Source organism: Dipodomys merriami, unplaced genomic scaffold, assembly GCF_024711535.1.
Source record: "Dipodomys merriami isolate MVZ:Mamm:240054 unplaced genomic scaffold, mDipMer1.0.p SCAF_634, whole genome shotgun sequence".
In the NCBI taxonomy this organism is placed as follows: domain Eukaryota; kingdom Metazoa; phylum Chordata; class Mammalia; order Rodentia; family Heteromyidae; genus Dipodomys; species Dipodomys merriami.
In genome coordinates, this window is record NW_027206218.1 from 528746 (window position 1) to 600834 (window position 72089).

A 72089-nucleotide genomic window follows, 5' to 3' on the forward strand; every position below is an offset into this window, starting at 1 on the left:
TCTTATGTGCTAAACTCATCAGGTAATAGTCTTAGTTAAAATTAAAAACAAATCTGGGACAGTATTTAGGCCTTGATTAATGCCCTAGGACCAGCACAAAAAATAAATGCAGTTTCTTGTGATAATTAGACTTCACTTATTGCTATTTCTAGGATTATCATCTATGTCAAGGGTCTCTGGAATGTGACTTCCTCCATAGGTAAGGGATAATTCTAAATCAATCAGTCAAAAGTAACCATAAATCCTCCATATATTACCTTTGTAATGCCAATTACATTTGTTAAGATTTAATTAATGCTATGACATTTTTAGACCTCAAACATCACTAAGGACTTTTTTAGAAAATATATTTCTATCTCTATTAGTATTCTACCCACTGTGACACTGAAGAAGTGAAATCATACACTACCCAACTTAAAGGCCTACACCAAGAAACAATTAGGTGGCAGACATTGATACAGGCAAGTTATACCCTGCATATTCTCCTAAGTCAATTAATACTAAAAACATGGACATAGGCCAGCCTGTGTTGTAGTTGAATATCTTGTCTCAAGAACAAAAAGTGAGGCCTGAGAACGTGGCTTGGTGGGAGATTGCTTGCCTAGCAGCCATGAAGCCCTGAGTTTGATTCCTCAGTAAGTTTGATTCCTCAGAAAAAGCTAGAAGTACATTGTGGCTCAAGTGGAAGAGTGCTAGCCATAAGTAAACGAAGCTCAGGAAAATGACCAGACCCTGAGTTCAATACCCAAGACTGGTTAAAAATAGGTGAATACAGGAAGCAGGGAGAAGAGGTGCAGAGCTATTTATCGGAGCCTACATTTTCCCAGCCTTCATGACCTTTCATCTTGTGATTTGTTTTCATTCTATTCAGTGGTCAACAAACTAGTTTCCACTGAGTCTCTGAATCTTGTGTTATTGAATGTTAGGAATCTTAATTTTGGTATTGGGGATTTTGCTAAATGGAAGAACACTTGCCTGACAACTGCCAGGCCCTGAATTTGTTCTCAGGTCTGAAAATAAAAATTCTTTAATCTTATTTAATTTGTGACTTACTTCACAGAAGAAATAAATGAATTCACTCATTCATAGAATCACAAATTGATACATTTTCTAGGCTCATTTGAGAAAATTTACCATGAAAAAGCATAACATAAGTTACACACTTATGGTTCACACTTGTAATCCAAGCCACTCAAGAGGCTGACATTGGAGGATTATGGTTTGACGCCAGATGGTGCAAAAAACTCCATGAGTCTCTTATCTCAACCAGTAAAAAGCAACTGGCAAAAAAAAAAAAAACCGTAGCTGTGACTCAAGCCGTAGAATGCTAGCCAAGAGGTCCAAAGCTACAGGGCAGCACCCAGTCACTTAGTTCATGTCCCAGAAGAACTGGCAGGAAAAAAAAAGAACTCAAATTCAAAACCGCTTTATTAGGTTCAAAATAGTTCATAATCATTGAGAAAAATTTGCCATTTTGAGCCAAAAAAACAATCATTTTTCTACTAATGACACAGAATAAAACATTTTACTTCTTAATGAGTGTTAAATCATGGAGGATTTCACTGTGTGGAAAGGTATCTTTTCTAATGATAGCAGAAAATTTCAGCATCACTTCATGTATTATATCCCAGGACTGTAAAACATATAAAGTTAGATTTGGGAGTTCCGGAAAGATGGTGGAGGAGAAGCTGGAGGCAAAACAAGCTCTCACATAGAAAACAGTTTTAGAGTTCCAGTGAACAGTCCTAAGCCAGAGAATCATACCAAGTGTGCCATCAGAGGACAGAGAGTTAGGCCAGAGAGGGAAAATCCAGGCAAGGAGACAGATCGGAGGTCTTGAAAGCAGCTGCCACTGCGGCAGCAGCGGCGGCAGCGGCGGCAGTGGCAGTACCTCCATACCTGAAACAGAGAGAGGCTGGGACGAAAGAGCCAGGTGCGGCAGGCGAGCGGATTTTACTCAACACCAGCAAGAACCGACAAGGAGCAGACATCTTCATGCTGCAGTTCGCAGACCAGAGACAACCCAGGAACCAAGACTCGGCTTGAGTAGAAGCCTAACATCCTCACTCCTTCTCAGGGAGCAGAAGAGGGAAGGTCACCCCCCCCCATCTTGTATACTGATAAAGCTCAGCAGAGCTGCTAGCTCCAACTCAGGCCTTGGAATAAAACTAGCGTCATTTAGCAGGTCACAAGAACTTAATGGCAGTGTGACCTGCCAGACTCAGCTCCACCCAGGGAAAAGTCACTCAGTTCAGGCACCAGCCCTAGTAGTGGCTTTCTTCACTGGGTAATAAGAGCCAGAGGCTGCCCCTCCCTTTAGCAGCCTCGACATCAGTAAAAAGAAACCGCGAGAGTGGCTCCAGGCTGGGCTCAACTCAACCCAGAACCTAGCCTCATCACAGCATCTCCAAACTTGAGGAAAAAGCCATCTCCCTCTTTTGTGATAATCAAAGCAGATTTCCCTACCATTGAACTAACCTGGGAGGAGGATCGCAAAATCCTGGGTTAAGCAGAGCATTTTTCTGCCTGTCCAAAAAAACTGACTTAAGAAACCAACCAAGCCACAGGACCACAAGCTGACCAGAGATTCCAACCAGAGGCTGATTACAAACACAAGGGAGATACAGGATTTTTCCCCAACCCTTCCAAAAAAATCAAATAACTTTTCTTTTCCTCTTCTTTTTTTTAATACTTTTACAAAAATTTTTTTCTTTTCTAAAACTTTTTAATTTTTAATTTTTACCTCTTTATGAAAAAATTTTTTTTCTAGTATTTTTTTCCCCCTTATAATCTTTATTTTTGGGATACATGCGTGTGTGCGTTTTTCTTTCTTTTTTTTTCTTTTTTTTTTTTAATTCTTTTTGTTTTTTGCTTAGCTTCACTGAACTTCTGATCTTTTTTTTTCTTTCGTCCTCATCCTTCTCACCTTTTCCTCTCTTTTGTTCTTCTTTATGGGACTTAATTGTTGTTCTGCCCATCCTCAGATAAACCCGTAATTGATTATTAGAAGCTACCCCTCATTGTGTACACACTTAATCCACAAATTTATTACTCAATTCAAAACTTCTGAGACTTAAATTCCTTAAAAGCAGTACTACCTCTTTATACCTATATAATATTTTAAGTATTTTTTTAAGATTTCACATCTCCTTTATATCCCTCCCCTGCTCTCATTATATTCACGTTCTTTGAATAATTTGTTCTCGATTCTGCATATTATTCATTTTTATTTTTCTATTTTTTCTGGTCTTTTTTATTCTTTCTCTTTCTTCTTGTTTTCTCTCTCTCTACTTTCATCCTATCCAATCAATTTCCAGCTTTGAGACTAGGACTTAGTTAAGTTAACTCTCCCTATAGCTTCCCACATCACTCTATTCCTATTTTGTAACAACATCTCTCCCTAGCCCTAATAATTTCTGGTTTACCAAATTCTTCTTTGCGGTTCATATCCCATTAATATATAGTTGTTTGATGTTGAATAGAGGTACCTGTTGAACTAGATTGTATCTGCAGACTATTGACTGTTCAAATTCAGACTTTGGTTGATGCTTGCCTTGAGTTACTGTTCTAGCACAAAACTGGTGTTACTTTCATCCCAAATGGGCAGAGTAAGCCGGAAAACCACAAGAAAAATGGCAAGTTCGGGTATTTCCACACCCACTCATGATAATCAGGGGACAGAACAGATAATGAATAATCCAGAGGAGAGTTCCCAAATAGCTCTACAAAAACTGCTGGCAAACATGATAAATGAAAAGATTGAGAACATACAAAGAACTCTGTATGAGCATGATAGGGAGAGAGAGGAGGCAAACAAAAGGTCAATGCGAGAAAAGATTGAAAACCTAAAAAAGGTTCTGTATGAGTGTGATAGGGAGAGAGAGGATGCAAACAATAGGTCAATGCAGAAAAAGATTGAAAACCTACAAAGGACTCTATGAGGGTGAGAGGGAGAGAGAGGAGGCAATCCAAAGGTTTATACAGGAATATCATGAGTGAGGAAGCTACTAAAAAACTGATACAGGATTTGCATGAGCAGCTTGAGAATACTTAAAGAGAAAAGCAGGAATGGCATGAACAGGCTGAGAACACTCAAAGAGAACTACAAGAATGGCATGAACGGGAGGAAGCTAACCAAAGAGTAAAACAGGAGTTGAGAGACCAGGATGAGAATACACAAAGATCACTAAAGGCATTCATGGGATCCATTAAGAAAGAGCTGAAGGAAATTAGGGAGACCACAAAATGAATGCTGAATGGAACCCAACAGAAGGAATGGGAGTCCAAGGAAACCATAACCAATCAACTAAGTGATTTGAGAACAAATACTGAACACCAAATTAAGGAAGTAAAGAAGTTCATATAAGATCTAAAACAAAATTCAACAAAGAATTTGAAGCGATAAAAGCTGACCAACTAGAAGGAAAAGAAATAAAAAACAAAGTAGAAAGTCTTGACAGCAGGTTAGACCATGCAGAAGATCAAATCTCGGGGATTGAAGATACCTAGATATTATAGAGAAAGAACATGCAACCATCCAAGACAAGTCCAAGAAATATGATAGATCTATCCAACACTAGGAAGACACCATCAGAAAGCCTAATCTAAGGATAATGGGTGTAGAGGAGAACGTAGAAACAGAAGTTAATGGTCTAGGGAATTTCTTTAACAGGATCCTAGCAGAGAACTTCTCAAACATACAAAAAGATAGGCCTATTCAGATACAAGAAGCATTTAGAACCCCAAATAGGACAGACCACAATAGGACATCCCACCATCACATTATAATCCACACAGAATCAACTCAGAAAGAGGAAAAGATCCTTAAAGCTGTCAGGGAGAAAAGGTTAATCACCTACAAAGGGAAACCAATTAGAATCACCTCAGAATTCTCAGGATAGACAATCAAAGCAAGAAGAGCCTGGAATGACGTATGCCATGCCTAAAAACAAACAACTATCAACCAAGAATACTGTAACCAGCTAAACTCTCCTTCATAACTGAAGGCCAAATAAAAACCTTCCATAGCAAAGAAAAATTGAAACAATACATCTCCACCAAACCAGCCCTACAAAAGATTCTTAAAGAAGTCCTACACATAGAAAACCAACAAAACCACAATAAAGGCCAAGAAACCGCACCCAAACTGAGAAGCCAAGAACCATAGGAAGAACCGAGTTTTTGCAGCACCCAAGAAGGTGGATAACATGGCAGGAACTCCCAAATACCTCTCAGTCCTATCTCTTAACGATAACGGACTGAACTCTCCAATTAAGCGACATAGACTGTCTAGTTGGTTTAAAAAACAAGACCCTTCTATCTGCTGCCTTCAGGAGTCACATCTTGCCCGTAAAAACAAACACATTTTCAATGTTAAAAGCTGGAACAAAATCTACAAAGCAAACGGCTCTCATAAACAGACAGGAGTTGCAATCCTAATCAGATAAAATAGACTTCAAATTAAAACTCATGAGAAGAGATAAAGAAGGTCGCTACATACTAATTAAAGGATCTCTCCTTCAGGAGGATATTACAATTCTAAATATCAATTCCCCAAACAATGGAGCACCCAAATTTATCAAAGAAACACTACTTTCCCTCAAATCCCATATAGATCCAAAGACATTAATTGTTGGGGATTTTAACACACCATTCACCCCACTAGACAGATCAACTCGGCAAAAACTCAACAGAGAGACCGCAGATCAAAACAGCTGCAGAGATGAACTAGACTTAACAGACATCTACCGAACATTTCACCCAGCAGCATCAGAATACACGTTTTTCTCAGCAGCACATGGAATATTTTCTAAAATAGACCACATTTTAGGCCACAAAGCAAACTTGTCTAAGATCATAAACATTGAAGTTATACCTTGCATTCTCTCTGACCACAAGATAATAAAATTAGAACTCAAAACCAAAAACCAACAAAGAAAGTCCGGTATCATATGGAGGCTGGACAACACAATGCTGAATCATGAGTGGGTCATGGAAGAGATTAGAAAGGAAATTCAAATGTCCATGCTATTCAACAAAAGTGAACACACAAATTACCAGCTCCTCTGGGACACAGCAAAGGCAGTACTGAGAGGCAAGTTTATAGCTCTGAGCTCCTACATCAACAAATTGGAGAGATATGAAACCAAAAATTTAATGAGACATCTGAACCTCCTTGAAAAAGAGCAGCAACATAAAGCACAATCCAGTAGATGGAAAGAAATAATTAAAATTAAATCACAATTAAATGCATTAGAATCAAAAAAAACTAAAGAAAGAATCAACAAAAAAAAAGAGTTGGTTCTTCGAAAAACTCAACAAAATTGACAGACACTTAGCAAATCTTATCAGTAAAAGAAGAGAACACACTCAGAGATGAGATTGGAAACATCACCACGGAAACAACCAAGACTCAGAACATTATGAGGGAATACTTCTCAAAACTTTATGCTAATAAGTTTGAGAGCTTGACAGAAATGGACCTTTTCCTAGCAAATATTGACATGCCAAAACTAAACCAAGATGAGTTAAACCATCTTAACAGGCCCATATCAAGCATTGAAATAGAAACAGCATTAAGAGACCTCCCAGCTAAGAAAAGTCCAGGAACAGATGGTTTTACAGCGGAATTTTACAAGGCCTTCAAAGCTGAGCTTACACCAATACTCCTCCAACTCATCAATGAAATTGAAATAGAAAGCTCACTACCGAACACATTCTATGAAGCCATCATATCCCTCATCCCAAAACCAGGCAGGGACTCATCAAAGAAAGAGATCTATAGACCCATTTCTTTGATGAACATTGATGCAAAACTTCTCAACAAAATTTTGGCCAATCGACTTCAACAATTCATCCAAAAAATCATACACCATGATCAAACAGGATTCATTTCAGGGATGCAAAGCTGGTTCAATATACGCAAATCAATTAATATTATTCATCACATCAACAGCAGCAAGAATAAGAACCACATGGGTATCTCAATAGATGCAGAAAAAGCATTCGACAAGATCCAACACCCCTTTATGATGAAGGTTTTGGAAAAATTAGGAATCCATGGAACATTCCTCAATACAATAAAGGCTGTATCTGACAAACCTACAGCCAGCATTATACTTAATGGTGAAAAACTAAAGCCATTTCCTCTGAACTCAGGAACAAGACAAGGATGTCCACTCTCTCCTCTTCACGTCAATCTAGTATTAGAATGCCTAGCTACAGCAATAAGACAAGATGCAGACATAAAGGGGATCCAAATAGGGAAAGAAGAAATAAATCACTCCCTCTTTGCAGATTACATGATCTTGTATTTAAAGAATCCCATAGAATCCACTCCCAAATTATTCAAGCTGATTCAAAACTTTGGCAAAGTAGCAGGGTATAAAATTCAACCCCCAAAATCAATGAATTGTCTGTATGCCAACAATGAGAAAAGTGTTGCCGCAACTAGGAAAGTAACTCCATCTGAAATACCCCTCAAAAAATAAAATACCTTTGAATTAACTTAACCAAAGAAGTGAAGGACCTCTATGATGAACACTTTAAATTCATGAAAAGGGAAATCAAAAGAGAACTTAGAAAATGGCAAAACTTCCAAAGCTCCTGGATTGTAAAGATTAACATCATGAAAATGGCAATACTTCCCAAGGCTATCTACAAATTCAACGCAATACCTATAAAAATTCCAACCTCATTCTTCAAGGAAATGGAAGAGGCAATCCAGAAATTCATATGGAACAACAAAAGACCAGAATAGCAAAAACTCTCCTCAACAGAAAGAACACTGCTGGAGGAATATCAATGTCAAATTTCAAACTCTACTATAAAGCCATAGTAATCAAAACAGCTTGGTACTGGCATTAGAACATGTAGAGAGCTGCGAGAGGCCGCACCTGGAAGATGGCGCCGGCTTCCGCCCTCCGCCTTCCTGATGGCGAGTGCTCTCTGTGGTATACAACTCCTGATATGGCTAAGGCAAAGAATCTGGCTTGCTTCTGCGCACCTGAACCTGTTGGTGGTTCCCACGTGGCATATCAGGGTTGGCTACCCAGCAGGTACTTAAGGCTGTGGGGAATTCTCCCCGGAGTTGGGGGTCAGAAGATTACCAAAGGTCCTGAATAAACTGCAGAGAGAAGAGTTCGGTGTCGCGTCTTCCTTGCTGGTCGAGGCGGTAGTGACACGTGGTGGCCCATACAGGGAACTCAGCCATAACCCCAACGAGGACTCAGAACTCTCTGTGGTCAGGGTGGTGCACCGGTAAGTTCCCAGGTAAAAGGGGGAATCCGCGACAAGAGCGGGGGTATGTTCCCAGGTAAAGGGGGAATCTGGGACAAGAGTGGGGGGATTTTTCCTCTTCTCTGTAGATAAAGAGAGAGCAAGAACCCGGGGCTAGTCAGTAGAGTAGCCAAAATGAAAGTAAAAGTTTGTTTACCAGCTTTAAATGTTTAAAACATGGGCGCTTCTTCTTCGCACCCAATTTTTTTGGCTCTCAATGAGCTACTGCACTCAAAACAGTTAAAAATAAAAAAGAGTACTTTAGAGAGATTTTTGAATGAATGTGACATCGTTGCCCCGTGGTTCGCTGTCTCCGGAAGCCTCACGGTGGCCTCTTGGGAGAAACTAGGGAGGGACCTAGATTTTGCCTCTGAACAAGGAACGCTTAAGAGCGGAGTGAGACCAATATGGAAACTGATAAGAGGCTGTCTCAAGGACCAGCGTTGCAGTGAGGTGTTAGAGAATGGTCAGGCCACCCTAGAAATGCTGCAGGAAGAAAGATCGGAAAGGGCAGACAGCGAAAAGGAGGAGAGCCCATGGTTTCCCTTATTTGCAATATCTAGTATAGGTATGAGTCAAGCGGAAAAGGTCAGATAATGTGATGTTAGGAAAATTAACCCTTAAATATGTATTTTAATGTTTTCGTTTCTTTCATGCATGTGTTTCTAATGCATTTATAAGATTATTTCTTTGTTGCTTTGTATGTCCCTCCCCCACAGTGTAACCCCCGCTTTCACTATATTTGATGTCAGTATAACATGTGGAGGAGATGGGGACAAACAAGTCGTTTAAGGATTCAGGTGGACCTGTTGCAACAATGAGAAGTACAAAATGTCATGTCAAAACCAGTTTACAATGTCGGTGTGGGGGGGGGAGGGGGGTATAATTGGGTGGGGGGAAGGGGCAGGCTGGGAAGGGAGGTAAAGGGTAAACAAAGGAGGAGGCTGCAATGCTTGGTAAGAAATGTATGCATTATCCTGCCCATGTAATTGTAGCCCCTCTGTACAGTATGTTCTCAAATAAAATAAAATAAAATTTAAAAAAAAAAAGAAAGAAAAGGAGGAGAGCAGAGGGGGGTTATACCCCGATTTTGCCGAACTAGAGACCTCTGAGTCTACATACTCAGAGGAACTACAATCACTCATAGAACAAATAGAAAAAACAAAGATAAGAAAGAGGAGGAAAGGGAAGGAGAGACAGGACCCAGATAAAGACGAATGCACGCCCTCCGTGCACCGCCCCACACCTTCGGCCCCTCCGCTCTATGCGGAGGACTCTGGAAGTGGCAGCCCCAGCTGTTCTTTCAGCCCAGGCGTGTGGAAAGCGGTCAGAACCGAGTTACATCTAGCCTGTCCAATATTTCAGGATCCACAGGGACAGCGGTATCATGAACCCTTAGATTTTAAGGTTATAATATCTTTAGCTGAGTCTGTGTGGACATACGGAATCACAGCCTCCATTACTGTAGCCCAGGTGGAGGCCCTAAACAGACATTGCATGACACCCGGTGATTGGAGTGGGCTCGCACAAGCTTGCTTGAGCCCAGGTCAGTATTTAGATTGGAAGGCCTTTTTGATTGAATTTGCTAGTGAAGAGGCTACGGCCAATCAGGCTGGGGGAAACCCAGCTTGGGACAGAGATATGCTGCTTGGACAGGGGAGATTCGCCAATCAGCAGATAGGCTACCCGGTTCAAGTTTATGAACAAATCAATAAAATTGGCATAAAGGCATGGAAGGCCTTACCAAATAAAGGCGAGGTGACTGGCAATCTCACCAAAATCCTGCAGGGCTCTATGGAGCCGTTTTCGGACTTTGTTGCCCGTATGGTCGAGGACGATGGCAGAATTTTTGGTGCCCAGACGCAGCCATGCCATTAATTAAACAGCTTGTTTACGAGCAGTGCACTAAGGAATGCAGAGCCGCCATAACCACATATAGGAATAGGGGAATAGAAGCATGGATGAAAGTGTGCAGAGAGCTGGGCGGACCACTAACTAATGCTGGATTAGCTGCTGCTGTGGTGCAATTAACCCAGAAGAAGCGGGGCTGGGAAGGTGGCTCAGTGGTAGAGCACTTGCCTTGCATGCATGAGGCGCTGGGTTCGATTCCTCATCACCACATAAGCAAAAAGAAAAATGCCGGAAGTGGTGCTGTGGCTCAAGTGGTAGAGCGCTGGCATTGAGCTGAAGAGCTGAGGGACAGCGCCCAGGCCCAGAGTTCAGGCCCAGGAAAAAAACTATTTAAAAAACGCTGCAAATTTGTCTAAACAGTTGTCTAGTTATCTTTTAAGTAATTGAACTGGGGAGTTCGACAGCCTGATGGAACAGCTCAGGGTTGCCATCGTCATGGTGAACTCGACCCGAGTGGATGCCGGATTGGTGGAGGGGTTATCTTCATGGATCTCCGCTGCTATGAATCATCTTAAGGAATGGGCGGGTTTAGGAGCCCTGACAGGCCTTCTGGTGTTAGCCTCCTTGTCTGTGGTGCATTTGCCAAATTAGAGGTTCTCAGCGTCGCAGTGCAGCCATGATTATCCAAGCCTTTACAGTCATTGGAGCAGGTCAGTTCCCCCAAGCGTGGCTTGCCACCCTAAAACAATGAACACAGATTGCAAAGCCAAAGTACTGCAGTCGAGAGGCATGAGTTTTGCCCTCGAGGAGAGCATGTTTGATTGCACACGGGTTCAATTCGCCTTTTCCTGTCCTTGTGAAAAACGAATCAATGGACAGGCTGAGTCATCCCTAGAGAAGGTACCCTCTGGGAGAAGGCTTGTATGCAGTCCTTGCATTGCACAAAAGGGATCAGACCTCTGTTCTTATCTGTGTTCTTTAAACAAAAAATGGGGAACTGTAGAGAGCTACGAGAGGCCGCACCTGGAAGATGGCGCCGGCTTCCGCCCTCCGCCTTCCCGATGGTGAGTGCTCTCTGTGGTAAACAACTCCTTATATGGCTAAGGCAAAGAATCTGGCTTGCTTCCACGCGACTGAACCTATTGGTGGTTCCCACGTGGCGTATCAGGGTTGGCTACCCAGCGGGTACTTAAGGCTGTGGGGAATTCTCCCCGGGGTTGGGGGTCAGAAGATTACTCAAAGGCCCTGAATAAACTGCAGAGAGAAGAGTTCGGTGGCGCGTCTTCCTTGCTGGTCGAGGCCGTAGCGACAAGAACAGACCCCAGGACCAATGGAATAGAATTGAAAACCCAGAAATGAACCCACAGACCTATCGCCATTTAATCTTTGATAATGGAGCTAAAACAATAGAATGGAGGAAAGAGAGCCTCTTCAGTAAATGGTGCTGGCAAAATTGGTTAACTACATGTAGAAAACTAAAGCTAGATCCTTATATATCACCCTGCACCAGAATCAACTCCAAATGGATCAAAGCCCTCGAAGTCAAAGCAGACACTCTGAAAACATTACATTATGGAATATGAGAAACCCTAGGTCTCCTTGGCTCAGTCCGAAATTTTCTGTATAGAGACCTGGAAACACAACCAACAAAGAAAAGTTGGACAAATGGGATTGCATGAAGTTGCAGAGCTTCTGCATGGCAAACGACATAGCTAGCAAGATCAATAGAAAGCCCACAGATTGGGAGAAGATCTTTACTAGCCATACAATGGACAAGGGTCTCATATCTAACATATACGTGGAACTCAAAAAATTAAATCCCCCAACAACAAATCCTCAAAGAAACAACTGCCCAATAAATAAGTGGGCTAAAGACTTGAAGAGAAACTTCTCTGAAGAAGAAAGAAGGATGGCCAATAGACACATGAAGAAATGCTCAACGTTCCTAGCCATAAAAGAAATGCAAATCAAAACAACATTGAGATACCACCTCACGCCATTTAGAATGGCTATAATCATGCATTCTAACAACAACAGATGCTGTAGAAGATGTGAACAGAAGGGATCCTTACTTCATTGTTTGTGGGAGTGTAAACTTGTTCAACCACTTTGGAAAGTAGTATGGAGGTTCCTCAAAAGAATTCACATAGACCTCCCCTATGACCCACCATTCCCACTTTTGGGCCTTTACCCAAATCTTTACAAACAAGACCACACTAAAGCTACCAGCACAACTATGTTTATTGCGGCATTATTTATGATAGCTAAGATATTGGACCAACCCAGATGCCCATCAGTATATGAATGGATCAAGATAATGTGGTATATATACACAATGGAATTCTATGCTTCCATCAGAAAGAATGACATTTCCCCATTTGTTAGGAAATGGAAAGGCTTGGAAAAAATTATATTAAGTGAAGTAAGCCAGGCCCAAAGAAACATAGGTCCCATGGTTTCCCTTGTTTGCAATATCTAGTATATGTATTTCAAGCAGAAAAGGTTAGATAATGTGATGTTAGGAAAACGAACCCTTAGATATGTATTTAAATGTATTTTCTTTAATGCATTTGTTTCTAATGCATTTATAAGATTATTTCTTTGTAGCTTTGTATGTCTCTCCCCCCCAGTATAACCTCTGCTTTCACTGTATTTGATGTCGGTATAATTTGTGGAGGAGATGGGAAAAAACGAGTCGTTTAAGGATACAGTTTGACCATATGCAACTATGAGAAGTACAAGTTGTCATGTCAAAAACAAACTTTACAACTTTGGTGTGGAGGGGCAGGGGGGGAATGGGTGGGCGGGCGGAGGGAGGCTGGGAAGGGATGTGAAGGGTAAACAAAGGAGGAGGCTGTAATGCTTGATAAGAAATGTACTCATTATCTTGCCCATGTAATTGTAACCCCTCTGTACAGTATGTTCACAAAAAATTAAAATTCAAAATAAAAGTTAGATTTGTGCTCCATGGACCAAATTTCATGACTCATCAAAGAATATCTTCACAGTACTTAAAGTATTTATATACTCAACATTGAACCTTTTTCCATTCTGTATTATTAATGAGCAAAACATAAATGTTCGTAAGGCTTGCCTTTTCATTGGAAAATTCACAATAATGAATTTTCTAAACTTTCCTTTCTTTTATACAGCAAATAAAACTAAGTATGGTGTGCAGAGAAGTAAGTTAATGTCACCTCTATAATGCTTGGACCTGCTTGATCATCTCACGTAGCTGCAGCTCTGTCTTCTTTCAGGCATCCTTTCAGGCCAATTGATCTTCTCCTTAGTGCCCAGGTTAGGTAGCTCAGCAACTTCCCTCCAGTCTCCAAGGATACCTCATGGCTGTTTCATCATTGCAGAAAATAGATTTGTCTATTCTACAAAAAAATAAATGTGATTGGGTTAAGTCTCTACTGACATAAGATTTTATTTTACATTAGTCTATATTTCCTTCAGGGAATTCCCTAAATGTTTAATTAATGGAAGGAAGGTGCTGGGAAAGAGTGAGGGAACAGAAGACACTGTACAAACAGAAATGTATTTATTACCTGACTCATTTAATTGTAATCCCTCTGTACATGTTCTTTATAATACCAATAAAGTAAATTAATGAAAAATGTTCAATTAGACCAACCTGGTCAGAATGTAGACATGTCCAACTAGTCACCTAACAAAACTAATGCTTTACACACACTAAGAAGACAGTAAACTCCCAAATAAAGTGTACTTAAATCATTTGCAAGGCCACTCCAGCCCAGCCGCCACCACCACGCTGGGTCCTTTTTCCAAGATGGGGCACCAAGGACACTGCCTCCTGGGCTTCAATGCAGCTGCTATGAGGGTCTGTGGGGCACAGCCTTTCCAGCACCGAAGCTGCAGAGTGGAGCCAAGTCAGTACAGCTTGTTGTGGTACACAATTGTGCTGCAGTTGAAAGGGTGGCAGGCTGCACCTGAGGCCTCTGGTGCCCAGCACCCATCTCAGGCTTGAGTCATTGGGAAGCCCCGCGCCGGCAGGGGCAGCTAACATGCTGTGAACCTCCAACTAGCAGTGGGTGCTCCTTGGGCTCAGGCGCCAGCAGCAGCAGAGACTGGGACGGCGAAGCCTCAGGGACCCAGGAGCCTTGGCCCACTGTCCCATGCCTCGCCCCTGCTGACGTCTCCTGTGGACTGGCCCATGGACCCTGCTCAGCATCTGTGAGCACCAGATGCTGCTCATCAGCAGCCTGAGTCCCACACTGCCAGCTGAGCTCCAGCAGCTGAGCACCCCTGGACTGGTTTCTCCACCAGGTCAAGGGCCTCAGGGAGACAGCCAGTGACTGTGCTCATGCCCTACCTCCTCCACCAGGCCTACATGAATTTCAGGCAGCCGCAGGATGAGCCAGAGGCCCGGAAGCAAGTCCTGGCCGGCCAGCAGCTGCCCTATAACCCCAGGCTCAAGGCAGAGCCAATGCACCTGCTCTGCAGAGGCAATGGCAGTGATGGAAGCCACGGAGCTGCAGCAGAAGCACCGCTGCCTCCAGGCCATCCTCAGCTGCCTAGGGGCACCCACACCATCAACTCCCGGGGCTGCCCACTCAGGCTGCCCATATAAGCAGTGCTCATTTTCTTCTGTGTCCTCCCTTACTCTGCCAAATCCCCGCGGGTGCCACTGCCTCCTCTGCCAACTTTGCCCTGGACACTCAGCTGCCATAGAGTCCCCTCATAGAGTTCATAAGGGTTGACGGCACTTCTGCGGACAGCCCCCAGTAAAGAATCAAGGATCACGGTGACAGTATGCAGAAAAAGGTATTCCACACATATTTTGATAGACTATGAAATCAGAAGAAAGCAAAAATTATCAAATTTAACAAAAGAGATTAACCAGGCACCAATGGCTCACAGCTTTTATCCAAGCTCTTCAGAAGGCTGATAGCTGAGGATCAAGATTGGAAGCCAGCTTGGGCAGGAAAGTCCCTGAGATTCTTATCTCCAATTATCTACAAACAACAACAACAACAGCAACAGCAGCACCAGCAACAAAACCCCACAAGCAAAGCTGTGTCTCAAAATGATAAAGTGTTAGCCTTGAGCATAAAGCAATGCCAGGGCTCCAGCAGTATCTGCAAAGCCTGACAAGCTCGACTCCCCCAGGATAGCTCACACCCTCAGAGGAGGTTGTGAGGAGGAATCGATCTCTGGCGTACACTTCAACTACCAAAATTTACATGCTCACTAGCACCAAGCAGGTACCACTTATAGCTCAACAACTCATTTCTAGCTCTTTCTCACCACACTTGGGTGGGAAGGTGAGGGAGCTATGGAGTAGCAGGATGCACCATTTTGGTTGAGGAGGGGGATATCTGATATCAGATCCACAGATCTCACCTGAATAGACTAGAACTCTCCAGAAGAAGGCCAAGGTCGACAGATAGAGTCATTCTCTAACAAGTGTAGAAGGGGGAATATTGGGTCTGACGACTACATAGTGCCCAACTTTGGGATTGGTGGCAGCGACTACCCCCTGCTGTGGTGACTAAGTGGTAGCATCTGGTTTGCTAGCCTATGAACAGCAGACGTGAAGGGGGGATGGATTGGGGTTGGGCCTGGGCAACTCCCTTTTGCTGAGTTGTTGCTGCTACCACCATTTGGATATGCCAGGGCTTGGAGCAAGGCTGCTTGAACTGTGGGCTGACTGGCTCTGAAGAAGCAGAAGGAGAAGTGTTTTGTGCAGGCGGTGGCTCCATTACTGGTGGCTCTGGTCATCCTGCCCAATGTGGGGCTGTGGGCTCTGCACTGTAGGCTGCAGCCTGATGGAACCCTGAGGGGCCGGGAGCCAGACAGCTGAGTGCCTAGGTATGGTGCAGACAGAATGTTGCACCCCAGTCTCCCACCCTGGTGTGGGTTTACTCCAAACCTGTGACTCCTTCTCCTTCCTCCTCATCTGGTAGGTGTCCTCAGTGGCAGCACCTGAGCAGTCTGTGCTTCTTCCTACTTTTCTCCCAGGTGGGGTCAATTGAGGTTGTGAGCATAGGGATTTGTCCACTCAGTAGAGTCAGAAATAGAACCCAGGCCCCTTGGTGCCCCAGTATGGGACCCTTGTTTCTACTTTTCATACTTTACAATCAGTTCTTTCTGTTGCCCTCTCCTGTCCCCTGACCTCATCCAGCATTCTCTTTCTGGGGAGTACCCTGTCTGCACATGCCTGTGTCCCAGGATGTGATGCCTCCTGTAGGACTAGTGCCCTCATCATCTCTGCTTCCCTGCCTCACCTCCACCTACTTATCCTTGTGTCTCTACTCAGGTCAGTCCCTTTCCCATTTAACCATTTGCACAGGGACCCCAGGATTCCCCGCTCATTCTCCCAATTCACTGTTATCCATCCTATCTGTTTTTTAGGTATTGTTGATTCCTTGGGGAGTGAGTGCAAAGATCCTCTTGGAAATGTAGGTCCCTTGGATGGGGTGAAATGTGAATTTCTGGTTCTTGAGGAACTTGCCACCTTTGACTCTCCAGTAGTACAGACATATCCTGGTGGAGAGATTGCCCAAAATATCCCCTAGAGGATTTCCCTGAGGGTGAAATGACACATGCCTTCCTTCCCTGCTATGAACCGATGGCACGTGACATTTTTTTATATTCCAAACTGTGATCATATTTGTTTCTGCCTCTTTAAAACTTACTCATGTACCTGAATATGTTTATGTGCATTTGGACTAAATTATCAATATTTCTTTGTGTGTGTGTGTGTGTGTGTGTGTGTGTGTGTGTGTGTGTGTGTGTCTGTGTGTCTGTGTGTCTGTGTGTGTGTCTGTGTGTCTGTGTGTGTGTAGGTATGTGTTCAGATCTTTGGTCTTAAACTCAGGGCCTGTGTTCTGTCTTTTAGTTTTCACTCTTGGCCAGTGCTCTACCACGTGATCCACAGCTCTACTTCTGGCATTTTGATGATTCATCGGAGTTAAGAGTTGTAGAGTGGGCTGGGAAGGTGGCTCAGTGGTAGAGCGCTTGCCTTGCATGCCTGATGCCGTGGGTTTGATTCCTCAGCACCACATAAGCAAAAAAAAAAGGAAAAAAGCCGGAAGTGGCACTGTGGCTCAAGTGGTAGAGCGCTAGCCCTGAGCTGAAGAGCTGAGGGACAGCGCCCAGACCCAGAGTTCAGGCCTCTCGACCGGACCCCCCCCCAAAAAAACAAAAACAAAAAAAAAATGTCGTACAGACTTTCCTGCAAGGGATGCTTTAGAAACAAGATTCTGAGATCTCTTCATCCTGAGTAGGCAGGATGGAACTCAGGACCTTGTACTTGCCAGGGAAATGCTCCTCCCTGAGCTAAATCCTTAAACCCAGCTCATATTATTGATTGGCTGGTTTTTGCTCACAATTGGTGCTCTTTTTCGTGAGCCACATCTCTCTTTGTGGATATTTTTGTTTTGTTTTTTCAGTTTTCTGTTTTTTTGGTTGGGCATGGGGCTTGAACTCTCAGCTTGGGCACTGTCCCTGTGCTCTTCAACTCAAAGCGAGCACTTCACTGCTTGATCCACAGTGCCACTTCTGGTTTTCTCCTGATTTATTGGAGATTAGAGTTTCATGGATTTTCCTGCCCTGGCTGGCTTTGTACCGTGGTCCTTTGATCTCAGCCTCCTGAGTAGTTAGAATTACAGGCATGAGCCACTGGTGCCCGGCTCCTTCCATGTTTTGTTTTTCTCTTTTTCCTTGTTAATTAATGATAAGAGACTCAGATTTGCTTACCCAGGCTGGCTTGGAAGTGCAATCCTCTCATCTCAAACCTCATGACTGAATTATAGCTGTGAGCCACCAGTACCTCCCTTGGATTTGTCATTTTTGACAAATGCCAAATGTGTCTGTTGACATGGCCTGATCATTGAACATTGCTAAGAACCCAAGGCAAATTTCAGGAGAATGACAAAGATGTAGAAACCATTTGGTGATGACTCACACATACCATTACATAAGGTAAGTTAAAGACTTTCATCCCAGAAAAACACAACTCTTACCTACATAAAAGATAAGGTGTTTAAGTGCCTCTTCATATTTATCTAAAATAGTATACACATTGAAAGGAACTCCACGATATGGATATGCTTCTCATGCATGAGAAGCAAGCACTCTATCATGGAGCCACCTTCCTAGGCCAATAAACAAAAGACTTATAAGTGTCAGCTGGGCACTGTTGGCTGATATTTGTAATACTAGCTACTCAGGAGGCTAGAAGCTGGGGATTATGGTTCAAGCCAGCCTGAGCAGGTAAATATGTGAGAATGCTAACCAATTAACCGCCCAAAATACCAGAAATCGAGCTGTGGCTCAAGTGGTAAAATCCAAGCCTTGAGTAAAAATAGCGAAGGGACAGGGTCCAGCCCCTGAGTTCAAGTCCCACTCTGCACTACCAGGTTAAAAATTTTAAAAAATGATAAAGGAACTTATCTTCTATGGGACTAAAACACTTGTGAGTAGTTGCTGACATACACGCCTGCCTTCCTACACCATGGGACACATGCAACATGATAGACTTAAACATTTCTGTTCATTCCAAGGTTAGGTACAATCTAGCCGGCGCTGGTGGCTCACGCCTGTAATCCTAGCTACTCAGGAGGCTGAGGTCTGAGGATCGCGGTTCAAAGCTAGCCCGGGCAGGAGAAACCGTGAGACTCCTATCTCCAATAAACCAACAGAAAACCGGAAGTGGCACTGTAGCTCAAGTGGTAGAGCGCTCGCCTTGAGCTGAAGAGCTGAGGGACAGCGCTCAGGCCCAGAGATCAAGCCCCACAATCAACAACAACAACAAAAAAAGGTTAGGTACAATCACATGATTACAACATATGTAGAAACTACATCAGAGTGAAGCTTAAGTTGATTTCCTTTGCCAGTGATCTTAGAAGTTTGTCAGAGCAGAGTGTCCTTCACAGGAAGAAAAGAAGCTCCTACTGACTCAACTTAAACTCATGTTGTGAGTAGAAATACTGCTGGGCTGTTTGTTAATGCAGCGTTACTTGGCTGGTTTTGACTCATCCTGGTTCCTTGAAGGCAGAGCCCCATCTGGTTGCATTTTGGGGGCCTCAGAGGAGGTCACCATGAAATAGTAACTGAAGAATACCTCCAACTCCCCTTCATGAAAACCTTATTATAGTTTGAAGCCAGTGGTTCATATGTGTAATCCTAGCTACTCAGGAGGCTAGCAACCTGATGGTTGTGGTTCAATGCCAGCACTCCAATTAAACATCAAAAAATCTGGAATTGGACCAGTGTCCCAAGTGGTAGTGTGCCTGCCTTGAGCAAAAAAGCTCAGGGACAGCCCTAGGAATGGTACACACACACACAGACACAGACACAGACACAGACACAGACACACACACACACACACACACACACACACACACACACACACACACACACATATACCACTTATTATTAGCTCGTCTAATGCTCTGAACAACCATATCCCTCAGTTATCCTTATTTCCATATTACAGAGGAAGAAAATTCCTGGAGAATCAGTGACACCAGACCCTAAATCCAATCCCCTGCCTCAGTACCTTTCATTGGAAAAAAAACCTGTGGCCCAAAAGACAGGCTACATGCATTCTGTGGTGTGTGTGTGTGTGTGTGTGTGTGTGTATGTGCACGTGCGTGCGTGCATGCACACACCAATCCTAGGGTTTGAACTTTGAGTCTGGGTGCTGTCCCTTAGCTTTTATTCTCAAGTTTGGCACACTATACCACTTGAGCCACAGCTCCATTTCGTGGTCGTTAGTTTTTCATTGAAGATAAGAGTCTCACAGACTTTTATGCCCAGGCTGGCTTTGAATCATGGTCCTTAGATCACAGCCTTCTCAGTATCTAGGAGTCTACATGTGAACCATTGGCATCAGGCATGGATTCTTCACCCTTATGGGTAAACCTGTCTTACCTAGTTTTCCTCAGTATGAATTAGTTTCAATAATGTTTGATCCTAGGCCAGTTGAGACATATATTGTCCTTATTACAGTGTCTGGCTGGTGTTTCAGTACAGCAATTCCTGCTCTGCCTGAGATGAAAGTTCTTGAGAAGGACAACTAAGCCAGGTGTTGGTGACTCACACCTTTAATCCTAGCTGGTGAAGAGGCTGAGATCTGAGGACTGTGGTTCAAAGTCAGCATGGGCAGGAAAGACTGTAAGACTCTAGAAGTGGGACTATGGCCCAAGTGGTAGAATTTTAGCCTTGAATGAAGAGCTCAAAAACAGTGTCCAGGTACTCAGTGCAGTCCCTAGGACAAACACAAAATGAAAGAAAGAGAAAGAAAAAAGAAAAGGAGTGGGGGCAGGAGGAGAAAGAAGGAGGGAGGGAAGAATTATGGAATTAGTGGCTCAGTTATGTAATCCTAGCAAGAAAACCAGTAGTGGAACTGTATCTCAAAATAGTAGAGAGCTAGCTTTGAGCAAAAAGCTCAGGGACAGGCCCTGTATTCAATAACAAAGAGTGACAAAAAAGAGAGGGAGAGGATAGAAGGGGAAAGGGAGGAAAAAAGGGAGGGAAGGAATGAACTAGTTCAAGAGTTGAGTGAAATAAAATCTGCTAGGTATCTGGGAACCTACAGAGAACCAGGAGGCACAGTTTTTTAACAACACATCCTTGGCTGGTGCTAAAGATGAGAGTCCCCCTACAGAGCCCATCCTGCGCTTTAGTTCAGGCCTATTGAATGCTCCCTGGGCCGTGGGAAGGAAGAGCTAGCCTTTGCTTCACTTGTAAAGACTAGGAAACCAAGGACATCAAGGACCTCTCATAGCAAGAAGAAGAAGACATGGGTATCCATTCACTGGAATCTGATCCTTTGTGTGACATGCCCACTCTGATCCTTCTCCTATCCTATTATCTTCTGGTAGCCTGGAAAGATGTAAAAATCACCTAAATCACCAGGAAAAGAAAGGAAACTCCCTCAATGGCTATAGGTGGGTCTCTCTACCCCATTTGCCAGTCCTAGTCCAGCACAGACTCTGCCAGAACCGTGATTAGTAGACTAAACAACTTTGTGGACCAACCCCCCCTCTCTCTCTCGTTCTATTTTCTGGGGGAACCTTCAAAGACCGAGTATAGATAGAATGGGCTGCTATGTCCCCATTGGCACCAATAGTATTTAGCCATTTTCCTTAAAATCACAGCCAGAGCACCAATGATTAAAGTCAAAATCAAATCTGGGAGCAACTCATAACATGTAGAGCTAGAACATTTTTCATTGCTGGGGGCCTCTGGTGACCTCAAAGGGAGCCAGTGAGATAGGGGCAGGGATGAGGCTGCCTTGGGACTTCTCTCTGTGTCCTGTACCTTATAAGGATTCTCAAATCAAGGTCGGGCCAAATAATAATGACAAATAATAAATATTGATTACTAACAACTGTTGTATTGAGAGATGAAGGTTACATTTATTTTATTTTTACCCCATCAAATGTCCATACCCTCCCCATAGAGTATTTATTATTATTAATGTGCTTACTTAATCTTCATTTCACATATCAGAAAATGGTATTCAGAGAGATTAAGCCACTGACTAGAGCCACACAGCTCAAAATCAAAATAGTATGACGATAAGAATACTATCTGAGGCAGGTGCTGGTATCTCTTGCTTGTAATCTTAGTTACTTAGTAGGCTGAGGTCTGAGGATCACGGTTTACAGCCATGATCTCTGATTAACCACTAAAATGCCTGCAATGGAGCTGTAGGACAAGTTGTAGAGTGCTACTTTTGAGTGAAAGAGCTAAGGGATAGTGCCCAGATCTTGAGTTCAAGCTCAAGTACTGGCACCAAACAACAACAATAAAAATGGCTCATAACCATCACCTAAGACTATCTCCCACACACCAAAAAAAAACGAAGACCCGAAGGTGTGGCTCAAGAGGTACAGTACTAGTCTCAAGCAGAATAAGCTAGGGGAAAGTGTCTACACTTTAATTTCAACCCCTCCCCACTATAAACTTGTGTGTATATGTATATGTATACGTATATGTATATGTATATATAATGTGTCCACACATATATACACATGCATGAAAGTATACATACATGTGTATATGCTGATTGGGGGATATCAGGCCTGATAGCTCAAGCAAGAGAAAAATTTTGCATCATTCAGCCTGTAGATGGAGACTCAGAATTTCTATACTGCAGCTAAGTGGCAGAATTTGAGTATGCTCAAATTCTGAAATTCATCAAATCATTGGATAAAGTCCATTCTATTTAGGAAGGGTAATCATCATTTTTGCTTTGCTTTGTTTTGGTTTTGGTTTTTGGCAGTCCTGGAGGGTGAACTCAGGGCCTGGTCACTGTCAATGAGCTTCTTTGGCTCCAGGACAGTGCTCTACCACTTGAGCCACAGCGTCACTTCTAGCTTTTTGTTCATGTGGTTGTGAGGAATCAAACCCAGGGCTTCATGCATGCTAGGCAAGCACTCTAACACTAAGCCACATTCCCAGCCCGTAATAAATCTTCTTTACTCAACGTTAAAAATTATTTAAATCTATCTGTTTATATTTACCCATGTGATTAAAATGGTAATCACCTTCAAAAATATTTTCATAGCAATATTTACACTAATGTTTTACTAAAAAATGAAGCACTACATGCTAGCAGAAATAATGTGTTAAAATAGACCGTCTCTAGCCATGTGTTGTTGGCTCAAGGCTGTAATTCTAGCTATTCAAGAAGTTTAGAGCTGAGGATTGAAGTTTTATGAGACTCATTTCCAATTAACTACCTTAGAAAACTAATGAGAATTTATGGTAGAAATGGCAAAAGATGCCAGGGATATTGCCCAGGACCTGAGTACAAGCAATAACACTGGGGTGTGCATGAGCATGAACACACACACACACACACACACACACACACACACACACACACACACACACACACACACACACACACACACACACACGCACATAGACATACACACCATGACCATCACTATCATTAGAATATCATGACTCCACTCACAGGAGATCTGCAACAGTCAAATTGTGAGAAAGGAAGTAGAATGGTAGGTTTCCTGAGACTGGGGAAATGGATTGATGGATGGTGCTGTTTAATAAGTGCTTAATTTCAGGTTGGATTCTGAGAAAGTTCTAGAGGTTGGTATCAGTGAGGCTGCATGAAAATGTGAATAAACTTAAAGCTACTGAAGTGTACAATTATAACTGGTTCATATGACACATTTTATGCTCTGGTTATTTTCCCAGGATGAGAGAACAGATAACAGTGCAGCCAGAGGGGGCCTGGACATGAAAAGATGGGAGGAGGCGAGGCCTCTTTTAGTGTTCACTCATTCTGTTTCTCACCAACAAACATCTGCTGTTGGGCCATTTGTGCTGGACTTATGCCAGGTTGAAGAAAAAGCAGTGAGTGGCTGTCTGTCACTGGTGCTCTATCATTTCAGCCACATCTGTACTTCTGGCTTTTGTACGTTAATTGGAGATAAAACTCTCAGATTTAGCTGCCTAGGCTGGCTTTGAACTTCAATCCTCAGATTTCAGCCTCAATGTACTATGTTAAACAAATGATTGGAACTTGCTCTTTGTTGTTGTTGGTTTTGGTTGTCAGGCTAGAACTTAGGGCCCAAGCACTGTACCTCAGTTCTTCTGCTTAAGGCTAGCATTCTACCAGTTTGAATTACTACACTACTTTTGGTTTTCTGGTGATTAATTGGAAATAAAGTTTCACAGACTTTACTGCTCAGACTGCTTGAACCTTGATCCTCTGATCTCAGCCTCTTTAGTACTTAGGATTGCAGCTGAGCCAATTACACATTGCTGTGAATTGCTCCTTCATGAATGAAGGGGTTCTGATTATCTCCATTTTCCAGATACAGAAACACAGGAAACAATTTGAAATTACTTGTATGTGATGTCAAACGTTAGTAAATGCTGGAGCTGGGACTTTTCTCCTGGACTTTCCAATTGCAAAACTCACCTTCAAATAATACTCCATTAGTGTGTGGCTTTTGTTATCCCCTACCCTCACATTCCTGTAACAAGGAATCAAGAATGCCCAGAGGTGTGACTAAGTACATGGCTGTCTAGTGAGGAGAGTGCCTGGGTCTGAGTCTGATCTTCACTACTGAAATTGGATTGAAATGTTTGTTTGACCAGGATTTAAGTTTTGTGATGCTGGCCCTGGCAAATCATTAGTTCTCTTCCAGTGTCCTGGTTTGTAAGACTAAGATAATGATTACCTATCTCATAGGTTTATTACCAAGTTCACAAAGAAAAAGGTGGGTTGGTGCCTAGCATACAGTCAGCAACCCATTGACGTCAACTCTTTATTTCATTGAGTAAAGATGGCAGCCTATGTCTGGTTGTCCAGTTCAGTGGTAAAGCCTATACTTATTTAGCATGGTGTAGAGGAGGAAGGTTGTGAGGGGAGAGGAGGAAGAACCAAGAAGAAGGAAGAAGGGGTGGAATGTGGTCAGGCACAAGCAGCTCAAGCCTGTAATCCTAGCTACTTAGGAGGCTAAGGTTTGTGGATGGTGGATTAACCCAGTCTGGCCAGGAAAGTGTATGAGACTCTTAAGTCTGATAAAGTACTTAGAAAAAGCTAGAAATGGCATTGTTCCTCAAGGGGTAGAGCACTACCCTTGACTGAGCAAATTAGGCTCAGGGACAGTGCTTACAACTGAGCTCCAGTTCTAGGCAGGGCTCAATCAATCAATCAATCAATCAAGAAGTAGAAGTGGAAAATTCGGTTGTGTGTTAATCATGAATTTTTTTTTGCTATGACAAAATACTTGACAGAAATATCTTAGGAATTTATTTTGCTCAGTGTCATAGATTTCAGGCAGTCATGGCAGAGCAGAATATGGTGGACATGGAGAAGGGGAAGGAGTAAGAGAGGGAGAAGGAGTGCTTCCATGGGAGGATTCTCTTTTCTCCTCTTTAATTCCATATGGAAAGCCAGCTTATGGGACTGTGCCACCCATGTGCAGGAGGTGTATCTGCTTCAGTTAGTCTGCTTGGAAACCCCCCAAACACACCCAGAGTTAGGTGGGTGCATCTAAACACAATCAAATCAATCTCAATTAAGTTTATCCTCAAGATTAACCATCACAGTTGCTAACTTCATTTACCTCCAAATTTACCTTCCTTGTTCTCTCACAACCCACGTATCATTTATCATTCTTGTTTTTTTTTTCACTTTTAGACTATTGTGTGTGTGTGTGTACTTTAATTGGAAAAAAATTGAATATAAAACAGAATATTCCATTGGGACCTTAGAAAACCATTGTATCAGTCCTATCTCCATTTCCACTAGACCCTGTAAGTTTCCACTTAAGCAATATCATTTCAAATATTTTCTCATCCAATATGAAGAAATCTTCCATTCAGTGTCATGTAGTATTGTAGGATTAGAGGACCGAAAATACATTTAAGAAATAGGCCATGGAGCTTATCTCACAATAGCAAAAGTTAAGGGACCATTATACGTTCTCTGGCATATGAAATTCCAAAATCAGACATGTTCTACTCAGACTTGTTGTCCCTGGAGTGACTCAAACCTGCACATCTGAGTTAGGGTAGAAAGAAAGAGTGCAGCAGTGGTTTAGTAGTGGTGATTGTGATAAAATGCATGCAGCATACCCCAATGTTTAAAAAATACAACAACTACCAATTATAGTCTGGAAGTAACCTAAGGATAGACAGCAAATGAAGAAAATACTAAAGGTTAGTAAGATATCTGAGTTTTTAGAGAGCTTTTATGTTTATGTTTAAAGAACATAATTTTTAAAAACACAACACGTATATCCTCCCTCTTCAAAGGACAGAAATTCCACAGAGCAGTTGGAGAGAGGCACAGAGGCCTCTCGTCCGTTTAGTTATAATTGTACATATTTCTGCCTTCCAAGGTTGGGAACAAGTATCTCTCATCTTAGGCTCCCATATTTCTCTCATAAACAAGACAACAATAAGCTAATATTAGTGGAAATTCTCAGTGTGCTGAAGGCCAAAGAAGCAGCACCTTGCTAGGCAAACCCTGAAAAGCCTGTGGACATACTCATGTTTGGTCCTTGGAACAGCTCTGTAGAAAAGTAAACTTTTCTATAATAGTCTAACTTAGTGGAACCAGAGAAATAAATGAGTTCTGTCCACAGTTGTTATTCTTTGTTACTTTACAGGTTCTATTTTATTAACAATGATGAGATATGCAAATAGTCAGTAAGTGTGACCACAATGGAAAAGTATATCTATTGGGAGAGAAGCCCGATTTCAGATTTAATAGACAGATTTTAAGGACTATACTACTACTAGTAGTACTACTACTAGTACTACTACTACTACTTCTACTACTGCTACTACTACTAAACAGGAAATAGAGCTATTGGAAGATAACCCCAGTGGCAGAGTGAGAGAAAATGGTTTAAAATGTACATTTATAAAGTTCATGTAGACTCATATGCTGGTGGCTCATGCTTGTAATACTAGCTTGTCAGTAGGATAGGATCTGAAGACCAGGGATTAAAATCAAGCTGGATAGTAAAATCCAAAATAATCTCTAATAAAGTGATCAAAATAATGGAATTAAGTGGTAGAGAGCAACTCCAGAGGGGGGGAAAAAAGGTAAAAGACACTTCAAACAGGAACAAAAGAAAGTGTTAACAATTATATATGTAGGATTTCGTATATGACATTTTCATATATGCTTATAATGTATTCTATTTGGTACATCTCCCTCCCTTCATCATGATGTAAAATAGTTTGGACATGTTTCATTGTTTTATTCTCATACAAGTAACAATGTTGACCATGTTTATTCTCTTCATTCAAAATTCTTTAAAAGCATTTACAAAAACAATATAATGAAGTAGGTTAAAATTATATTAGGAAGGAGAGTGGATGAGGAAGTATGATTGAGTGAGGTCAATGAAATAAATTATATTCTTGCATTAAACTGTGACCACGAGGCTACCCTGTGTACTGAAAATATGTTAATGAAAATATCTGTTTTTCAAAAAGAACAGTTGATAACCAATATCCTACCTAATGGTGAAAATTCCTATACTAATCTCCTAAAATCAGCAACAAGATATCCTTATCTACTGTTACCACTTGTAAGTTGAAGGAAATGGAGTTGCAAGGAAAATCAATTTGACAATAGAAATGTCCATTTCTGTGTCAATAGGAAAGAGTGTAATTATCTTTTGTGAAGATAACATTATCTTTTATTTATGTCATCCTGGACCTAGAACCCAGGGATTGTGTTCTGTCCCTGAGCTTTTTACTCAAAGCTAGATTTCTACCCCTTGAACTGCAGCTCCACCCCTGGTTTTTTTATGGTTAACGGGAGTAAGAGTCTCAGGAGTCTCATATACTTCTTTGCAGGGACTGGCTTCCAACTGCAATCCTCAGAAATCAGCCTCCTGAGCAGTGAAGATTACAGGCAGCAACCACTGGCTCCCAAACCTCACCTTATTTTTTATTTAGAAAATTACAAGAATTAACTACAATTATTATGTTCAATAACTGAGTTCAATATATATATATATATATATATATATATATATGTATATATTAGAACAGGTGAAATTGGTCAAGGAATCAGTTTAGTGTCAGTAAACCTTTTGAAGATGCGATGGAAGATATTCTAAATTTTAAGGAAAAAAAAAACAGAGCAATTTACAGTCAGCAAATCATACCTGGTAAGCAAAAACAGAAGCAAAAGCAATGTAATCTCATAACCACAATTACATTATCATAACTAAGAATTAAAATGTGAAATTATGTAATTCTCCCCAATATATTTCCATTATCTGATTGGTCTCACAATGTTTCAAGAAGCAAATGGTGATTTTAAAGTAGAAACTCACGTTAGCTGACACAGTTAGGAGATAAATTTCCCTATGCATCAAGGAACTCCTCAGACTTAGAGTCTGACACTGGTCCAACCTATGTAAGACCAACTTCCTCTAGGGTAGCCTATCACATTGTGGGAATTGTAGTGTCCATTGAAGCACAGATGCTTTGAAAGGGTTGGGATTTTTTTTTGGAAGTATGGGGTGGCAGAACCTACTTAATGTGCGCCTCTTCACCCACCATTGTTTTCACTCTGTAAATTCGTTTCTTTCCCTCGTTGCTGCTGGAAATGCTATGAAGTACAGTTTTGCACTTCATAGTTGGAGTAGCGAGGCAGGTGCCCAGCCAGTCTTCAGGGGACCTTGACAACTGTAACTTGAAGGAATCTCAGGCTCTGGAAATAATGTGAGGTGAGAACCCTAAGATGGGTGTAGGACCTGAGTCTACACTCCATGTGTTACTCCTTTCTGGGGTTAATGATTTGCAGTTCATGAGTTTGCATTGCCAGTAGACTATGTGCATGCAGACAACTGAAAAGAATGGTTCTCCAGACTAAGAGAGCCAAGAGCTTTGTTTAAACTCCATGACCAAGGGATTCTGTTGTTAACCCATGTGAATTTATTCACTTTGCCCAGCTGTAACATGAGCATGGTAACAATTCTAGTGATGTTGTGAATTGTGTGTCTGCCTGGAGTCTTCTTATATTGCAATTTTATTTTGGTATTCTGTGTTGTTTCTCCTACAGGTGTGTCTTTTCTGCTCCTGCCTTGTTAGCCTTCTTAGTGCTCCTTGATTGAGTACATACATGATTGTACACGACCTTGTGACTACAGACAGTTGTACATATTATGGTAGTGTGTGCTTTTTCTGTATTTGTAGAAATGAAGCCTACTAGTGTTGGAAGGGGGGCACCCCATGAAAAGGAATTAACCTCCTCAAAGGACAGACCTCGTCAACTCTGACAAGTCCTAATGAGAAGATGCAGAAAGTCACAGGAAGGGGGAAATATTTTTAGCTTTTCTTACCTTAAGCAAAAATTGGTTCTACTTCCCAAACACAAGATTCCTCTAACATTCTCAATCATTTCGTGTTGCTGGAAGGTTTAGACCAACTTTTAGGAGTGGAGGAGAACTGGGTTTAAGAATAAGCCAGAGACTATCAGCGGTAACATGAGGCTGTGGTTTGGTGTACAGGAGTAACGGTCACAAATGATAGTATCTGCCTATTTACTAATCCTTAATCCTATTCTCACTATCATTTCTGGCATGTGATCTCTCAAACTAATCCTGATCGTGCCATATATACAATTACTAATTGTAGAGCACATGGGCAGCAAAGATGGCACTGAGAGGGAGTTGGTGGGCAGAGCCCAATTTGCTTTATGTTCTGTGCGTAACCAGCCTGTGGAAGCTTAGGTGCATGATAGGGTATGACCTTGACAGTGATTGGTTCCTCTTCCTCCCCTCCCATGCCACCTGGTCTTTTTTGCTTTAAAAACTGCTTGCTCTGTGTTAATAAACGAGGTTTCCTCACTTGAGTTGACTCCTTGCTGTGTCTGATTGTCTCCCGAGCTAAGGGAGGCTGGAGAACCAGCTAGTGGGGGACTTACCATTCCTTGGACCCCGTCCGTCTTTTGTGGGACAGAGGAATATCCGACATCTGGCGCCACAAGTAGGGCACAAAAGGAAAAGACACCGGTCAAGGCAAAACAGTCTCTCAGGGTAAGTGAAACCCTTACTATGGGTAATGCTATCTCACAGAAGAAGGAGGAGGAGGCAACATTAGGCCTAGAAGGAGTAAAGTAGGACTTGGGAATTGAGAAGGAAAAGGAATGGGTCAAATTGGAGGGAGAATGCACTGAGACATGCACAGTGGAAGTCAAAACGAGGGTGAAAGTTACCCCCTCTGACTCAGGTCCCCTTGATAGTCGTAGGCTCCCTCCCTATTCCCCCGATTGGGTGGGGGGGAATAGGGTAAGACACCCTACAGGACATGCGAGAGGGACCTGCAAGACTTGGACTCCTACCAACGATCCATGTAGGAGCTGAGGGCTGGGGAAGTAACCTACTCAGAGGCCTACCCTGGAAAGGAAGGGCCACCTGGGGGCCTGGAGCCTAGGCCACAGGATTTACATCCCCAAGTGTATCTGGTCAATCTGGCACCAGGAGCAAACAGGCCCTTGGAATGATATCCATGGGAAGCTAAGGATCTTAAAGAGCTCTACAAGGCAGTGGTGGAGGATGACCCGAACTCTCCTTGGGCCCAGACCCTATTACAGGACATTGCTTATCACCCATGTGTCCATAAGGACGCTGGATGTAGCCAAAGCTGTTCTCACCAGTTCTCAGTTGATTTAATGGTGTGCTTTCTTTAAGGAGGAATGTAGAGTGAGAGTGGAGAATAACTGGCAGCCTCAACCCGCAATACCTTTTACTTATGCCATGTTAACAGGGACTGGAGAAGGGTACTCCACTGGTGTCCAACAGGCCACAATACCTGGCCCATACTGTGACCAGGTGAGGCAGGCAGGACTTGCCAGATGGTACAAACTGGATGATGGGCCCACTGAGACCCCCATAGCAGGAGTGAGGCAAAAACCTGGTGAGCCTCTAGCTGAGTTTATAGAATGAGTCCAACAGAGCATTCACTGCAAGCTACCAGCAGGGAACCTCTGAGATCAGTTTGTAAAGCTGCTGGTCTGGGAAGGGATGAATGCAGACCACCGCATGTCCTGGGCAGGATTGAGAAAGAGTTCCCTGAGCAGATGGGTGGTGGCCTCCCAGAATGTGGACAGCAACAGCACCAGTCCCAATCATTAGCTTTAGCTTTACATGCTCAGACATCTGAAATGACTGAGGCTATTACCCAGGCGCTGGCAGCCCAGGGCCAAGGGACCCAAAGACCATCTGGGAGGGGTCTCTTATGGGCAGGAGGGGCAATTTAAGAGGGACTGTTTACAACAATCCCCCTCCAACCGGCCGGGGGGGGACCAAACCGCCCCCTACACCCTGCCCCAGGTGCAGGAAGGGATACCTTTTGAAAAAGGATTGTTGATCCAAGTTTGATTTAGATGAGAAGCCTTTAAACTAGGGGAGGGGCATCCTCCAGCCCTGTTTACTCAAGGAGTAACCCCCTCTGCTGCGAGGCACAGACAGCAGGACGACCCAAGCCCATTGGACCGTCCCCCTAGTGGAAGGACTAAGCCCTAAAATAAGTATTCTCATAGGAGGAAAGAGGTTTCACTGCTTAATTGACACGGGGGGAAATCAAACCATACTCAGGGAGGAGGAAGTGCCCTTGGATTGGAAGCTTGTACCTGGGCCCCCTATTTTGGGGGTAGGGGGCAACTCCCAGTCCAAAGAGATGGTTGCCCTTATGAAATGGACTAACCCAGATGTAGAACAGGGAAAGATATGCCCTTTAGTAGCAAACAGCCTCACTGCCAATTTACTAGGGCAAGACATGCTAAGACAAATGGATGCTGTGGTCATTATGGACCATCAAGCTTCCTATGATGATATCCTGGATGGGGAAGAAGCACAAAGGCTTAAACAGGACCTAGAGGGAGTTAAGAAAAAGGATTTTTTAAATTGCATAATTACAGAGAAGAACATAGGGGAACCGCTTGGGTGCACCCCCAATCCTAAAGGCCACTGTTCCCCGAGTACCTCCCATCAGTTGGAAGCCTGGAAGCCCTGTCTGGGTGGAACAGTGGCCATTGACCAAACCTAAACTTGTAGCCATCCACCCTTTGGTGGAGGAACAAGTAAACTTTGGACATATAGCCCCTTCTATGAGTCCTTGGAACACACCTGTATTTGTTATTCAAAAAGTCTCCGGGGCTTGCCATATGCTCCAATATCTACTTAAGGTAAATGAAAGGATGGAGCTAGGAGGAACGCTCCCAAGAGGCATGCCCTGGACTCCTGCTATACCTTCAGAATAGACCTTGGTTGTGATTGATATTAAAGATTGCTTTTTTTTTCTGTCCCCGTGCATCCAGATGACTGCAAGAAGTTTTCTTTTTCCATCCCTTCCCTTAAATTTTTCCAGCCTGATCGGAGGTTCAAATAAACGGTGCTGCCACAGGGAATGTCCAATAGCCCAGCCTTTTGCCAACAATACTTGGCCACACTTTTAGGGCCTGTTCTGGGTTCAGATACCTCCCTTGCCTATGCCTACATGGATGATATAATTCTTGGACACCAAGACCTGAGCCGCCTGGAGGGCCTTCTGGCCCAGGTTCTTGCCATATTTAAAATGGGAGGGAGTTTACCATAGCCCTCACTGAAATTCAAAAGGTACCTCCTGTTAAGGTGCTTGGAACCCACTTTACCTTGACTCAGGCCAGACCCCTTAAGCCTTTGCTGGATATTCTAGCCTCTCTAACCTTAACACAACTTCAGAGTCTTTTAGGGGAAATCAATTGGCTGTTACCATGGGTTCCTGTCCCTAAAGATAGTCTTGTGCCCTTATTTGCTCTACTAAAAGACAGGACGCCCCAAGAAGTTATTACAATTACAGATATCCATTGGGCAATATTTTTGCAGTTCCAAAAAGCCCTGGATAAATGTTCCCTAATGAGGTATTTTATTTTTGAGCCCATTTTCCCTTTGGTTGTTTGCAGGTGTTACATTGATTTCTGCAGTTTTAACTCAAACAGGGGAGCCATTAGAGTGGGTTCACACTCCCTTTGGGGGCACACCTCAGGTGTACTCTCAGGCAGACCAACTTGCAGATGCTATTGTCAAGGGAAGGACCCAAGCCCAACGGCATTATGGCCTTGACCCTCACTTCATTGTTTTTCCTTTTCAGATGGCAGATGTTGAGTGGCTCGCTCGAGCCAATGCTCGTCTTGCTCTCTCCTTGGAGGGGTTTCTAGGCCAAATTGACTGCCATTATGGGCCATCCAAATGGACTGTCATGTTATGTCGACTTCCCCTCAAAATACCATCTCTATTTTCTCCTACGTCTATTCGTGGCACCCTCCATGTTTTAACTGATGAAGGAAAAGCAGGCTCTGTGTATGCAGACTTTGAGGAACAACAAAAGACCCCAAGCCAAGATTTCAGCCTTCTTAAGGGTCAGCACAATATAAAGAAATGCTAGCCATAATTATGGCCCTTCAGGACATTCAAAAGCCCTTTAATTTGTATTCTGATAGCCTATATATGATTAACTTGCTCCCTCGTATTCCCCAGGCACACATTAAGCTGGATGAAAACCCTATTTCCCCTCTTATGGTTACCCTTATGAGCCAATTAGAAGAGCGGGGAGCCCCTATTCATATTCAACATTTGAGAGAGCATTCAAAATTTCCTGGGTTTTTATCCCTAGGCAATAATTTGGTAGACCAGTTAGCTACTGGCCCACAACCATTAAAGTTACAAGAGGCTACCTGTTTGCATGATTTAACCCACATTAATTGGAGAGGTTTTCAGCATAGATTTCCTCAGATTCCTGTAAAGGACATAAAACGGATAGTACATACCTGTACAACATGCCAGCCCTTCTTAAAAGTATCCCCATTACAACCACCAGGGTTAAATCCCAGAGGCCTTAAACCTAATGTCCTCTGGCAAAGGGATGTTACTAATTTCCTAGCCTTTGGTAAGTTTAAATATACATTTGTCTCTATAGATACCTACTTAGGAGCATGCTGGGCCACAGCACATACAGGAGAAATAACTAAATATTCATAAGCACATTTTCTTCAATGCTTTGCCACCTTGGGTCTACCAGCACAAGTTAAAACCGATAATGGACACTGTTTTGTTAGTAAAGCAATGTCAGATTTTTTGACAAATGGCATATTAATCATACTACAAGAATTTCCTATATTCCCCAAGGCCAAGCAATTATAGAAAGAAATCACCAGTGTCTTAAGGATCAATTATTAAAACAAATAAGGGGAGTTAGCCCCCACATACAGATACAGATAGATTTGTTTACCATTAATATTTTCAATTTTTCAAAAGGGGCAACTGAATCCAGATTTCAGAAGCACTGGGAACAACTAAACCCTAAGCCCCATCTGAAAGTCAGGTGGAAGGACCCCCTGACACAACAATGGAGAGGTCCTGACCACGCCATGGGCAGGAGATTTGGATGTGTTTTTCCCAAAGGGGAGACAGTCCCCATTTGGATCCCTGCCAGGAAACTTAAGTTTTTACCCATTTCCTCTGTACAGGAGGATACCCAAGGATAAACTAACTAACAAGGAAAGAAAAAGGGCTATGGTCACCAAGGCTTGTATTTAAAAGAGGAAAGCCAGAAAGATAATTACTAACCATCCCCAAGGGCAACCAGACCTTGAGAATCTCTTGTGTTCTCTAACAATTGCAGATGGTGATACTCCAGCTGTTGGCTCTCCTGACCCTCCCAGTCTGGGATATGGCCCTACGGAATCTGCATCAACCTCAACGGGTGACCTGGGCAGTGATTAGTGGTGGCAATGCAGAAATCATCAAATATCTTGTCTTTAGATCTTTTTCAACCCCACAGGCAAATAGCCAGATTAGAACAGGCCCCACCTCTGGATTCTGAAGAGGCAGACTGCTATTCCATCCTTGACTAATGTTAAAGGACTGCTAATGACATTGCTTGGCCTGGTAATGCATTTGCTGATGGTTTTTCTATGCTTTCCTTGCATGATACGTGCACTGCAAAACTCTTATGAGCTTAGCCAAACATTTACATAAGATCAAGCTCCAAGTGAATGAATTTCCCCCGAGAGGAATCACGGCCAGAGATGGGTAGGAGGGAGTGTCAGTCTGACCAACGTAAGACAGGGCCTTCCGCTTCACTCTGAAGAAGTTCCCGAAGACGGGTAAGGCAGACAATGTGATCCACCCAACCTAATACAGGAGGGTTCGCTTCTTTAAACAAAGACAGGGGAAATGTTGGGAGCCATTGGGAGCTGACAGTAAAGCTCAAAGGACATCTTGACCCTGTGCTCGGTTAAAGGCATGTACAAGGACCTGGCTCATTTTAAAGACACCATGTGCCCAGGATTGGTTTGCTATGTCTTCAGTTTGTTTTAAATGTTCCGTGTTTTTCTGGAATATAGTAGAATGGCCTGAGTGTGGGAGCCCACGAGGATTCACCATGCTGCATGTGTGGAACTCCCAATACCCAGGCTGCTCCTATGTTCTGAAGAGAACAACCTTACAAGATACTGACTTTTATATGTGCCCAGGAATTAATTGAACTGCTTCAGGCATTTCTAATGGTGGTGAGACTGATGTTTATTATTGTTCTAGGTAAGGATGTGAGATAACTAGGACGGGCTCTTGGATCATGAACAAGGGCGCTCCCTATCCTTGTCTGGCAAACCTCGACCCCCAGACTTGCCTTGAACCTCCTGAGTGGCCAATGCTATCCTTATCAATGTAATCCTGTTAAAATAACCTTGACAAAGGAGGGCAAAAGATAACTAACTGGGAGGTGGGTCTGCCATTAAAACAAAAAAGGCAGAATCTGTAGAGCACATGGGTAGCAAAGATGGTGCTGAGAAGGAATTGAGTGGGCAGAGCCCAATTTGCTGTATGTTCTGTGCGTAACCAGCCCATGGAAGCTTAGGTGCATGATAGGGTATGACCTTGACAGTGATTGGTTCCTCTTCCTCCCCTCCAATGCCAGCTGCTCATTTTTGCTTTAAAAACTACTTGTACTGTGTTAATAAATGAGTTTTCCTGCTTGAGTTGACTCCCCGCTGCTAAGGGAGGCTGGGGAATGGGCTAGCGGCCACAGTTACCTTTCCTTGGACTCCGTCCATCTTTTGTGGGCCAGATGAAGACCCGAGAATTAATGCTAGATCTATTATGTTGGTTTTTCCTGCCTGTTCTGGAGGTGTTGGTCAGGGATCTCTGGTCTTATAAAAAGTTACTGAAGAAAATTTGAAGTAATGTATTTTGCTCAAGGTTGTATGTGTTTTACATATTCTGAAGTTTTACCTAATGTTATCCTTCTTGTCACAATCTGCTCAAAGAAGTATTTCACTTTGGAAATTCCTTTTGGGAATTGAAGTCAGTGAAGCATAAGCACTCCTTTCAAATATCTTATAGAAACATGTTCAACCAATTTTTATCTTCTGCACTTCCTTTTGTGTTTGCAACTTTTAAATTGTTACTAACAGGGTTACACTCCACTTGGTTTATTTGTTATGGACAAATGCCAATTTCTCCAGTATAATAATGAGCCTGCTTTACACCATTTAAAATGAGACTTCCTAAACACGTATTCTGAAACAATTGGTAAAATATATTTTAATACAATCCAATGCCACTTTTTCTGTGCTAGTCCTCCTTCTTAAATTTAATGCCTGGGCACTGACCATGAGCTTCTTTTGCCAAATGCTAATGCTCTACCAGTTAAGTCACATCTCTACTGGCAACTATTTTTGGTAATTTATTGGAGATCAGAGTCTCCCAGACATTCCTCCCACAGCTGTCTTCAATCTATGATCCTAAGGTCTCAGACATTTGGGTAACTTGGATTAAGCAACCATAGCCCAGTTACAATGCCATCTTTTAAATAAAGATTATATTTTAATAAAATAATCTGAAATAGAAAATTTTGAAATTTTAAGGAGGTATGTTCAATCACTAGTATATATGAAAATAGTCCAAATCACAAAGCAAAAATAAAATATCCCAGCTTGAAATCTATAATACTCCTGACCTCAAACATTATGAATATAGACACAGCTTACAATAAATTCTTTTAAATTATTTTTCTGTTTTTATTTTCTTTTTTGCCAGTATTGGGCCGGAATTGTGGGTCAGGGGGTTATCTCTCAGCTGTTCAGTTCTAGGCTAGTGCTCTACCACTTGAGACACAGTACCACTTCTGGCTTTTTCTGCTAATGTGGCGCAAATGAATCATACACATTGCCTCATGCATGCAAGGCCAGCACTCTAAAACTGAGCCACTTTCCCAGCCCTCTTTCTAAATTTTTTGAAGAAACATCGTGGTGATGTAGAAAAACCCAATATTAATGTGTAAACATTGCTTTTAAATGATTCATATTGTCTTTCCTAACACAAACAACCTAACTGATGTGTACAGAGTAGATTTTCAGTTTTGGTAAATGTCAATGTAAAGTTCATTTAATTTTATATTATGAGTTTCCATTCCACAATATTGTATTTTAAAATATACAGAATTATGGATAATAGCTTTTCCTGTGTAATAAAACAACTGAAAATACAAAATGACAAAGCTATTTATTTGTTTTAATTTTTATGTATCTAGATTCTGGGGTGTCCTCACCTTAGTATTTTGTGCTAGTATTGTTTAAGTAACATATTAGACTTTAGTGTTCTCCTTCCTTGGATGTAGGTGGCTAATTGGCATTGTGTCACTCCGATTACTAGTATTTTAAGGTGTGTCTTTATTAAATCGTGTATATCCAGCAAGATCGCCATAGTTTTTCATATCAATGTTTAGGAAAGTGAGGGACTTCTCAAACTGGTGTTTATATCTTTTTTACTGATGTCCATTTGGACAAAGCAGGTTAAATGGCAAATTGCGCAGCATTGCACAAGGTTGTTCTGAGTATTTGTATACAGAAAAATATTTGTATACTTGACAACCATAATTGAAATTATAACAAGAAATATCTATTGGATGCATTTTTCCTGTATGAGTTTGGTGAACAGATATGGAATATTCACATGCATTGTTCTATGGTTATTAATTTTGTTGATGAATGAGGTAGAGCACAAATTCTAAATTGAGTCCTTAGGATAGTTTTGCATTAATAAAATGTACTTCATACATCCCTAAGTGTATTTCAGTAATAACTAATTGTACTAAAGTTGGGATGTGTTTTTTCTTTCAATTATTCATTTATTTTGTGGGAACATTATTTTTAAAATCCTATATGTATATTAACCTAGAAATTAATTGCTTTTATCCTATCTACCAACTAATAGATTGTGGATTCACCTTTAGTGAAGAGTTTAATGCTCTACTTGACAGAGAAAAAATTCTTTTCCCCAGAAGGCTTTATGATTTTCCAGCTCATTTAGAATATTTTCAACAGGAAAATCTGGGGCTAAATCACAGAGGTTCTTTCCTGACTACCTCATTTGCCAATCTCCCAGCCATGCTTCCAGAATCTTCTGATCATTGTCAACATCAAGAAAGAATGAAAGGATCTCTGGTGAGGTGTTTTTTTTTTTTATTTCTCATGTTTTTACATTGCATTTTATGTCCCTAAGGGTGTCCAGGCTTGAAAAGGACAAAAACAATTTCAGCTTTAGGAACATGTTTCTAAATCAGATAAAGATGACTTGTAGATTAAGTAATTATAAAATCTTATATTCTTTTTTTAAAATATTATTTTATTTTATTTGAGAACATACTGTACAGAGGGGCTACAATTACATGGGCAGGATAATGCATACATTTCTTACCAAGCATTGCAGCCTCCTCCTTTGTTTACCCTTCACCTCACTTCCCAGCCTCCCCCCTCCCCCCACCCAATTATTCCCCCCTCCCCCCCGACATTGTAAAGCTGGTGTTGACATGACATTTTGTACTTCTCATTGTTGCAACAGGTCCACCTGAATCCTTAAACGACTTGTTTGCCCCCATCTCCTCCACATGTTATACTGACATCAAATATAGTGAAAGCGGGGGTTACACTGTGGGGGAGGGACATACAAAGCAACAAAGAAATAATCTTATAAATGCATTAGAAACATATGCATGAAAGAAACGAAAACATTAAAATACATATTTAAGGGTTCATTTTCCTAACATCACATTATCTGACTTTTTCTGTTTGACTCATACCTATACTAGATATTGCAAATAAGGGAAACCATGGGACCTATGCTTCTTTGGGCCTGGCTTACTTCACTTAATATAATTTTTTCCAAGCCTTTCCATTTCCTAACAAATGGGGAAATGTCATTCTTTCTGATGGAGGCATAGAATTCCATTGTGTATAAGATCTTTACTAGCCATACAACGGACAAGGGTCTCACATCTAAAATATACTTGGAACTAAAAAAATTAAACCCCCCAACAACAAATCCTCAAAGAAACAACTGCCCAATAAATAAGTGGGCGAAAGACTTAAAGAGAAGCTTCTCTGAAGAAGAAAGAAGGATGGCCAATAGACACATGAAGAAATGTTCAACATCCCTAGCTATAAAAGAAATGCAAATCAAAACAACATTGAGATATCACCTCACTCCAGTTAAAATCTTATATTCTAAGTTGAGTGCAGATCTGTTTCCATTTGTGTCTTGTTATTCTGATATGAGAAAAGGTGGTAACATTTGTTATGTGATTCAATGACACCAAGTAGGTGACTTCTGGAAGGTGAAGATTCACTAGCAGCTTGTCAGAGATCACATCCCCATGAGCAACACTGAACTATCTTAATGAAGTTTTACAAGAGTTGCTGAAATAATGTGATCCCATACAATTTTGGATGTGGTAGGGGACTGAGAAAGGTGTGTGTACTTAAATTACTGTCCTTACATAGTTTTTGGATTGTTCCATGGTCCTTAGCTTACCTGATTTTTAGCCTATGTTTGATAATATAATCTGTGGCCTTTCTAGAAATCTGTCTGTCTGATTCTAAGGTATCTTTACAAGACTATTTTTCTATGGTTTTCTCTGTTCATTCTGTTTCCTGCTTATTAGATTTCTTTACGTCCTTCTTTCTAATTTGTCTCTTTTTCTCTCTGTCTCTTTCTCTCATTTCCTCTTCTCTCCAATTATCTCTTCGTTTTTTCTTCAAATGCTCTATTTGGGAACCAGTTTTTCTTATTGATCAATTTTCCTTTGCTGATATGTCTCTTAAAATGGACATTTCTCTTACCATTGTAGAGGAAAATTGTTGTTAACCATAATCCGACATAGTTATATATTAATCTGGAGCCAAAGAAAATCAGACAAACACATATATAAAGAAAAAGAGATTGCTGGGTCATAGGGGAGCTCTATGTGGAGTATTTTGAGCACCAATCCCACTTTTGGGTATTTACCAAAATGTTCACAAACAAAACCACACTAAAGGTACCAGCACGACTATGTTTATTGCAGCATTATTTACCATAGCTAAAATAGGGAACCAACCCAGATTCCCCTCAGTAGATGAATGGATCAAGAAAATGTGGTATATATACACAATGGAATTCTATGCCTCCATCAGAAAGAATGACATTGCCCCATTTGTTAGGAAATGGAAAGACTTGGGAAAAATTATATTAAGTGAAGTAAGCCAGGCCCAAAGAAACATAGGTCACATGGTTTCCCTTATTTGCAATATCTAGTATATGTCTGAGTCAAGCAGAAAAGGCCAGATAAGTTGATGTTAGGGAAATGAACCTTAAGATATGTATTCAAATGTTTTTTTTTTCTTTCATGCAATTGTTTCTAACACATTTATTAGATTATTTCTTTGTTGCTTTGTATGTCCCTCCCCCATGATATAACCCCTACTTTCTCTGTATTTGATGTTGGTATAATTTGTGTAGGGGAAGGGAAAAAACAAATCGTTTAAATAGGGATACAAGTGTACCTATTGCAACAATGAGATGCACAAGTCATTATGTCGAAAAAGAATTTTACAACTTTTTTGGGCTGGGAGGAGGTTTGGTTGGGGGGGGGGGCGGAGGGAGGATGGGAAGGGGAAACAAATGAAGAGGCTACAATGCTTTATAAGAGTGTACACATTATCTTGCCCATATAATTATAACCCCTCTGTACAGCATTTTCACAATAAAAAAGCAGAAAAAAGCAAAAAAAAAATAAATATAAAAGAGAGATATAGTGAAACCTGGGTTCCCAAGGCTAAGTAGCACTTGGGCCTTGAGTCTCTACAATCAAACATTTTTTCTTGAATTTACATAGAGCAAGTAACCATGGATACATGAAAAAATATAAAGCATCTAGCTAGGTACGAGTTACTCACACCCATAATCCTAGCTAATCCGGAGGCAAAGATATGAGGATTGCAGTTCAAAGCCAGCAGGGTCAGGAAAGTCATTGAGACACTCATCTCAAATTAATCACCAGAAAACTGAAGTGGTGCTATGGCTCAATTGGTAAAACAATAGCCTTGAGTTGAAGACCTCAGGAACAGTACTGAGGCCTAGAGTTCAAGCCCCATGACCAAGAAAATAAATAAACATCTATATTAATATTACCATCAGAGCCGAAACAGAGTTTGTGAGAGACACTTTTTTCCCTTGTTTTGAGAGAGGAGACTGCAACCAGACAATGTCTAGACCTGATATACACATCACCTTTGCCTTCAATGTCAACAGCACTGAAAATTCAGCATTTCCAGCACTAAGGAAGGAGTGTGACACTCCAGTCTCTTAACTCTCTCAAGAATTGTCTGTTTTAACCCTTCTGTGGCCAGCCCTCAGGATTCTGAGATGTCAGGGTGGACTTGCCACCTCATAGCATTTCCACTTTTAGCTCAACTTCAGAGTTCTCTGCAGACAGTTAATAGCAACAAAAAGATTTTCCTGACTCTATTTTCTTTTTTTGGCCTAACCTCATTTGATGTGATACGGTTTCAAATTAAATATTGTATTTTCTTTCTAATAAATTTAACTGTTGTTCTAACTGCTGTAGATTTTCTTCAAAGGAAGTAGTTTAGGCTAGCACATTGCATGGAGGAATTTTTTTCAAATGACTTTAATTGTTATAACAGAGGTGATATACAGAGAGATTCCAATTATGTGAGTCAGTTAATGAGTATATTTCCTTTCATACACTGTCTTCCATTCCCTCATTCTCTCCCAGTTCCTCCCTTGCGTCTATACTCATGAGTTATATAGTTTACTTCATCAATGTCTAATGACCTCCACTACTACACTTTTCCACCCTATTTGCCTTGAGTTCTACAGCTTTCCCTGTGATGAGCAGACTACCAAAGAAGGAATACAATTCTGAATTTAGGACAGAATGGTTATAGTAAAAGAGACCTATCTCAGGCATTCAGAGATTAGAAATGTGGAGAAATATCTTCAGTTATGTAGGTCAAACATGGAAGAGAATGTGGCAAGCCCAAAGCCAAATGCCAAAGGGAGAGAAATTTAACAAAATACCCTGAAGTTGAAACAAGTTTTAAAAGGGAGAGCTGGGCTTAATGGGAATAGGGCAGAAGAATGGAGATGGAAATGGTTGACTAATACAGTCATAACCCTCAATGTACATATTTGAGAATATAAATAGGAAACTTGAAGGGAAAATGGGATTGGGGTAAGTGAAGGAAGAAAAATGGAAAGTGTGAAAATGATCCAGATGCATTGTACATTGAAATGCACATGTACACTCTCTTCAACACTGACATGATGAAACGAAATCCCTTTGCACAACTAGCTAAAAATTAAGTTTTTGAAGTTTGAATATTGAGACCAGAAGCATAAGCATTTAGAGATAAATTAGAGGATTGCATCGACATATTCTTGAGGCTTGTGCTCCTTTCAATATACAAAAATTAATAAGTGTCAAATCTACTGCAAATGTAAATTTTATTTTGTAAATTAGTTTTGCAAATTACTTAGAATATACAGAACCAAATAACACTATTCCTTCCCTTCCAATAAAAAAAGTCTTATTGACCTTTAAGTTGCTCAGTTGTTTCTAAATATCTTAAAGTAATGCATTGGAACTAATTTCATTCTACATTTAATTTTAACTTTTAAATCACTAAATTCTTTTAAAATCCTCTCACTTTGATACAGGTCTGGATAGATAACTGATGTGGGTAGAATCAAAATTACATATATGCTTACCTAATTTTCTCACTTCTGGGCCATAGAATACAGATGGTCCTTGTTAGGAAAATGGAGGCGAGTGGAAAAGGAATAGGATGGACTTGATCATCAACAAACAAGGACTGTTTATTGATGAACAGTGAGGGGCACAGCCTTTCCAGTGGGTTTGGAGGTTGTGTGAGGGAGCTGGGACAGGATCAGGGTTTTTATAAAAGATCTGAGCAAGGAGGTAGAGGTTAATGAAAAGCTCCTAGGTCAAGAAAGGTGGGGGCCTTTCAGTTGGGACCACAATGGGATGTGTACAGCCGGGCTTAGGTGGATTGCCCTTCCTGTAATTCAAAGGAGTTCACAAATACCCGGGATTTAGGGTCGGGGTCAATTCATCATATTCCATCTTGATAGAATGTTAGGGCCAAGAGGTGAGAGGCAAGTTCTTCATATAGGGTCTTTGAGACATAAAAAGAATTGTGATGAGTGGGAGTATCATGGAGTTATGAGAACAAAGCAGATTCCCATCATTTGTAACCCTGAAGGAGTATAAAATGTGGAGGGGCATCATGGTCTTTTCTGGCTATTTCCTGCTGGCATGAGGGTTTAAAGGAGTCACTGGGGCTGGGGTCTTTCAGGTCTGTGTTGGATCCAGGGCAGTGTCAGCAAAGCCTCTGGTTGCCTGCAGTAATAGGATGGCCTTGACTTGGTCCCAGATCCTGAATGAGGACTGTTATCCTGTTAGAGAGAAACTTGAAAATGATGAGATCAGTCAAAAGGCTGACAAGGTGGCAGGACTAGTTCATATGAGTGACACAGTAAAACAAACCCTGGGCACAAGCCATAAATGTTCCATTTGTATCATGAGCCCATAACCAGTCAGAAGTTAGGCCTGGATTGGAGAAGTTAAGGGCCTGGTGTGAGACCTTGATCATTTCCTATCAATAGCAGGTAACAAAGGCAAGAATGTAAATTCCTGTCCAGTTAGAAGTTAGACAGATACAGACAGTAGATGGACAAGCTTCTCAACTTGTGTCTATTGACCGCTTGGCTCTGGTTAATTTTGAAAAGGTAGGCACGAAGTGGCTGATGTGACATCATCTCTTATTCTTTTCCACCTTGTCCTGGACGTGTAGGTGCTTGTGGCTTAGATATAGGCTTTGGACTCAAGGCCTGAGGGAATTCCCTGAGCACTTCAGCTCAAAGCTAGCACTTTGAGTCACAAGCTCACTTTTAGCCGTTGGCTCGTTAATTTTTGAGCCTGCTTCCAGCCTGGCTCTTTGCTGATTATAGAGTCTCAGAGGGATTTTTCTGCCCAGGCTGGCTTTGAACTGCAATATTTGCCACAAAAAATCTTTTATTATTTCCAATTAAAGCAACCAGAAATTAATAGGAACAAGTAGAGCTTACATGCATCCTGTCAAGAATTGATCAACAAATACTTGCCAGAACTCTACAATGACAAAACTCAATTGATGGGATGAGAGTTTGAGCACAGCTTGGATGCCTGGAAAACCTGATAACCAATTCTAATTAAACAAAAACAGAAAACCTCCCAAAGCATAAAGACACAACTCATCACACGCAAGTAATCTTCAATGATATTAAGAGAAATTTCTCATCAGAAACTAGATTCACTATTAGACAGCAAGGGCAACAAATTTAAAGTGTTAAAAGTACAGATCTAAAACCCACCTTTCTAACAAATATACTTCCTCCAGGAGGGATTTTTTTGGGGGTCCAGTCGTGGGGCCTGAACTCTGGGCCTGGGTGCTGCCCCTCAGGTCTTCAGCTCAAGGCTAGCGCTCTACCACTTGAGCCACAGCACCACTTCCGGCTTTTTTCTTTTTGCTTATGTGGTGCTGCGGAATCGAACCCAGGGGCTCAGGCATGCAAGGCAAGCGCTCTACCACTGAGCCACCTTCCCAGCCACCAAATATACTTCCTCCAAATGTAGAGATGAGCTAAGAACCTACCGATGGCTCAGTCCTATAATCCTAACTACTCAGGAAGGTGAATTGTGAGGGTGGTGGCTCAAAGCCACCCTGGAACTTGTCCCCTCAGGAGGAAGTTGTAGGACACAGCTGTCCTTGAGAAGGACGAAGGCCTTTATGCAGTGCTATTGCTGAAAAAAGACATTGGATAAGGTGGCCATCAAGAATGGAGGCTATTAGCTAGTGTCTCCAGAGAAGCAATTTATAAGATTCAGTAGTCCTCTAGAAAATCAGAGGATTTTGACCACTGTCCTAGTGGTTTCAGAAATGCCATGAGAATGACCAGAGCAACCTCAAGCCACATGGATTCCTTAGCAAGTCTTTGAGTCCTAAGAGCTAGACTGTCAATGTTGGCAGGCTGTGATTGGTCCGCTATTTCTCTGACCTCACTGGCCCAGATTCTGATTGGTCCATTTCTTCTATAACATCACTATGCCTGGTTGTGATTGCTCCATTGTGTGAGGTCATGAAGGATGTATAGGAAGCCACTGTGCTCCAACCTATGTCAGTTAACAGAGCTTGGAGCTCTTGGTTGATGACCCGCTGGACTGAATCAAAGTTAAATGATTTTTTCGGTAGTGGGGACTGGCTGTTATTTGGATTTTGGTATTTCTTTTTACTCTTTCTGGGTTTTCCTTTATTTAATTTAATTTATTTAGGTAGACTTGCTACCTGCCATTGTAGCAGAAGGATGGAAGTACAGAAAGAATCGATCTCAAGCTCCTTGAAGGAAGAGATCATCAAACAATACCAGAAGAAAGAGCTCTTCGACACCGGTACCTATAGAAAAGTGAAGCTGGCCCATTCCCTCCTCACAGACAAGGATGTGGAATTTAAAACACTCTGGAAGTGAGAGTCCTCATCATTGGACAAAGAATGAGGTGGACATTTTTAAGAAGGTATGGCACAAACACATCATCAGGTTGTACTAGGTAATAGAGAAGGAAGAGTATGTGTATCTCATCATGGAACTGGCCACTAGGGGATACCTCCTGGGGTGGATCTGAAAATTCTGCCACCTATATGAGGATGAAGCCAGGATGCTTGTCACACATGTTGTAAGTGCTGTTCCCTACTTACACCAAACAAAACCATACACGAAGACCTCAAGTCCAACAATATCCTTTTGGACACCAAAGACAGTATCAAGGTCAGTGGCTCACCCTGGGGCAGTTGCTAATGAATGTATGTGGTACAGTGCTATTCCATTCCCCTGAAATGTTCTTGGAAGAAATGATGGCCTGGTGCAGGTGTCTCACACCTGTAATCCTAGCTATTCAGGAGACCGAGATCTGAGGATAATGGTTCAAAGCCAGCCCGTATGGCTCTACCCTCTGAGCAGACTCAAACTTATATCAAAGACTAATTTCGGTAGGAAATGGCAGAGGATAGAAGTGGCTAGCAAATTAGCTACCATTCTTCTCAGAACAAGCTGCTAAATGTGGGCCCAGATGAATAGGTTTATAAAATCTGAGGTGTGCATAAATTATGACTCATCCAAAAAAGGCTGCAATTAATATATGTCTGTCATGGATGGACACAAAATAATCTATTTATGTGAAATATATTTACTAAACAATTTCATAAGGGAAAAAGGGAAGATTAAAATTTCTGGGGCTGGGGGACGGTGGCTCACACCTGTAATCCTAACTACTCAGGAGGCTGAGATCTGAGGATCACAGTTGAAAGCCAGCCCAGGCAGGAAAGTATGTGAGACTATTATCTCCAATAAAACACTAGAAAACCAGAAATGGCGCTGTAGTTCAAGCGGTAGAGAACTCGCCTTGAGCTGAAGAGCACAGAGACAATGCCCAACCCAGAGGTCAAGCCCCATGACCGACCAAAAACAAAACAAAACAAAACAAAATTTTCTGGTGCATGTCATTGTGTGGATTCCATCAGTATTGAAAGGAAAGTTCACAAGCAGAGGTAATGGTAAAAAAAAAGTAGTGTGGATATAATTAATGTCACTGAATTCTATACCTAGCAAGCATGAGGCCCTGTGTTCAAACCCCTGAACTTCCAAAAAAATGCTAAATCTTACTTCTGTTACCTACCTTAAGTGGTAGGTGCTCTTCTACTGTTATGATTGTATTGCTCAGAGCTTCTCTGGTGGATGTTTATTCATTCTTTTACACATAATCCATTATTTGAATATTGATGCTGAGTTTTAAAGTGTAATTTGTGTATTAAAATAAGGGCAAAGCCTGTATTTCTAACTCAAAAGGCTAAAGCAGGAAGGTCCCTATTCAGTCAAGGCTGCATAGAGAGGTTCTTCCTAAATCCCCATGCTACTGCTGAAACCGGAGGGACAATTGATTGTAAGCAATTACAAGTGAGAGATAAGGTTCTGATCATATTACGTTTTGGTCATGTCAGTTTGGATTTAATATTTACATAAATATTAAAAGTTTTCCTTTTCCCCTTACTCTCAGTATGTCATTTTGAAACTTTGTAGTATGTTTTTGTTTGCTGCACTTAAAAAAAGTTTTCCTTTGTATCATATTAAACATGATTTTTTCTGTATTACAATTTATTATTTATTTTTGAAATTTTTATGTTTTTTTTCTCTAACTAGGGACTGACCACTGTCTCAGAGATTTTGTTCAGTTCTGCCAATTGAGCCACAGCTCAACTTCCAGCTTCTTTCTTTTTGAAGAGTCTCATGAGAATCCCAGCACTACTAAGGAAGCTGAAATCTGAGGATCTTGGTTTGAAGCCAGTATGAACAGCAAAATCTGAGGGTTTTTAAAATTATTATTATTTTGCCATTGGTTATGGGCCTGAAAACTAGGCTTTGGCGCTGTCCATCAGCATTCCAGCTTAAGGTTAGTGCTCTATCAACTGAGCTGTAGCAACATTGTTGGCTTTTCTTGCTTATGTGGTTATGAGGAATCAAACCCAGGTCCACATACATGCAAGGCTGGCATCCTACCACTGAGCCAACTTCCCAGATGAAGTCTGAGATTCTTATCTCCAATTAATCACCAAAAAGCTTGGGGTTGTAGTACTCTAGACTTGAGTAAAACAGGGCAAGTTCAACCCCTAGTACTGGTAATTACATACACAAATCTCATGGACTTTCTTGCTAGTGCTGGCTTTGAACTGCGGCCTGGGTAGGTAGAATCTACAGGCATGAGCAACCAGCCTCTGACATTTTAAAATTTTTACTCAGCTCTTTCTTGACTTCAACCTCAATGCCTTTTAATTGCGGTCAGTAGACCTGATCTCTGGGCCTCATTGCTGTTTCTTATATATTTTTAAGGAGGGTGGAGTTGAACCCTCGGCCTGAGTGCTGTCTTTGAGCTCTTCAGCTTAAGGCAAATGCTCTACCATTTCAGCCACAGAGCCACTTCAGGCTTTCTGGTGGTTAATTGGAAATAAGTTCTCATTAACTTTCCTTTGCAGGTTGGTTTTGAACCATGATTTTCATATCTCAAACCCCTGAATAGCTAGGATTACAAGCTAGAGTCTCAGCGCCCTTATGTTTATTAGTTTTTTGACTCAAGTATTGTGTTTTACAACTCAACCATAGCTCCACTCCTAGCTTTTTGCTGGCTTATTACACATAAGATTTTAATGTACTTTTCTGGATAGTCTTGCTTCAAACCATGATCCTCAGATTTCAGCTTCCTGAAGTGCTCTGATTATAGACAACAAACGTTTAAAAACGTTAATATGTTATTTTTTTCCAATTTTTCTTTTTAAAAATTTCCTTGTTTGTTATTTTTGTTTATGTGCTAGTCCTGGGGCTACAAATCAAGGCCTGGATTCAATACCAAAGCTTTATCTTCAGGACTAGTGGCTTACCACATGAGCCAAAATATAACTTGTGGCTATACTTGTTTTGTCTTGGTGCTTGAAATAAGGCCCTGAGTGCTGTCCTAGAAAGTGATTGCACAGTTTTCCACTTGAGTCACAGCTCAACTCCAGCTTTTTTAAAATTCTTGGTAGCTAATAGGAGATAAGAGTCTTATGCAAAGCCAAGCATGGATCGGTTTTTTGAAATCTGAGGATCATGGCTCAATACCAACCAAGGCAAGAAAGTTCATGAGAATCTTAGCTCCCATTAATCAATGAAAAGCTGGGAGTGGTGGATCTCTATCCTTGAACAAAACAGCACAAGTTCAAGCCATAGGACAGCACACTGATGCACACACAGAGAAAGCCTCATGGATTTTCTTGCATGGGCTAGCTTTGAAGCATGATCCTCAGATTTCAACCTCCCTTCATCTTCTCTTCTTTGAAAATTTTATTGGTCCTGTGGCTTGACCTCTAACTCTGGGGCCTATATCTTACCTTTTACACTCAAGGCTGATGCTTTTACAACCTCAGCCACAGCTCAAGGTTTTGTGCTGTGTAGATGAAGATGAGTCTCAAGCACATTCCTGCCCATGCTGATTTGACATTGCAATCATCAGAAGTCAGCCTCTTGTATAGTAAGGATTACACACATGACCAGAAACATTTGGGTCATTTTAACACTTTCATATGTGCTTGCTTCCACCTTCTTTTCTTATTTTCTTCATTTTTGCTTGTCCTAGGAGTAGTAATTGAAGCACATATGCTGTTTTAGTGCATATATGGGACTAACCATAACATTTGGCTTTTGGGTGGAAGATAATTGGAGACAAGAGATTCATGTAGAGGTAGGCCAGATTCAGGAAGCTGAACATTGAGGAAAGTCCTTAACACTCTTTTCTCCAATTAACCACTAAAAATCTGAAAGTAAGTAGGTCATTGAAGAAAACAGTGCAAGTTCAAACACAAGGATTGGCACAGAGAGAGAGACAGAGAGACAGAGAACAAAGAGACAGAGAGAGATATATAGAGAGAGACAAAGAGAGAGATACAGAGAGAGGGATCTTCTGAACTCATATAACTGAGCTGAGCTTTAAACAGTATCCTCAAATTTCAGCCTGAGTAGCTAGAATCACAGATATGAGCCAACAATGATTGGTCCATTGAAACCTCTGGTATTGCCTCTTTCTTCTCTTCTTCTAACCTTCTTTTCATTTATTTCATTATTTTTGTGTTTGTTGGTCCAGGAGCTTGAACTCATGCAAGGCCTGACCTGATACATGAGGTGAAATCTGCCCATCATAGTTTGAAAGCAGCCTGAGCAAGAAAGTCCATGAAACTCTTATTTCCATTCAATCAAAAAAAATCCTATCTCCAGTGTGGCTACCACACACAAAACAGTCTCCTGGAATTTCTTTTTATTTTTTTCCTTTTATTTTATTGTGAAAATACTATACAGAGGGGTTACAATTACATGGGCAAGATAATGAGTATATTTCTTATCAAGAATTGTAGCCTCCTCCTTTGTTTCCTCTTCCCATCCCTTCCCATCCTCTCCCTGCCCCCCCAGGCAATTGTCCCTGCTCTCCCTCCCCTCCCCCAGCACCAAAGTTGTAAAGGTCGTTTTTGACATAACGACTTGTACATCTCATGGTTGCAATGGGTCCACGTGTATCCCTGTTTAAACAATTTGTTTTTCCCCTTCCCCTCCACAAATTATACCAACATCAAATACAGTGAAAGCAGGGGTTATACTGTGGGGGAGAGACATATAAAGCAACAAAGAAATAATCTTGTAAATGTGTTACAAACAATTGCATGAAAGAAAAAAAAAACATTTGAATACATATCTTAGGGTTCATTTTCCTAATATCACCTTATCTGACCTTTTCTGCTTGACTCAGTACACAATGGAATTCTATGCCTCCGTCAGAAAGAATGACATTGTCCCATTTGTTAGGAAATGGAAAGACTTGGAAAAATTATATTCAGTGTAGTAAGCCAGGCCCAAAGGAACATGGGTCCCATGGTTTTCTGGAATTTCTTGACTGGGTTTGCCTTTACACTGGATCTTATATTTCAACCTCCTGCTTTTCTAGAATTACAGACATGAGCCAACAGGCCAAGGTTCTCTACTTCAATCATTTAATTGTCTTATTGTAATCCTGAGGCTGGATCTCTGAGCCACGGCACTGTTTCATAGGTTTTTCCTCAGGGCTGGTACTTTCCAACTACAAGCACATCCTCATTTCTGGCTTTTTTTTTTTTTGCTGATTAGTTGGAGACTTAGGCACATCCCTGCCCAGGTTGGCTATGAAGAACAACCTTTATATTTCAGGTTTCTGAATCATTAGGATTAAACACACCAAACAAAAATTCATGGATAATTTTTAAACTTTAATTGGATTTTCTCACAAATTTTTTCCCCAAGCCTTGAGGCTTGAAATCAGGGCTTGGGCACTGTTCCTGAGCTTCTTTTACTGAAGGTGAGGACTCTATTACTGGAGCCACAGTGCCACTTCCAGCCTTTCCTATTCATGGGGTACTGAGGAAACAGACCCAGGAATTCAAACATGCCACGCAAGCACTCTATCACTAAGCCATATTTCCTGCCATTCTTACACCTTTTATTTGTATTTTTATTTCGTTGTGTATGCTGGTCCTGGGTCTACAAATCAGCCCAGGTGCTATCCCCGAAGGGTTTACTCAAGACTAGCAAGTTAAGACATGAGCCACCACACAACTTGTGGCTATTTTTTGATGTGGTTTGGTTTTAAGTACCTACTTAGTGTTGAGTATATGAATTCTCCTATCTGGGCTGGCTTTCAACTGTGAGCTTCAGATTTGAGCCTCCTAAGTAGCTACCATCTCAGGTGTTTGCCACCTATGCTTGGCTCATTTTAAACTGTGAAATTGGCTCTTTCTTCTCCCACCCTCCTCCACATTTATTTTATTCTCTGTATGTGTGTTGGCCCTGAAGTTAATATCAAGGTCTGGGTGCTGTTTCAGAAATTATTTTCTCATTTCTGCCATTGGAGCCACAGCTCAATCGCCAGGTTTTATTTTTCTTCCTTTTGGAGATGAGTCTCATGTAAAGCCCAGCAAGACTCAGGAGGCTGAAATCTGAGTATCACAGTTTGAAGCCAGCCTGAACAGGAAAGTTCATGAGATTCTTTTCATCAACTACCAAGATATTGGGAGTGGTAGAGCTCCTACACAAATTCAAGCCCTAGCTTGTCACAAAGAAAAAAAGCCCCATGGCCTTTCCAGTTTGGACTGGCCTTTAAATACTGTCTTCAAATTCAGCCTCCTGAAAGCTAAAATTGTCAGCATGAACCACCAGCACCAGGCTTATTTTTAAATCTCAAATGGTCATTTCTTCTCTTCTTTCAGTTTTGTTTTTGGTCGACTTTGGGCTGAATTATGGACCAGGAATCCGTTTCCCAGATTTTCGCCATATTTCAGTACTTTACAACTACTATCACACCTTCATTTCCAGCTTTTGCTGGGTAGTTGAAGATAAGAATTTCAATCACTTTCCTACCCAGGCTGGCTTTGAGTTGTGATCCTCATATTTCAACTTCCTCAGTAGCTAGGAATACACTAATTAACCAACAACCCATGGCTCATTTTGAAATGATAATTTTCTCTTTCTCTCATCTTTAATAACTTGTACTCTTTTTTCTTTATTTTTCTATACCACATGAACCAGAGCACAGCTAGTGTCATATTTTTGGTAACAAATGAAACATGGATTCTCCTACCTGGGCTGGCCTTCAATGGTGATCCTCAGATTTCATCCTCCTGAGTAGCTGATAGAACATCGGTGAGCTACCAATGCTTGATTGATTTAAACCTCTGTCATTGGATCTTCCTTCTGCACTTCCAGCCTCTCTTTCTTTAATCCTTCTGTGATTGTCCTGGGGCTTGAACTCAGGGCCTTGTTGCTTTCCCAGAAACTGATTGCCCAACTCTGCCACTTGAGCCATAACTCAATTCCCAGGCTTTTTTTTTCTTTTTGACAATTAATTGGAGTTAAGAGTCTGAGGAAAGCCTACCATGAATCAAGCCAGGCTGCGAAGGAAAGTCAATGAGACCATGACCTCCAATTAACCATTGAAAATCTTGAAGTGGTAGAGCTTTGTCCTTGAACAAACCAGCACAAGTTCAAGGAGGCACACACAAGCTGCAAGATGGCACACAGATGAATACATACCAGAACATCTCATGGATTTTCTTGCATGCATTAACTTTGAATTGTGGATCCTCAGATTTCAGTCTCTCTTCTTCCGCTCTCCTTTGTATTGATTGTTTGTCATTTGTAATTTTTAGTGGCCCTGCAGCTTGACCTCTGGCTCTGGGGAATGTTCCTTAGCTTTTTAACTGAAAGCTGTTGCTTTACCAACTCAGCTCCACCTGAGGGCTTTGTGCTACGTAGCTGGGATAAGCATCTCAAGCACGTTCCTACCCAGGCTGAGTTGATACCACAATCCTCAGATGTCAGTCTCTTGTGTAGTTAGGATTATCCACAGGACCAATAACCCTTATGTCATTTTAAAACTTTAATATGTGCTTGCCACTTCCTTCTTTTGTTAACTTTTTATTTTTTGCATGTGTGTGCTGTTCCTGGGTCTACAAATTGGGGCTCATATTCTGTCCTAAAAGTTTTTATTCAAGGATATCCTCTATTACATGAGAAACATCATAACTTTTTGGCACTTTTTTGGGGGATTGATTAATTAAAGACAAGAATCATGGACTCTCCTGCCTAGGCTGGACATGAACCATCATCCTCAGATTTCAGGCTCTTGAATAGCTAGTAAAACATGTGTGAGCCATTGATGCTTGATTGATTTAAGCCTTTGTCACTCGCTCTTCCTTGGTTACTTCTACTCTTCTGTCTTTCTTCTGTGCATGTCCTGGGGCTTGAACTCAGGGTCTGCGTGCAGTTCCAGAAAATATTTGCCCAGTTTGCCACTTAAGCCACAGCTCAACTTCCAGCTAAATAAGGTAGCTGAAATCTGAGGACCATGTTTCAAAGCCATCCTGGGGAAGGAAAATCCATGACATTCTTATCTCCAATTCACCACCCAAAAGCTGGGAATGCTAGGGCATTAGGCAAAGGATATTACAGAAACACACACATCACACATAGAAACACGCACACACACACAAACATTCACACATACACACACATACACACACAAAGTCTCCTGGACTTTGCTTTTTGGGTTGGCCTTGAAACCTTATCCCAAGATTTTTGTAACCAGGGATCAACTACAGCCATGATCAACAAACACCAGGCTTATATTTAAATTTACAATTGGCCTTTCTTCACTTCTCCTACAATTTTTTAGCACTAAGAATTGAACTCTGGGTAGGCAGTTTTTTAATTAGCTTTTGCACCAAATACAGTGCTTTACATATACAGTCATATCTGCACTTCCAGCTTTTGGCTGGGTAGTTGGGGTAGTTTCATGTACTTTCCTGCCCAGTCTAGCTTTGAACCTAGAATGGATAGGAATACACACATGAACGAACTTAAACCTTGGTTTTCTTTTTCCCATCATTTTTTAAGTCGTGTGGGTATTTTTTTGTTTATTTTGAAATGTATGTCTAGGACTTCAACACAGGGCCTAGGTTTTGTCCCAAAGTTTCTATTTGAGACTAGCACTCAACCGAATGAGCCAAAGTACAAATTGTAGCTTATTTTTAGTGGCAAATTAGATATATGAGTCTCATGGACTCTCCTGCCTGGGCTGACCATGAACCGTGAGCCTTAGATTTAATTCTCCTGAAGACCTTGTACAACATGTGTGAGAAACCAATGTTTGATTCATTTCAACCTCTGTCACTGACTCTTCCTTTTGTACTTCTATCCTCTTTTTATTTCTTGTGTGTTTGTCCTCCAGCTTGAACTCAGGGTCTGGGTGCTGTCCCAGAAATTTTCCCAGTTCTGACAGTTGAACCACAGCTAAACTCCAGGATTTTTTTTTCTGTTTTGGTGTTTAATTAGAAATTAATATAAAGTAGAGCCAGACTGGATTTATGATGCTGAAATCTGAGAATCAAAGTTGGTGCCAGCCTGGGCAGGAAAGTACATGATATCTCCAATTATAACCACTAAAAAGCTGAGATTAGTAGAGCTTTGAGCAAAACAGTACAAGCTAAAGCACAGGACTCACACACAGACATGCTTACACACACACAAGTCTTATGGACTTTCCTACTCGGTCTGGCCTTTAAATATTATCCACACATTTTAGTCTCTTGAGTAAACAGAATTAGTTATGAACCACCAGTGATGGGCTGAATTGCTCATTGCAGCCTCAGTTATTGTTTTTTCTTTCTCTTCTAGTCTTCTTTGCATGTATTCATTTCATTTTTTGTGAGTGTGCTAGTGCTGGAGCCAGAACTCATGAAAGGCCTGGCTTGTTTCAGGAGGCTGAAATCTGACCATCATGGTTCAAAGCCAGGCTGAGCAGGAAAGTCTCAGATCCTTACCTCCAATTAACTGCCAAAAATCTGGGAGTACTACAGTTCTAGCCCCAGGATGGCCCACAAGCAACTGTCTTCTGGACTTTCCTGCTAGAATTGGCCTTTACACTGGATACCCATATTTCTGCCTCCTGGAGAATTACAGGCATGAGTCACCAGCCCCAGGTTCTCTTCTTATTTACATTTTTGTGATCCTGAGGCTGGATCTCTGAGCAAAGGCACTGGTTCATAGCTTTCTCACTCAAGCCTGGTGCTTTACAACTCCATCACAGATTCATTACTCTATTCTTGTTTATTTGTTTTGCTGGTGATTTGAAGATGAGAGACCATAGCCCTCAGATTTAATCTATCTTAGTATTTAGGATTACACACAAAAGGAAGTGGCACTTTAGCTCAAGTGGTAGAGCACTAGCCTTGAACTGAAGAGCTGAGGGACAGCGCTCAGGCCCAGATTTCAAGCCTTACAACTGACCCAAAAAAGAGGATTACACACAAAAACCAAAAACTCATGACTCATTTTGAAAATTTAATTGGATTTTCTTATACATTTTTAAATTTCTACTTTTTATTTCCATATGTATGCTGGGCTTGGAGCTATAAATCAGACCCTAGGTATTGTCCCAGTTCCTTTTTAATTTGCCTGTCATGGAGCCTGAACTCTGGGCCTGGGTGCTGTCCCTCAACTCTTCAGCTTGAGGCTAGAGCCATACCACTTGTGCTACTGGGCCACTTCTGGTTTTTCCTGCGTATGTGTTGGTGAGGAATTGAGGCCAGGGCCTCATGCATTCAATGCAAGCACTCCCCCACTAAGTCACCTTCCCAGCCCCCTCCCAGTACATTTTGAATACTAGCCCTCTAATATGTGAGCCACAGCAGAATTCGGAGCTTTAAAAAAAAACAACTATAGTTGGCTAATTAGAGTAGAGTTCATGGACTCCCCTGCCATGGCTGGCCTTGAGTACTGACCCTCAGATGTGAGACCCTTGAGTAAGTACAGTAACAAGTGTAAGCTAACTCAATGTAGCTCATTTTAACCTCTGAAATCGGCTCTCCCTTTTCTTCTTCCACATTTCTTTTCATTTATTTATTTTATTCTTTTGTGTGCTGGTCCTGGAGCTTGATCTCAAGGTGTGGGTGCTGTCCCAGAAATCATTGTCTCATTTCTGCCATTGGAGCCACATCTCAACCCCAGGTGCTGTTGTTTTTTTCTTCTTTTTGGTGATTCATTGGAGATAAGTGTCTCATGCAAAGCACAGAATGTCTCAGGAAGCTGAAATCTGATTATCAGTTTGAAGTCATCCTGCACAGAGAATTCCATGAGACTCTTTACCTCCAATTAGCTGGTAGTCATCCCACCGATTAGCTGAGAATAATAGAACACCAGCCTTGAATAAAGTAGAACAAATTCAACCCCCATGACTGGCACACACAGAAAAAATGTCCCATGTACTTTATTGCATGGGCTTGATTTTAAATGTTATTTTCTTATGAGTTTTGGGAAGATGGCTGAGGAGAAGCTGGAGGCTAAACAAGCTCTCACATCGAAAGCAATTTTAGTGTTCCAACAAACAGTCCTAAGCCAGAGAATCACACCAAGTGTGCCATCACAGGACAGAGAGTTAGGCCAGAGAAGGAAAATCCAGGCAAGGAGACAGATATGAGCACTTGCCAGTGGCCACGGATGTGGTGGCAGCAGCGACAGCCATAACCGCCATACCTGCAACACAGAGAGTCTGGGACTTAAGCGCAAGATGCCACAAGTGAGAGGTTTCTACTCAACACCAGCAAGAACTGACAAGGAGCACGCACACATCTTCATCCTGAAGTTCACAGACCAGAGATGAGCCAAGAACCAAGACTCTGGTGTGAGTAGAAGCTTGACGTCCTCACTCCTTCTCAGGGAGCAGAGGAGGGAAGGCCAACCCTCTCCCCCATTACCAGAGATCTCCATCTTGGATACTGACAAAGCGTGGCTGTGTAGCTAGGTCCAACTCAGGCCTTGGAAGAAAACAAGAGTCATTTAGTAGGTCACAGGAACCTAAGCTGACCTGCCTGGCTCAGCTCCTCCCTAGGAAAAGTCAACCAGCTTGAGCAGCCAGCCCCAGGAGAGGCTTTCTTCACTGGGTAAACAGAACCAAAGGCAGTCCCTCCCTACAGCAGCCTTGACAATCAATTGAAATTCAGTAAACATAAACCCTGGGAATGGCTCCAGGCTGGGCTCTGTGAGTTTCTCAGAAGCTAACTCCTCAGGGAAAAGCTTCTGTTTGGTAAAAGGCCTCAACTTTACCCAGAACCTAGCCTCATCACAGCATCTCCAAATTAGATGAAACAGCCATGTCCCCCTTTTGTGAAACTCAAAGTAGATCTCTGTCCAATTGAACTACCCTGGGAGGAGGATCACAAAATCCTTGGTAAAGCAGAGCATTTTTCTGCATGCTCAAACAAACTGACTAATGAAACCATCCAAACCACAGGAAAATCAAACACCACAAGCAGACCAGATAAACAAACAAGAGACTGGATATGAATAATTGGGAGATACAGGATCGTCCCATCCCCCCAAAAAATCAAATTCTCTTTATTTGTAGTTTTTTATAAAAAATTTTTTCTGAACCTTTTTTAAAAATTTTAAATTAAAATTTTTTTTGTTTTCTATTAACTTTTTTCTTCCTTTATAATTTTTATTTTGGGGCTATATGTGTATGTATTGTTTTCTTTTTTAAATATTTTATTTTGTTCTTTTTTCTTTTTTGTGAACATGCTGTACAGAGGGGTTACAATTACATGGGCAAGATAATGAGTAAAATTACTATCAAGCATTGTAGCCTACTGCTTTGTTTACCCTTCACATCCCTTCCCAGCCTCCCACCGCCCTCCCACCCAATACTTCCCCCTCCATGCTGCCACATGACATGACAACCTGTATTTCTCATTGCTGCAATGTGTCCACCTGTGTCCTTATTTAAACGATTTTTTTTCCTCTACCCCTCCACAAACCATACTAACATCAAATAGAGTGAAAGCAGGGGTTATATTGTAGGGGAGGGACATACAAAGCAACAAAGAAATAATCTTAAAAATATGTTACAAACAAATGCATGAAAGAAAAAAAAAACATTTAAATACATATCTTAGGGATCATTTTCCTAACTTAATCTAATCTGACCTTTTCTGCATGACTCATACATGTACTAGATATTGCAAATAAGGGAAACCATGGGACTTATCTTTCTTTGGGCCTGGCTTACTTCAATGAATGTATTTTTTTCCAAGTCTTTCCATTTCCTAACAAATGGGGCAATGTCATTCTTTCTGATGGAGGCATAGAATTCCATTGTGTATATATACCACATTTTCTTGATCCATTCATCTACTGAGGGGCATCTGGGTTGGTTCCATATCTTAGCTATGGTAAATAATGCTGTAATAAACATAGTTGTGCTGGCAGCTTTAGTGTGGTCTTTTTTGTAAACCTTTGGGTAAGTGCCCAAAATGGGGATCGCTGGGTCATAGGGGAGCTCTATGTGGAGTCTTTTGAGGAGCCTCCATACTATTTTCCAAAGTGGTTGAACAAGTTTACACTCCCACCAACAATGAAGTAAGGTTCCCTTCTGTCCACATCCCCTCCAGCATCTGTTGTTATTAGAGTTCTTAATTTTTTCCATTCTAACTGGGGTGAGGTAGTATCTCAATGTTGTTTTGATTTGCATTTCTTTTATGGCTAGGGAGGTTGAGCATTTCTTCATGTGTCTATTGGCCATCCTTTCTTCTTCAAAGAAGTTTCTCTTTAACTCTTTAGCCCACTTAGTTATTGGGCAGTTGTTTCTTTGAGGATTTGTTGTTGGGAGATTTAATTTTTTGAATTCCAAGTATGGTTTAGATATGAGACCCTTGTCCGTTGTATGGCTAGTGAAGATCTTCCAGATCCGTGGGCTTTCTATTGATCTAGGTGGCTACGTCCTTTGCCATGCAGAAGCTCTGCATCTTCCTGCAATCCCATTTGTCCAAACTTTCTTTGATTTGTTGTATTTATGGGTCTCTATTTAGAAAATTTCTGCCTGCTCTAAGGAGACCTAGGGTTTCCCCTATTCCATCCTGTAAAGTTTTCAGAGTGTCTGCTTTGACTCCGAGGTCTTTGATCCACTTGGAGTTGATTCTGGTGCAAGGTGATAGGTAAGTATGTAGCTTTAGTTTTCTCCAAGTAGTTAACCAATTTTGCCTGCACCATTTGCTGAAGAGGCTGTCTTTCTTCCATTCTATTTTTTGAGCTCCCTTATCGAAGATAAGATGGCTATAAGTCTGGAGGTTTATTTGTGGGTTTTCAATTCTATTCCATCGGTCCTGAGGTCTGTTCTTGTTCTAGTGCCAAGCTGTTTTGATTGCTATGGCTTTAAAGTAGAGTTTGAAATTTGATATTGATATTCCTCCAGCAGCGTTCTTTCCATTGAGTAGCGTTTTTGCTATCCGTGGTCTTTTATTGTTCCATATGAATTTTTGGATTGCCTCTTCTATTTCCTTGAACAATGAGGTTGAAATTTTGATCGGTATCGCATTGGATTTGTAGATAGCATTGGGCAGTATTGCCATTTTCACGATGTTAATCTTTCCAATCCAGAAGCTTGGGAATTTTTGCCATTTTCTAAGTTCTGTTTTGATTTCCTTTTTCAAGTTTTTAAAGTTTTCATCATAGAGATCCTTCACTTCTTTGTTTAAGTTAATTCCTAGGTATTTTATTTTTTGTGGGGCTATTACAAATGGAGTTGCTTTCCTAATTTCAGCCACACTTTTCTCATTTTTGGCATACAGAAAAGCCATTGATTTTGGGGGGTTAATTTTATACCCTGCAACTTTGCCAAAGTTTTGAATCAGCTTGAGTAATTTAGGAGTAGAGTCTATGGGATTCTTTAAATAAAAGATCATGTCATCTGCAGAGAGTGAGAGTTTCATTTCTTCTTTCCCTATTTGGACCTCCTTTATGTTTGCATCTTCTCTTATTGTTGTAGCTACGCATTCTAATACTAGATTGAAGAGAAGTGGAGAGAGTGGACATCCTTGTCTTGCTCCTGAGTTAAGAAGAAATGGCTTTAGTTTTTCACCATTAAGTATAATGCTGGCTGTAGGTTTGTCATATAGAGCCTTTATTGTATTGAGGAATGTTCCATGGATTCCTAATTTTTCCAAAACCTTCATAATAAAGGGGTGTTGGATCTTGTTGAATGCTTTTTCTGCATCTATTGAGATAACCATGTGGTTCTTATCCTTGCTCCTGTTGATGTGATGAATAATAGTAATTGATTTGCGTATATTGAACCAGCGTATATTGAATCCGGTTTGATCGTGGTGTATCATTTTTTGGATAAATTGTTGAATTTGATTGGCCAAACTTTTGTTGAGAAGTTTTGCATCAATGTTCATCAAAAAATAGGTCTATAGTTCTCTTTCTTTGATCATTCCCTTCCTGGTTTTGGGATGAGGGTTATGATGGCTTCATAGAATGTGTTCAGTATTGAACTTTCTCTTTCAATTTTATTGAAGAGTTGGAGGATTATTGGTGTGAGCTCTGCTTTGGAGGCTGTGTAGAATTCCCTTGTAAAACCATCTGTTCCTGGACTTTTGTTAGCTGAGAGGTCTCATTTTGCTGTTTCTATTTCAATGCTTGATATTGGCCTGTTAAGATGTTTTAACTCATTTTGGTTTAGTTTTGACATGTCAATATTTGCTATGAAAAGGTACATTTATGCCAAGTTCTCAAAGTTATTAGCATAAAGTTTTGAGAAGTATTCCCTTATCATGTTCTGAATCTTGATTGTTTCCCTGGTGATGTTTCCATTCCCATCTCTGAGTTTATTTATTTGGGTGTGTTCTCTTCTTTTTCTGATAAGATTTGCTAAGGGTCTGTCAATTTTCTTAATTTTTTCGAAGAACCAACTCTTTGTTTTGTTGATTCTTTCTATAATTGTTTTGGCTTCTAATCCATTTAAATCTGATTTAATTTTAATTGTTTCTTTCCATCTACTGGATTGGGGTTTATCCTGCTGCTCTCTTTCAAGGAGGTTCAGATGTCTCATTTAATTGTTGGTTTCAGATCTCTCCAATTTTTTGATGTAGGAACTCAGAGCTATAAACTTGCCTCTGAGTACTGCCTTTGCTGTGTCCCAGAGGAGCTGGTAATTTGTGTGCTCATTTTTGTTGAATAGCATGAACATTTGAATTTCCATTCTAATCCCTTCCATGACCCACTTGTGATTCAGCAGAGTGTTGTTCAAGCTCCATGTGTTACCAGCTTTTCTTTGGTGGCTTTTGTTGTTGAGTTCTAATTTTATTCCCTTGTGGTCAGATATAATGCATGGTATAAGTTCAGTGTTTCTGAATTTGGACAAGTTTGCTTTGTGTCCTAGAATGTGGTCTATTTTAGAAAATGTTCTATGTGCTGTTGAGAAAAAGGTGTATTCTGATGCTTCTGGGTGAAATATTTGATAGATGTCTGTTAAATCTAGTTGATTTATGCAGCTGTTTATATATGCAGTTTCTCTGTTGAGTTTTTCCCAAATTGATCTATCTATTGGGGAGAGTGGTGTGTTAAAATCTCCTACAATTAATGTCTTTGGGTCTATGTGGGATTTGAGGGAAAATAGTGTTTCTTGGATAAATTTGGGTGCTCCGTTGTTTGATGAATAGATATTTAGAATTGTAATATCCTCCTGAAGGAGAGATTTCTAAATATGTATATAATGACCTTCTTTATCACTTCTAACTAATTTTAATTTGAAGTCTATTTTATCTGATATTAAGACTGACTACAACTCCAGCATGTTTATGGAGGCCGATTGCTTGGGAGATTTTTTTCTAACCTTTCACATTGAAAATGTTTTTGTGCTCCTCAACTGAAAGAACACTGTTGGAGGAATTTCAATACTAAATTTCAAACTCTACTATTAAAGCTGTAGTAATCAAAACAGCTTGGTATTGGCATAAGAATAGACCTCAGTACCAATGGAATAGAATTGAAAACCCAGAAATGAACCTATAGACCTATAGCCATCTAGTCATCGATAAGGGAGCTAAAATAATAGAATGGAAGAAAGACATCCTCTTCAGTAAATGGTGCTGGCAAAATTGGTTAACTAATTGTAGAAAACTAAAGCTAGATCCTTATATATCACCCTGCACCAGAAGCAACCCCAAATGGATCAAAGACTTCGAAGTCAAAGCAGACACTCTGAAAACATTACAGGATGGAATAGGAGAAACGCTAGGCCTCCTTGGAGCATGCCGAAATTTTCTTAATAGAGACCAGGAAACACAACAAATCAAAGAAAGGTTGGACCAATGGGATTGCATGAAGTTGCAGAGCTTCTGCATGGCAAAGGACATAGCTAGCAAGATCAATAGAAAACCCACGGATTGGGAGAACATCTTCACTAGCCATAAAACAGACAATGGTCTCATATCTAAAATATACTTGAAACTCAAAAAATTAAACCCCCCAACAACAATTCCTCAAAGAAACAACTGCCCAATAAATAAGTGGGCTAAAGACTTAAAAAGATACTTCTCTGAAGAAGAAAGAACAATGGCCAATAGACACATGAAGAAATGCTCAACATCCCTAGCCATAAAATAAATGCAAATGAAAACAACATTGAGATACTTCCTCACTCTAGTTAGAATGGCAAAAATCAAGAACTCTAACAACAACAGATGCTGGAGGGGATGTGGAAAGAAGGGAAGCTTACGTCATTTTTGGTGGGAATGTAAACTTGTTCAACCACTTTGGAAAGCAGAATGGAGATTCCTCAAAAGTCTTCACATAGAGCTCCCCTATGACCCAGCAATCCCACTTTTGGGCCTTTACCCAAATGTTTTCAAAGAAGACCACACTAAAGCTGCCAGCACAACTATGTTTATTGCAGCATCATTTAACATAGCTAAGATTTGGAACCAACCCAGATGCCCCTCAGTAGATGAATGGATCAAGAAAATGTGGTATATATACACAATGGAATTCTATGCCTCCATCAGAAAGAATGACATTGCCCCATTTGTTAGGACATGGAAAAACTTGGAAAAATATTATATTAGGTTAAGTAAGCCAGGCCCAATTAAAGATAGGTCCCATTGTTTCCCTTAATTGCAATATCTAGTATATGTATGAGTCAAGCAGAAAAGGTCAGATAATGTGTTGTTTGGAAAATGAACACTTAGATGTGTATTTTAGTGTTTTTTTTTCTTTCATGCATTCTTTTCTAACGCATTTATAAGATTATCTCTTTGTTGCTTTGTATGTCCCACCCCCAAAATATAACCCCGGCTTTCACTATATTTGATGTAATATAACTTTTGGAGGAGATGGGGAAAAAGACGTCTTTTAAGAATACAGGTGGACCTGTTGCAACAATGAGAAGTAGAAGTTGTCATGTCGAAAACGAGCTTTACAACGTTGTTGTGGGGAGGGGGGAGGATTGGGTGGGGGAGAGGCTAGGAAGGGATGTGAAGGGTAAACAAAGGAGGAGTCTGCAATGCTTGATAAGAAATGTATGCATTATCCTGCCCATGTAATTGTAACCCCTCCGTACAGTATGTTCACAAAAAAAAAATGTTTTTGTTTTAATGGGCAAATTTCCTGAAGGCAGCAGAAAGAAGGATCATGCTTTTTAATTCAGCTAGACAGTCTATGTCGTTTAATTGGAGAGTTAAGTCTGTTAATATTAAGAAATAGGACAGAGAGGTATTTGGGAGTTCCTGCCATTTTGTCCACTTTCTTGGGGGCTGCGGCAACTGGGTTCTTCCTATGGTTCTTGGATTCTCAGTTTGGGTGCAGTTTCTTGGCTTCTATTGTGGTCTTGTTGGTTTTCTATGTGTAGGACATCTTTAAGAATCTTTTGTAGGGCTGGTTTGGTGCAGGTGCAGATGTATTGTTTCAATTTTACTTTGCTATTGAAGTTTTTTATTTGGCCTTCAGTTATGAAGAGAGTTAAGCTGGGTACAGTATTCTTTGTTGATATTTGTTTGTTTTTAAGGCATGGCACCCATCATTCCAGGCTCTTCTTGCTTTGAGTATTTTCAAGCTGCTCATGCAAATCCTGTATCAATTTTTGAGTAGCTTCCTCACACTAATGATTTTCCTGTATAAACCTTTGGATTGCCTCCTTTCTCTCCCTGTCAGGCTCATACAGAGTCCTTTGTACGTTTTCAATGTTTTCCTATATAAACTTTGGATTGTATCATCTCTCTCCCTATCACGCTCATACAGAGTCCTTTGTAGGTTTTCAATCTTTTCATTTATCTTGTTTGCCAGCAGTGTTTGTAGAGCCATTTGGGAATTCTCCTCTGGATTATCCATTATCTGTTCTGTCCCCTAATTATCATGTCTGGGAGTTGAGATACCCAGACTTGCCATTTTTCTTGTGTTTTCGGGCTTACTCTGCCCATTTGGGGTGTAAATAACACCAGTTTTGTGCTAGAGAACTAACTTAAGGCAAGCATCAACCAAAGTCTGTATTTGCACAGACCATGGTCTGCAGATAAAACCTAGTTCAACAGATACATCTATTCAACATCAAACAACTACATATTGATGGGCTACGAAACGCAAAGAATAATTTGGAAAACCAGAAATTATTAGGGTTAGGGAGAGATGTGGGTAAAAAATAGGAATAGAGTGATGTGGGAAGGGACAGAGAGAGTTAACTAAGTCCTAATCTCAAAGCAGGAGATAGGTTGGATAGGATGAACGTAGGACAGAGATAAAAAGAAGAAGGAGAAAGGGGAAAAAAGAGACCACAAAAAATAGAAAAGTAAAAATTACACATATTATGCAGTACCAAAAACAAACTATTCAGAAAAGAACGTGAATATAATGAGAGAAGGGGAGGGATATAAAGGAGATGTGAAAATCTTAGAAATAAAAATACTTAAAACATTATACAGATATAAAGAGGTAGTACTGCTATTAAGGAATTTAAGTCTCAGAGGTTTTGAATTGAGTAATAAATTTGTGGATTAAGTGTGTACACAATGGGGGACAGGGTCTAATAGTCAACTACAGGTTTATCTGAGGATGTGCAGAACAACAATTAAGTCACATAAAGAAGAATAAAAGAGAAGAAAAGGTGAAATGGATAGGAGAGAAAGAGAAAAGATCAGAAGTTCAGTAAAGCTAAACAAAAAACATTTTTTTAAAAAAAGAAAGAAAAATGCACACACATGTACTCCTAAAATAAAAATTATAAGAGGACAAAAAAGTTACTAGAAAAGAATTTTTTTCAAAAAAGGTAAAAATTAAAAATTAAAAAATGTTTTGGAAAAGAAAAATAAATTTTTTATAAAAGATACAAAAATTAGACGAGAAAAACAAGTTCTTTTATTTATTTTGGAAGGGTTGGGAAAAATCCTGTATCTCCCTTGTGTCCGTAACTAGCCTCTTGTCTGCTTGTGGTCCTGTGGCTTGATTGGTTTCTTAAGTCATTGTTTGAACAGGCAAAAAAATGCTCTGCTTTACCCAGGATTTTGTGAATTTCCTCCCAGGTTAGTTCAATGGGAGGGAGATCTGCTTTGTGTATCACAAAAGAGGGAGATGGCTTTTTCCTCAAATTTGGAGAAGCTGTGATGAGGCTAGGTTCTGGGTAGAGTTAAGGACTTTCAGCAAACTGTAGCTTTTCCTGGGGGCTAGTTTGTGAGAAACTCACAGAGCCCAGCCTGGAGACATTCTCAGGGTTTATGTTTACTGAATTTCAATTGATTGTCAAGGCTGCTAAAGGGAGGAGCAGCCTCTGGCTCTGATTACCCAGTGATAAAGCCACTCCTAGGGCTGTACCAGAGCTGGGTGATTTTTCCCTGGGTGGAGGTGAGTCTGGCAAGTCTGTTTAGGTTCTTTTGACCTGCTAAATGACTGTAGTTTTCTTCCAAGGCCTGAGTTGGCGCTAGCAGCTCCACTGAGCTTTGTCGGTATCCAAGATGAAGATCTCCAGTACTGGGGGGCGGGAGGGGTGTCCTTCCCTCCTCTGCTCCCTGAGAAGGAGTGAAGACGTCAGGCTTCTACTCACATCGAGTCTTGGTTCCTGGGTTGTCTCTGGTCTGCGAACGTCAGGGTGAAGATGTCCGCTCCTTTTCTGTTCTTGCTGGTGTTGAGTAGAATCCGCTTCCCGAAGGGTATGGCTCCTTCGTCGTGGATTCTCTGTGATTCAGGAATGGCGGGGTAGGCCACCACTGCCACCGCTGCTGCTGCAGCGGCGGCGGCTGCTGGCAAGAGCTCAGGTCTGTCTCCTTGTCTGGATTTTCCCTCTCTGGCCTAACTCTCTGTCCTGTGATGGCACACTTGCTGTGATTCTCTGGCTTAAGACTATTCACTGGACCTCTAAAACTGCTTTCTATGAGATAGCTGGTTTTGCCTCCAGATCCTCCTACGTCATCTTCCCAGAACTCTCTCCTTTTTTCTTTTAAAATAAACTTTTTTGTTTAGCTCTAGTGACCATTTGATCCTTTTTTCTTTCCTTCTCGTTCATTTCATGTTTTCTTCTCTTTCATTCTTTGCATGACTTATTTGCTGTGCTCATCCTCAGATATACCCGTAGTTGATTATTTGACTTTAGGCCCATTGTGTACACACTTAATCCAGGTATTTATTACTCAGTTTAAAACTGCTTAGACTTAACTTCCTTAATAGCAGTACTGCTTCTTAATACCTATATAATATTTTTAGCATTCTTATTTTTAAGTTTTCCACATCTCCATTCTATCCCTCCTGTTTTCTTATTCTATCCACGTTCTTCTCTGAATATTATGTCTTCAATTTGCATAACTTTTAAGTGTTGCACTTCTTAATTTTTAATGTTTGTTTTCTGTTTTTTTCTTGTCTTTTTTCTATCTCTTTCTTCTTTTTTTCTCTCTCTCTACTATCATTCTATCCAACCTATTTCCCGCTTTGAGATTAGGACTTAGTTAACTCTCCTTCTGCCTTTCCACATCCCTCTATTCCTATTTTTACCCACATCTCTCCCTAAACCTAATAATTTTTGTTTGTCAACTTCTTTGCTGTTCGTAGCCCATTAATACTTAGTTGTTTGCTGTTGAATATATATATCTATTGAATTATATTGTATCTGCAGACTTTTGACTGTGCAACTACAGACTTTGGTTGATGCTTGCCATAAATAATGTGCTAGCACAAAACTGGTTTATTTTCATCCCAAATGGGAAGAGCAATCTGGAAAAACACAATAAAAATGGCAAGTCCAGGTATCTCAACTCCCACTCATAATAATCAGGGGACAAAAAAGATAACGAATAATCCATAGAAGAGTTCCCAAAAAGCTCCACAAATACTACTGGTAAACATGGTAAATGAAAACATTGAAAACCTGCAAAGGACTCTGTATTAGCGTGATAGGGAGAGAGAGGTGGCAAAACAGAGAATATCATGAGTGTGAGGAAGCTACTCAAAGATTGATACATGAATTGTGAGAGTAGCTTCAGAACACTTAAAGAGAAATAAAGGAATTGCGTGAGCAGGCTGGGATCAGTCAAAGAGAAAGTCATGAATGGCGTGAGCAGGCTGAAAACACTCAAAGAGAACTACAGGAATTGCGTGAATATGAAGAAGCTAGTCAAAGAGTAATAGAGGAATTGAAAGAGGGGCTGAGAATACAGAAAGATCACTAAAGGCATTCAAGGAATCCATAAACAGAGAGCTCAAACAAGTCAGGAAGGCCACAAAAGGGAATGCTGAACATAACCCAACAGAAGGAATGGGAGTGCAAGGAAACCATAACTAATCAACTAAATGATTTGAGAATAAATACTGCCACCAAATTAAGGAATTAAAGAAGTCCATACAAGATCTAAAACAAAGCTCCAAAAAAGAATCTAAAGCCATCAAAGCCGACCAACTAGAAGGAAAAGAAATATAAAACAAAGTAGAAAGACTTGATCATAGGTTAGTCGATGCTGAAGATCGAATTTCAGGGATTGAAGTAAGCCTAGTTATTATAGAGAAAGAGCATACAACCATCCAAGACAAGTCCAAGAAATATGATAGAGCTATTCAAAACTTGGAAGACAACATCAGAAGGCCTTATCTGAGGTTAATGGTTGTAGAGACAGAAGTTAATGGTCTAGGAAATTTGTTTAACCGGATCCTAGCAGAGAACTTCCCAAACATGCAAAAAGATGGGTCTATTCAGATACAAGAAGCTTTTAGAACACCAAATAGACCAGACCAGGATAGGACATGCCACTGTCACATTATAATCTACACACGATCAATTCAGACCAAAGAAAAGTTCCTTAGAGCTGTCAAGGAGAAAAGCTCAATCACCGATAAAGGGAAACCAATTAGAATCACCTCAGATTCCTCAGCAGAAACAATTAATGCCAGAAGAGCCTAGAATGATGTATGCCATGCCCTAAAGACAAACAAGTATCAACCAAGAATACTGTACCCAGATAAACTCTCCTTCATAACCAACTAGATCACAATAAAAGTCAAGGAACCACACCCAAACTGAGAATCCATGAACCATAGGAAGAAACAAGTTGCTGCAGCCCCCAAGAAGGTGGATAAAATGGCAGCAACTCCCAAATACCTCAGTCCTATCTCTCAACATTAACGGACTTAAGTTTCCAATTAAATGACATAGACTCTCTACTTGGATTAAAAAGCAACATCCTTCTATCTGCTTCTTTCAGGAGCCACATCTTGCCCTTAAAAACAAACACATTTTCAATGTGAAAGGTTGAAACAAAATCTACCAAGGAAATGGCCCCTATAACCAGGCGGGAGTTACAATCCTAATATCAGATAAAATAGACTTCAAATTAAAATTAGTGAGAAAAGATAAAGAAGGTCACCACATACTCATTAAGTGATCTCTCATTCAGGAAGATATTACAATTCTAAATATCTATTCGCCAAAAAATGGAGCACCCAAATTTATCCAAGAAACACTACTTACCCTCAAATCCCACATAGATCCAAAGACAGGCCGAAATTTTCTTAATAGAGACCCACAAGCACAATAAATCTAAGAAGGGTTGAACAAAGGACATAGCTAGCAAGATCTATAGAAAGCCCATGGATTGGGAGAAGGTCTTCACTAGCCATACAACAGACAAGGGTCTCATATCTAAAATATACCTGCAACTCAAAAAATTAAACCCTCCAACAACAAACCTTCAAAGAAAAAACTGCCCAATAAATAAGTGAGCTAAAGACTTAAAGAGAAATTTCTCTAAAGAAGAAAGAAGGATGGCCAATAGACACATGAAGAAATGCTCAACCTCTCTAGCCATAAAAGAAATGCAAATCAAATCAACATTGAGATACCACTTCACCCCAGATAGAATGGCTAGAATCAAGAACTCTAATAAAAAAAGATGCTGGAGAGCATGTGGCCAGAAGGGAATCTTAATGCATTGTTGGTAGGAGTATAAACTTGTACAACCACTTTGGAAAGTAGTATGGAGTTTCCTCAAAAGACTCCACATAGAGCTCCCCTATGACCCAGCAATCCCACTTTGGGGCATTTAACCAAATGTTCACAAACAAAACTACAAGAATTTTACCAGCACAACTATGTTTATTGCAGCATTATTTACCATAGCTAAGATATGGAACCAACCCAGATGCCCCTCAGTAGATGAATGGATCAAGAAAATGTGATATATATACACAATGGAATCATAACTCTTCATCAGAAAGAATGACATTGCTCCATTTGTTAGGAAATGGAAAGCCTTGGAAAAAATTATATTAAGTGAAGTGAGCCAAGCCCACAGAAACATAGGTCCCATGGTTTCCCTTATTTGCAATATCTAGTACATGTATGAGTCAAGCAGAAAAGGTCAGATAAGTGAAGTTAGGAAAATGAACCCTAAGAAATGTATTTAAAAGTTTTTTTTTTCTTTCATGCATTTGTTTCTAATGCATTTATAAGATTATCTCTTTGTTGCTTTGTATGTCCCTCCCTCACAGTATAACCCCTGCTTCACTGTATTTGATGTCAATATAATTTGTGGAGGGGCAGGGGAAAAACAAGTTATTTAAATAAGGATACAAGTGGACCCGTTGCAACAATGAGAAGTACAAGTTGTCAAGTCGAAAACGAACTTTACAACTTTGGTGGGGGGGGGGGAGGATTGGGTGGGTGGTCGGGGGAAGGCTGGGAAGTGATGGGAAAGGTAAACAAAGGAGGAGGCTACAATGCTTGATAAGAAATGTACTTACAATCTTGCCCATGTAATTGTAACCCTTCTGTACAGTATTTTCACAATTAAAAAAAAGAAAATTTCAAGACATGGTTTTATGAGTTGTCATTGAATTACTGAAACAGAGTATATAATTTTATGTATTTGTAAGTCTTTGTCCATCTCTCTTGAGCCTTTGTCATATTTCTATGCGTTTGCAGCTTGGAAGTGAAATAATGTTAAATTCAGTATAGTCAGAGACTATAGTTCAGAAGGCTCTTTTTAGACCCTTTTGGAGGTAATGCTAAGTTTCCATCTGATGTTCTACAGATGGCCATCTTGGTACCAGGACTGAGCAGAGTGTTATAAGAGGCTGATTTAAACTGATTTCCTCTGTGGTAATGGAGTGTGATCCTACTGCATATGTGCCTTTTTGCTACACTCAAGGGCCCAGGCCTTCTCTGAAAATCTAACGCCATGGGTGTAAGAGAGACTAAAACTCAGAACCCTTCTTTCCACATCCCTAGGATTACAGGCCTGTGTCTCATGGACTCAACTCATAGCTGCTTTTTTATACATAGTGTAGTCAGTTTCATAATATTCACTCCATATACAGATGTATACAAATATATGTATATGTTTATTCTTCTATTTATAATTAGTGTTAGATCTAGAAACACACAAATATATATTCATATAATTATAATCAGATTATATCACTACTTTCCCCAATAACATTTTACACTAATGTTTTGTGTAATAAATACTCAAGACTAAAAATATAAATGTCTTTGCCGTTTGAAAAATCATATTCAATCTCTTATATTATATATTATACCATATATAACCTAAAAAATATAACATGTATTTACATATAACTGATTTAACTGTGTTATTTTTCTTCCTGATTTTGTGTTTGTTCATGTATGTAAGCTTTCTTTCTTCTATTGATGATGGCTTTTACTTTCCATTATACATATTTCCTATATATTTTGTCAAATATTTTCAGCCCTAAGTAGATTTTTTATATTATTGGAGCCAAATTTTTCTTCCATATTTACCCAAAGCACAATAAATATGCATACAGATTTGAACTAACTGTTGGAAGAGTGTCCCACGTACTACTATAAGAATTGTGGCATTTGTCCCAATTGAAAGAATAGCTTTCTAGGACATCTTATCTGCTGTCCTAGACCTTTTCTAGCCACCTTATCACCCCATGCAGGCATGGCCTGGCTTTTTTTCAGTTCCCTGTACATTTAACAGTTCCCATTATATGCAGTAGGCTCTCTAGTACAGCCCTGTTTCACTCTGTGTTTTCCCCCAACAGAACACATATGCACGATGCTCGATTGTAGGCTTAAAAAGAAATATATTTAGGATTCATGAATCTAGAATAAATTAAAAACATTGACATTTTAATAAAGTTAGAAAAATAAATAGAATGAACATTTTACAAAAATCAGAACAAAAAGAAAAATAAAGGTTTTCCCAGGAAGGGGGAAATGAATCTCTAAATCAAGATTGGCCTCTAAGTTGCCTGCATGCAGAGATTCTGCCTCAGAGTCCTCAAAGGGATTGACTTCCTCATTACAGTCAGGCTAATCATCCTGAGTCCAGGGAGGAACAGATTCTAATTTCTCAATTGGAAATTAGATCTCCTACAGGAGTACAGATGGGTCTGGGTATTCTGTGAGGAAAGATTCCCTTTCCTCAACTGAATCTGGATTTTAAACCTTACTTACTGCTTTTCCTGAACATAGACTGGGGTCATTTTCCATTAGCACACATTTACCCTGCACACCAAGACCTGTCTTTTTGACTGGTTTGGAGCCGATCTAGGTGAATTTTGAGTGTGAATGGAAGATATTCTGGATCTTCTTCCTTGGTGGTATATGGAGGTGAACCTGCATCACATGTCATGTGGGGTTCA